This window comes from Manis javanica, chromosome 9 (genome assembly GCF_040802235.1).
Source record: "Manis javanica isolate MJ-LG chromosome 9, MJ_LKY, whole genome shotgun sequence".
NCBI classification, from domain to species: domain Eukaryota; kingdom Metazoa; phylum Chordata; class Mammalia; order Pholidota; family Manidae; genus Manis; species Manis javanica.
Genome location: NC_133164.1, coordinates 21583397 through 21655485, shown reverse-complemented (window position 1 = coordinate 21655485; position 72089 = coordinate 21583397). Strand labels below are relative to the sequence as shown.

The window sequence follows — 72089 nt, the reverse complement described above, 5'->3', positions numbered from 1 at the left end:
GAAGGAGGATGACCTCTGCAGACTGCATCACTGAAGCTGCCATATAGGCTGGCTTCTAGTTAGTTGGGCTAATGGGAGGTCACAGGAGGGATAAGAGGGAAAGAGAAAAGACAGCTGTTATCCACCCTCCTTGTAATGGACAGCACTTTTTGGTTGTGGCTATGTCCACTCACCTACATAGCACCTCTTGGGAAGTCTTTCCTCTGTGCCCTTAGCTCTCACTGGGCTTCAGTTGCATGATTTTCTCTTAAGGTTTTTTTCTGGTCAGTATCTCAGAGCCTCAACACCCTTGTTATTTCCCTTAACTCTGCCCTTATTTCTGTAAGCATTTTCTTTGTTAAAGACTTGAAAAATATGAGTGTAAGTCTGTTTCCTGATGGGACCTTGAATGATACTGCACCTACCATTTTCAATAACGTGTTTTGGAATTATATAGAAGGATGAGAAGCTGACGAAAATACAGAGTGTGCGTGTTCTACCCTTTGTAACCTTAACCCTGACCGTGGGAGAGGTTTCTCATACTTTGAGCTCTTCAAAAGAATCTATATAAATCCAAAGCTTCTCCTTATAATTCTTGTATTCTTTGAACTTGTTAAAGTTTAAATCCTTGCAGCAGTGCTAGGTAGGGGGGCTCTAAACAGACCTCTGCTGTTTTAATAAAAGGAACAGAAAAAGGGGAGAAAAATAATGAAGCCCTGAGAAGTGACTCAATCGTGAGATTCTGGGAGGGGTGCAGGGAAAAAAATATCAGTAATAAAAATAGTAGTTACTAAAATCTTAGATTTTATTTGAAAATATAATATTTTAGATGTCATTTTTAGCTGCTATTTATTTGCAGTATGTAGGAAATTTGATGTATAGGTATGTTTTCATTTGTTTTTAAGAATTTATATCTCAAGTATCATAACAGAAGTAACACTGTGCTTTAAACTTGCACAATGACAGCTCTAAAATATGAGTGCTCTAATCTCTGTAGGTTCTGAAATCACAAGAGCTGCAGGAGAATTGTGTCATTATATAAAGTGATAGAAATCCTGGCCTTATTATTTTTAAAACTTTGATCTATCTAGCCAAATAGGTTAATAAAATAAGGGACTCACAGTGGATTTCTCGGCCAGTGAAAAGTCTAAAAACAGAATACATTTGGACAGTTCTGAACCATTTTAAGATTAAAGGGCCATCGGCAGCTTAAAGGCAAGTTTTATCTGCATAAAGACCCAACAGGGTGGTGATGGATGCCTGGTTTGTCATGTTACTGACATCTCTTGAAAGAAAAGGATTGTGATTACAATATCTTGGTTGGATACCATTGGGAAAGTGAACTTTCTGGTACTTTTCCTCACAAGAAAAAAGCTAATGGTCTCTCATTGAAATTAACCGATTTAAAGAGCCACCCATAGAAACTGTCTGCAAATGGAGATCAGCCTCATTTTTGTGGTGTCCAATGCATTAGACATCATTAAAACAAAATGCTAGAAAAGTTCTATCTAAAGTTCGACTGAAAAAAAACAGACTTAATCATTCAATGTGCTATATTGCCATAAAATGTTAATTTCAACTTCTGCTCTTCCTATATTGTTCTGTATAATGTCATTACTTTGGGGAAACTTTTTTCTATGTATCTGTAATTTCAGAAGCATCAGGAAGGAGTACCATTTGATATTAGATTAGTTATAGAACACTGGTCAACGGATAGCATTGTGATCTAAGGTAAAAGACATTGTCAGTCAATATTATGTTCTATACTTGAATTGTGTTTTAATTTTTGTTTGTAAATCCTTGCCTGATTTATGGTTTTTTTTAACATACAAAGATTTAGAATAGTAAGTTGATTGCCATTCTTAATTCCTTTTTATGTTTTAAATTGCAACATATATTGGGGTTCTAAGCTCCCAGTACCTTCTTCACTATATTTAGTTTCCTGAAATATAGGTAATAAGACATTCTCTTACCAGCTACAATCTGTGTTCTTAGAAAGTTCTTCCTGAATCCATTTTCTTTATAATGATGGATAGAATAGGACAATCCAGAAGAGCATCTAACGCTTCTCCCTCTCCCAGTCATGAACTTGAATGCAAAGCTGTTATGTAATCCTTTTTATCTGTAGGCCCTACCTTCAAGATTTGAGGGGAGTTATGAATCCTGAGAAGATACACAGGTGTTACCCAGGCCTCACATTCATGCTTTACCCATGAAAGGTCTGAAGAATTGCTATGTCAACATGAGGAGCCAGCAGGGAAGCAGAGAAGAAACCCTGGACCAGTGTGTAGTCTCCCCTCCCCCCACAAATACTATGTGACTATTAGTGAAGTGCATGTCAACACTGTCCTTGTACAATATGTAAGATTGTTATGTATAATGGTTTTTACAAAATAAAACCTGGGGGAGGGATTGAGGTGGGTGGATGGGGAGGATAAGGAGGATAAAGGGGCACAGAAATTCTCCATTATCATCCATGTTGGTCATAGGGACGGTAGTACAGCATGGAGAATATAGCCAGTGATTCTATAGCATATTCCTATGTTGACAGATAGTTACAACACTTCTTGGGGTGAGGATTTAATTATATGGGTAATTGTTGAATCACTACATTGTACATTTAAAACCAATATAAAATTGTATATGAACTATATTTCAACTTAAAGAAATGGGACCTGAGGGAAGCTTAAGGAAAGACTGAAGGACAACTTTTGAACTGTCCTAGGACTGATTTATTTATTCAGAGTAAATAATTTTGACATCATTTTGGAAATGCCTGGATTGGTTGAATTTACATTAAATAACCAAGCAGATTATTATTGCCAAGAGAGAAGACTGAGGAAAAAAATTCAGACTCAGGAACTAGTTGAATGGTTTTAACCCAGTTTCTTAAAAAAAAGAAAACAAAAACAAAAAACTGAGGTTTATGGTTTCTTGTAGGTATTATGTATCATACATATGAATTAATTTTTCCCACTCTACATCTGTATTGGTTTTCTGGGCCAGAAAGTTAGGTAGCCTCCCACATCTTTACTTTTTTCCAACAGTTGAAATTTGTGCTAACAGGCATTTCCTAGAGGAATTAAGAGAAAGTGAGCTAATAAATGAAATCATTCATACCTTATTAGACATTGTCAGATATTTTTCTACATGCTGTTGAAAAGAATCTTCAAGGGATTCATATACTGATAAAAAATTTGATAAATTTTAAGATCTTATTTTATCTAATTCATTGATTCATTATTGATAGGTACATATTCATTTCATTCAATGAGATATTATTGTTTTCACTTCTTATATGAGAACTAAAAACAACTTCCAATATTCTCTTACTAGATATCTTAGGTCTATCTGTGAGAAAAAAAAAACAGCTTTATTTTTTACAACATATGTTTTATTTTAATGCTAGGGTTGTGACTCTATCTTTAGTGTCTGACATAATGGTGCAGGAAACAATTGTCTGAAAATTGTTAGGACTACAGGAAAACAATGTAAAGTGGGGAACAGTTGGCTTGAATCAAATACGCAAGCAATACACTGAATGACTGAGGATACTGATCCTTCTGGATTTAGGAAAATACTATTTTTTACCTGATTTACCACAGCTTCTCTTCATTGCCTACACAATCCTGGCGTTAAGATGCTGGTCCCTGCTTACCTTTCTCAGCCTCTGTGCTCACAGAGGCCCTCCTCCTGATCCCCCTGCAATCCCCAGTCATCTTCTTCAGTCTGATGGCATCTCATTTTAGATTGCAAAAGGTTTTAAGAGCATTCTCCAATTTGAGGTACAGAATGGTGACATAGACTGGGCAAGCTACTGATAGGTCTGGTTTGAAATTATTGGGTTTTACTTGGACACGTTTTGAAACCTCACTGTAAGTCATTTACCTATTTTTCTAGAAGTTATGCTAAACTGTAATAATAGGCTGTTTCATCTGAATACATTTTTAAACTTGAAACATCCAGTGAAATTCACAAAGTAGCACATTTCAACCCATAGAAAATTTCCTCGGCTTATTGGTGCAAAGTATATGTTATTTCCAGAAAACCTCTAGAGTCTGATATTTGATGAATAGTTTGTATTCACCAGTCTGTATTGCATGACCCGAATGCCAACAGTCTAGCAAAGAGCCAGGTCATTTCATTTCCCAATTGAATAATCAAGAAAATGGGAAATGAGTTCCTGTGATAGAATTTAGTGAGAACAGTAACAAGGAGATTTCCATAAACCAGTAGCTACTAGGTGTGGTTACAGAGCTGTTTGTGTCACTTTTATTTTTCCCAGACACGTTATTATTGCTTGTAAGTAAATGTTTTTTGTGCTATTACTTCTTCCTTTTCCTTTTCAAGTATAAGGCTGAATAAAAAATATAAAGTCATTTTTATATAGTTATCCTAAAAAATGTTACATTGCCATTTATATTTCTATTTGCTTTATTCAGGTGTCTTAATAACAGTGATATTTTCTAAAATGCACATATTTCTAACAAAACTTTTGGGTATTTTCCAGCCATACTCTCAATATTGAGTAACACCTAATATGAAATTTTAAGTGAGAATCGCTTTAGTATGATTCTATACTTGAGAATTACTATAGTTTGAAATAAATGGCAATAGTAATAATTTTAGTGATAAAACAATGAATCATTTTCTTTGGTTTAGATCTGAATATACAACTACCTATAAATAAATCTAGACATTTTGAATGATAAAATGTATATATAATACTGAATTGAAAACATTCTCCATCAGAAGATATGCATTATATTCTCCAACATAATGAGGATTATAAAAAGTGTCCAAAAATCATGTATATGATTTTATCCTTTAATGCAATTATCTGAAGCTTTGTATTCTCTGATCATACATTTCCAGTCTTGGAAGTGACTCCATATTCTTTATTCATGATTTTATAAAACACTTTGAGTTGGTAAAAATTTAAATAATCATTTTGCATGCCAAGAGTTTAACCTAATAATTACTTAAGATACATTGAATATATATATAAACCATGTTCTTAAAATAAAGATTATCCAAAATGAAATATTTGGAGAAAATTAAAAGTAAATGCTAAGCTATATGACAAATTATATATAAACTGAAACAATTTTTAATTGTTGTTCTTATAAAGCTGATACTAGAATATGAGATGCATTGCTCTTAATAAATTTATCCCATGATAATTGTGTCTTTATTTTCCCTCTTATTCTAGTTGTAAATCGAGATAAATCTGAAGCATGATGGTGATAGTGAGAAAGGAGAGATGGAGTTACACGAAGGTAAGCTGGGGCAGAAAATATAAGAAATAAGATTTGAAATCACGGAAGTGGGCACATTTGCCAAAGTAGAGTGTGAAGTTCATAGAGAAGCAGCCAAGGAGATGCCCTTCACAGCACTGAAGCATGTTTTGGACATGGGGAACAGAGGAAGAGGCAAAAAGCCAAACACAGCAGTCATAGCAGCAGGAAACATTTACGTTTTTTGGTCATAGAGGTCAAAAGAGACAGTTTGAACATACTGAGAAAATGGAAAGCAATTAATTTGTTTTTTTCTTTTTTGAATTAACCTCTCCTGTTCTCTAGCCCAAATCTAGATAGAGTTTTATGTATTTTCCAAAAAAAAATAAGAAAACTACTAGTTGTTACAGAGAGCACACAGTCTAAACTAAGGACACAAACTATGGGTGGTGCCTCTTAAAGCAACCTTCATCTAAGAGCCCACATGCCAAACCATCTGATGTCACCTAAAAAGAATGTGGAAAAATCTAACATTAAATTTTCTAAGATATCTAGTGTTATGTGCTACCTCAGAGAATACAAGGTTTGACCTGGAAATACAGTACTGCTGTTCTCTTGGTGTCCTGTCCTAGAAGGACATCACTTCTAGCCTATCCAGCATATCAAGTAGCTATATTCACTTCTCACCTGAACTGTTCTATTTTTTTTTTAATATTCTACTTTCATTTTCTGTGTTTCATATGGAAAAACTTGTTATGTCCTTGTCTGTCTTAATTTTATTTATCATATTTATTTATGAACCAAGGATGCAATTCACCAAAATGTCTTTAATTAAATATATAGATTATATATTTTTTAAAATTTTTATTACATTTATATATATTGGTGGCATAATAGCAAAGATGTTATTATCCATTTTCACTATATGATGGAAAATTCATTTTTTAATAATTATTTATTATGTGACTTTATAATAGCTAAGAACTAAAAATAGCACTGTTATTAAGAGATGTGTTCTCTATGACTCAACTTCATCTAAAAAAATTGTAGGTCATATATACATTATTAAATACTGCAATGACAGTCTATAAATTAGTTTTCTTTTTGTTTTATCATGTTTCATAAAACATATTCCAGACTTGATGTAAATATCATTATCACATTAACATGGTTAGTTAAGAAAGTAATCCACCATATTGAATTAATCTGGATAATATAGGTGGCCAAAGTAATAAATTGTAAATCTGTTCAAGATCCAGTAATATTCAAATAGCTTGATTAATAATTTCCTTAAGTTAGTCTATCTCCACACATACAGTGCCAAAAATATTTCAAAGTCCAATCAATCATTTGAAAATTTTATTAAGAATGATAGAAAAAAATTAATAAATCAGTCCTTCACACACATACACAAAAACTCTAAACCTCAAATATATCATTAAAAAATAGCAAGAAGAAAGAATCTAAAACAGGTATTACAACTTTTTCCTGACAGAAACATGCCAGCATCAAACACCGTGCTTGACAGTAATATTTGTTGATGGTGCTGCTGCTGCTGTACTGCCATTGTTATCAAAAGAGGATTTGTTTATATTCTCCCCTCTCTATCCTCAACTTTTCCTCAAAAGACAATTAAACAATCTGTTACCTATGGTACCTGCTGATTTCCTAGCCTTTCTGACTGCAATGAACAGTTGGCCTGCAAACCTCAGATACTATCTACAGACTCTTCCTGTTAAATTTATTTCCTACATATATATTTTATGATGTATATACAAATCTCTCCATTTTGTTACTGTAGTACACACTAATTGGAAGCCCCTCTCCCTGGAATTTACTGGACTTTGAACATAAGAACTGATTCAACATAGCCACAGATTTTCATTTCCACTCTTTTCCTTTTCCCTCCATTCCCATATCTCTTTTTTTTCTGTCCTGCCTTCCTTCTTTTTTCCTTCCATTCCTTCTTCCCTTCTTCCCTGCCTTTCTTATTTACCTCCTCTTTGATACAAGTATCTTTTAAAACATGATAGAATTTTGTTTTGCTTTTATCCTGAAAACATCTCCCTTCTCTCCTCTGTTTTACATTAAAAGATATAGAGGGAACAGGAAGGAGTGATTTTATGATTCAGTCTACTTTCTTTATCTGAAAATCAGGGCTCCAGGGAATTTAAATGGCATTGATTTTCTGCCTCTCCCCCATTAAAATTCTGATAAATACCCTAATCTGAAGCAGATACAATTTTTATAGAGTTTTCTTTGATTTATTTCAAAAAACTCTTTTTTATGTTCTACTCAAAACTATTTTTAGAAGGCAATGAATATCAAAGCAAGAGAGAAAACACGTGTGTGCTAAGAAATTCTTATTTTATAAAACACTTTCACTGCTTTTTAATCTTATAGTAAGCAATGGATTTATGTCCTGAAATATTTTATGTCTAAGAAAAACATTGAAATCCACATCATTCTTTGAATGCCTGAAAATATTTATATTAGTAGCAATAAATTTATATTTGCACCATATAAGAATGAGTATCAAAGCAATCAGTTTTAAAATTTCCTCTTTGTAGCAAGCTACTGTAAACAGAAGTATTTATTTTAGTTACTTTTTACTTTTCATGCTACATGGAAAAGTATTTAAAATATGTATCACAGAATTGAGAAGTTTCCTTTGTGTTTTTGAAGGAAAAGTATATTATTTGCTGTCTAAAAAGTAGAACTCTTCAAACACCTTATATTTTTCATTTTCGCTGCTGACAGACTCAGATTTATGAAACTTCATTAAAAATTTGTAGAAAAGAATAAATATTCTGTCTTAAACTATAAATCAAAGTAATTTGGCACATTCTTGTTCCTATAGCTAGAGTGCTACTTTCTTTAAGTAATCTTCAGAGTTATGAAATCAACTTTCTCCCCTACCTCATAAATAAGACCAACTCCCTACCATTTTTGCTTTCAATAAAAAGCCCTATTAAAAATTCAACTTACTTTGTAGGTTTCTATGACCTGAATTCAACCTGTATGTACCTCTCATCTCATCCTCTCTAACAACTTAAATGCTCATCTTGATAAATCATTTCAATTTCCTGAAACACTATTTTTACCTTACATGCTTTTGAAATTTGGAAATGTTTTTTTCATCTATCTGGGATAGTTATTTCCTTATGTATGGAATACATGTTTGTAAGGAATATTAGAATTTACTATTCAAATTTACCCTTGGACTTCATGTCCTCTCTTCCTGCAATCTATTTGGATGGACATTGTTTCACTCTGTGCCTCTTTTATGCTATTACCATAGATTCTATCACATGGATTTATAACCATGGATTTAAACAGTCCTTTATAAATAACATAATATATAGTTTTCTTTGCAGTATTGGATAATGTGAATACATTTTCTCTAAATTCCCGATTTCTATAATAAGGTCTCTCAAACACTAGATATTTATTATATGTATGTAGAAATGTACCTACTGTGGGAATGCAGAAAATTCTGCTAGGAAACGAGAGGTAGATAGGTAGGAATCATGCTTTAGGTAACTAATTCTTTGATTCTTGAACTTACAGTCATGGTAAGATGCTCACACATTTTGTACCAAGAAGGAACATTTCTTCCATATACCCACACATAGTATAATAACTCTCATGTTTGTGGAATTGCTTACTCATAATGCCATACATCTGTTTTTTCTTTTAATAATATCTCTATTTTTCTTGGGATGTCTTCACTATGCCATTGTCCTATCCCTTTTACTAACAATTTCAGTGTGGGCAGATTTCTTTATACTTTCCTGTCAATTATCTTTGCAGGAAAATAACTGTGATCTCCCTTGAATTGGTTTCTTATCAGATTAGCTTTATAGTAAGAATTATAGGTTTCTCATAATTTAAATAATCCCTCAAATGTCTAACCAAAGCCAGGTGTAAAGATCCTAATAACCTCTGCTGATTAGCTAAATACAGAGAGACAGAATAGAACAGGGATATTGTTTGCTGTTCCTCAAGAAGGGTGGCTGTTTGTCTTTTCAATTTCCTATCTTGTATGTAACTTCAAAATTCAAGAGAATAAGAATAATTTGCGGTGTCGCTTCAGTTTCTATGCACCTGTAAGTGAAGCTGTTTATGTAACAGAGTTCTGTGAGAAACTTGCATTGTGGCAATCCTGAGACAACTGTTTCCAAGCTTGTAGGTCTCAAGGTGAATGTTTCCAAATAAGGACTAACTGATAGCATTTATGTATTTAAGAAGGTTTTAAAAAGTCTCTTCACAATCCAATGTCTATTGTTTCCTGACTGTTAGTTACTTAAAAGGAAATAGACAAAATCATGTTCAATTTACACATAAAAACAATTTAAAAACATGAAAACAGAATTTTACATCTTTTTTGTTTTTTTTTGTTCTGTTTTAAATATGTCCTACCAATGTAGAATGGTTCACTATGATTTCTAATTCTCTTGCTTTAAAAGGACAATTCCATGAGCTCTAACTCTGTGGTAATATTACCATGCGTAAATCTACTTCAGTATTTCCAAGGTCACACATATCCTTTGGTATTTCAGAGGTAACTGGATAATGAAACATCCCTTTCTTCCCCTCAAATATAATGAAATCCTTCAATTAAATCATTCATTTGTCATGAGCCTTGAGTAAATCCAGTGAAGAAGAAAATCATTTTTGAAGTCTACACTGATGGAGCAGTAATTGCACTAGTATAAAAGAGCATGCTATTATTTCTTAGAATCTTTTCTATCATACAAGGCAATAATGCTAGTACCTGGCTCTTTCCAATACCCTATAACAAGAGCACTATTTATATTCATACTATGTCAAAGAAGAATTTTAAGCTGCCTTGTCTAGCTGATGAGGTAATGTATTCAGGCTAATTCTTTTATTTTAATTCAATATGTTCTATCAAACAATACAGTACATAGATTAACTTGGCCTCTTAATAGATGTCTACACAAGTTTGTTTAATAAAATATACTTTATGGATTGTATTTGAGTTATGTACATTTTTTCAATTTTAACACTAAATGTATGGCAATGTTAATCACTAATTTTACAACATTCATTATCAAAGGAAAGTATTTCTGTGACATAGTGATATAAATACCAACACTTGAATGATAGATACCTAAGATGTTTTCCACATTGTGTTTTGACTTTTATAAAAAAGAAGCCAGAAAGGGATACTTTAGTATAATTTTTATGTGAAATCGTAAAGATTAAATACGTTTTCATAGTCTACTTTAATGATTAGGTCAAAATGTCACACACATCAAGAACTACCTTTTCACATAGCAGCAAAAGTGACCCCCTTAGAAAACATTGATCTTGTTGCTCCTCTGGTAAGAATTTATCAAAGACTAGCCTTCATATTTTGAATAGTATGTATGTATATTACTTGTTATGGTCTGTGAAGTTCTACATGATCTGCATTCTGCCCATTCAAAAAGATTAACTCCTGACCCAACTTAAGTCAGGCTGTCCTGAATCCTCTTCTCTACTAGCCCTCCACCCCACCCCACCCCATCCCTTCCTGTCTTCCTCCCTTCTAGTCCAGTCTAAGTAAGAATCCTAAATGAGTTTAGTGAGAATCCTTTACTATCTGATCGAGGTCCTCATCTCCCAACCTTTTTTGTATATGTCCTTGACCTTCTTTTAGCAAAAAGTTCTCCTACCCTTGATGTCTCCTCTTAGTAATTTTCCATCCACAGACCGCCCCCGCCCCCACCCCACTCTGTTCCTTGGCTACAAATCCTCATTAGTTTTTATTACATATGGAATTAAATCCTGTCTCTCTCTCCCCTATTGCAATATGCCTATTACAATAGTTATGAATGAAGTCTTTTCTTAGAAGACTTTCCTGACAGTCTTTCACAAGCTTGCTCCCCAACCTCCTCACCCCCATCCTCACATATTGTCTAATAAATAGGTCAAAATGTCACACAATAAAGAACTACATTTTCACGTAGCAGCAAAAGTTGATCCTGCTGTAAAACATTGATCTTGTTGCTCCTCTGATAAGAATGTTTCAGGGACTACCATTCATATTTTGAATAGCATGTATATTACTTGCTATGGTCTGTAAAGTTATGAATGACCTGCATTATGTAACTGAAAAAGACTATTTCGTTTTCTGTCTCAGATTTTTGCTTGCTTCATTTATAGTGTTAGTAGCGGCATTTTCTAAACGGGTCTTTTCCCCTATATTCGCCATACTGGAATGTGATACCCATAATATTTTCTCTAATAAGTAGCATATTTCATATTATATAGCAAGTGCTTAATAACTATTGCCAAGAACTGTGATAAGATCTAAGATATTTTTCTGCTTAAAAACCTATCAAGTTAACTTCCCATAGTTTCATGGATACTGGCAGAAGACAGAAACTCCTGAGGTAGAGACAAAGGGTTTAATCGCAGCCCAGCTAGCATCATGAACTCCATGTTCACACCAGTGCATCTTGTCTCCAAGTCCATTAGAGGAAATGAAAAATGGGCCCATATTTCATATACAATAAACTGCACTGAAGGAGAGGAACACTAAACTTCGAGAACTCAAATCTTCTAAGATGGATTTTTCCTATGCACTTGGCTAGAATTTTTTGAAGACACACACACATTCACACACAAACACACACAAACACATGCACACACACACACACACACACACACACACACACACATATATATATATATATATATCATATGTATATGGAATTGAATCCAATCTCTCTTCCCTACTGCAGTATCCCTATTGCTATTATTTTCCTTTGGGTTAATTTGCATTTTCTCAAATTATTTGCTTTTGAACAGATGTGTACCTATGCAGAGTAATAGTTTACCCACCCAAAAGAAAGGCATACTTCAATAAGTGAAGAGGCTATATAAGAGACATATTTGATAAAATGGGTTAATTTTATGACATCATTGCATCTTACCATGCAGGTTACTAGTTATTTGCCAAAACATAAAGAGAAACAAAAGACTTGAGGGATTAGGATTTACTGATCTTGGAACTTGGATAGCAATAAGAAAAAAGTAGTCTTCAATTTAAGAAATGAATAATTTAAAACAAGTAAACAATTCTTTGCATTTATCACAGTTACTTTTCCTCTAACAAGTGGAAACCAGCCCGTTCTTATTGTTACCAGTACCTGCACTGTATGTATTTGTCTATAAGGTATTCTGAATTAATTATCTAGCATTAATTAAAACTCAAGAAATAAATTAGACTTTCCACCCAGATAACAAACTTTGAAAAAAAAAATGAATGGGGAAATTTACCTCCAAATAGTTGGTATATTTACAGTTTCCTGAAGTATGTGTTTTAGACTTTTGGAATTTTCATTTATCACAAAACCAAGCAGTAGAAATTAAAAAGCTCACATTCATTCTTATTTTCAAAAATATAGAATATACCATAAACATATAAGAATGTTTACATTCAAGTTTAATAGAATCTGGATGAAATGTTTAATAACTAAAAAACAAGTAAGCTTCTGAGAAATAATTAAGTAATTATATAATTTAGAAAAAAAGTGTTGAACTTGTAAACAACTTCCTCAATTCCCTACTTCACTAAGAATTTGTAAACAAAGTCACAGAGATAAGAGAATAGATACATGAAGTCATTCTGCAATACATATACATAGATTTGAGGGATTTTTTTTAACAAATATGAACCACCTGGCATTTAAATTTCAAATGCTAGCAAAATATAACTTCCCAGTTTTAATAAAATGGCCTATAAAGAAGCTCAGAAATCCTGAGGACATCAAATACCTCCTAAAACACAGTATTTTTATGAGCTGAGTGTAAATGAATCAAAACCATATGGCAATCATTTCCTTTAAATGAAATGCACATGGTGAAAGCACAAAAGAAGAAAGTCCTGGGCAGAACTCATGTAAATGCAGCCTCTGGATTTCTGAAGTTGATTTGGTCCTTTCCTGGTACTAAGAAAATGCAGGCCAAAATGAAGGCCGGCTCCTGTTCTTCCTGAGTTTAACATTCTGCTTGCTTATAACCAGCCGAACAATGGATGTACTTCTTCAGTATTTCTATTTCATCAAAGCACTTTTTTTTTTTTATAGATTATGACTCTATGGAACAAGTGTTTCCAGCCATTTTCTTTCTCAATAGTGTATCTCTAATCAGAACATGAAAAGAAATGCATGGTGTGAGCATGATTTGCAGTGATAAAGACAGAGTAGGAAATGCCCTCTGTACTACAGGATGCGAAGTTTGGAAGAAAATGCTGTCATAAAATTCTTCCTGTGGTAAAAATGTTTCCGCTTTGTGAGATGGATGTCTCTACACATACCTACTCATTTATTTCTTCCTAAAACGAATATTTTGTGAGTACTATTATAAAATCAAAATATAAGTTCTTGAGACGCTGCCTGTGAAGGTCCCTTCCAGTTTAGTCTCTGATATGTTTCGTGTGTTAATGTAATACGAGTCATGGAACAAAAAATATTAGTTGTTAATAGTTTACAACTTTTCACCAACATCTTCTTTTCTCTAAAGATTTTAAATCAACTGTTCTAAGCCTGCCCTGAAAGTTACTGCTTTGCCAAACATAGCGTCTAGGCTTTGAACTATGCAGTTGAGAAGGAAGGCAGCAGGACTATGTAATTTCAGAGGGCTAATGCAAAATAAAAATGTACACTTTGCTTAACAAATTATTAAGATTTTAAGATGGTGACAGCAGAGTATTAAGTCAAGCATTAAGTCTGCAATCATGCGACAGGTTGTATGCCTGTAAAGTGAGCCCAGAGAGAAGTCAGAGAGTACAACAGACTGACTTTAAGGAGAATTTAAGCGATCTGCTTGGAACTTATTATCATTTTTTCCTTTAATGTAAAGGTATTAGGTAAGAAATATAAAGAGGACTTTACATCACTAGGTAGTGTGGAATTTTTAAGAAGATACAAAATGTTGTATTTCTTACTTTTTAATGTTGTATATGATTGCTGAACTGTTTATGGTTCCTTAACCATCACATCTTCTAGAATTGAAAGTAATGACTTCATGCTTTGCTATAAATAGCAAAAGTTTCTTCAAAATGAAATATTTGCTGAACTTGATGCCAAATGGTTACATCTCTTCATTTTATAGTTAGTCGCAAAAAATGTTGAGTTAAAATAAAACAAATACATAATAAGGGATATTTTCCTCCTCTCAGTTCATGACAGAACACATGGACCTTAAACTGTGATATGCTTTACAGTACAAGTCCTTCTCAAGCTCTCTTACTTTAGACATCTTTCAGTATGCTTATCCACATTTACATTGAGTCCATCTTATCCTCTAAAGGTAAACCCACCAAGTTACTGGAAGGTACTACTTTGGAGGATGAAGTTACTGAATAATGTGACCTGAAAAAATGTCAAAGTGCATAGAAAATGCCCATTTGCTTAACATGAGGAAGTGAAGAATAATTAGGCTTTAATTTTCAATATCTTATTCCTTTTTTGATAGCTGACATACAAAATATCATAAATATTTCAATTTAAAATTTTGTTACAAATTTTTTACAAATACTTCCAACTAGTTATTTAAAATAACATGAGTTGTTTACTTCATTCATGTCTCTATAGGTGGATAGCACCAAAAACAAAACATCTGTAAAAAAAAATTAAAGTCAGAAGTGATTAGAGTAGTTTACTCACCAAAGAAAGCAAGAATCAAGTACAAATTTTAGAGCACAGGACCAGGAAGAGCAAGGAAAGGGGGCAGGGAGAGAGAGGAGAAGCTGGAGAAGGTACATGGTGAATAATAGTAAACTGCCAAAATATGACTTGTTTGGTCACAAATGTGTATGTGTGTGTGTGTGTATATACACAATATATAATACTACATATTAAACATACTTAAATTTATTGTCACACAGCAGTAAAAATGATGCCTGATTATTAGTTTATTTGCAGTTTGTTTTTTCACTATTTGATCCCTGAAATCTCTGTAATAAGTATCTGTTGAAATTTTGACTGCAAAATGAAGGATATATACACAAATTGTTTAGGCTTGATATTACAAATATTAAGAATAAATACCAGAACAAGTGGATAAAGACATAGCTGGATATTAATCATAAATTAATACCATAATGTCTTAACAATGGCTATCTTTCTAACTAACCCCTTAGTCTGAGCAGCTACACACACCCCAAATCAGTAACTTTATTGTTACACAACCTTCAGAATCGTACCTGCATGCTCATCAACAACCTCATCTAAGAGTGGCTCTTTTAGGCCACCAATGGGATATAAAAATGAACTTAGGCATTTGAAGTCATAAGGAAATCTGTTTAATATCCACATAAAGACCAAATAAAAGTCGTTGCCCTAACGGCTTCCAACCAGACTTTCCATACTGGTGTTTATTCCTTTCATGTCTATTGGTAAGGTCATATGGGTATATTAAGCCAGATTCCTTTATTCACGGCAAGAACAAACTTAGTATAGCTCTCTACTTTGCAATGGGTTGAAACTAACAGAAAAATCAATGTTATTTAATGTCTAGGTGTGTCTGAATTCTCATTATTTATTCATTTATATGCATTTGAGGAAGTTTCGTATGGCAGAAGTTTTAAGACATAGGACTAGAGTTCAACTGTAGGTAGGGATTTGGGGGCCTTGCAGCTTTGTGGGTGAGGAGGAAATTTAAGACAAGTCTGTTATGACTTCTCAATTTCAACATACATAATTTTGACTACTTTGGGCAGAGATTTACTCTAATGGATAATTTTGAGTCTTGGAAATATAGCGATCAGTGTCTCATTTATAATTCTTCCGGCAAAAATACATAGTGTGACTTATGGGTGTAATTTGTGAATTAGAAATAAAAAAACTAATTCAATCATTAGCAGACTGCCTATTTGAGCTAGATACCATGGCAGTCATATTTACCACATTGATATTTATAAAAGAAACATTTTTATTTAGGGTTTGACATATGCTTCCTTATTTAATATATACAGTTAAGAGTGAAAGTTTCTTGTTACACCCTGTGGCTCAGGGAGATTAATTTATTTGTCCAATTGTACAGTTAGTTGTGATAGATACACTATTTAAACAGTCTTTCTTACAACATGTAATTATTGTCTGATACATCATTTGTTAACACGTAAATAAGAATTTCCTATAAAAAGTCACTCATAAGTATAATTTGAATTGTTCAAACATTTGTGGGAAATTAATAATTACTAGGGTGAAATTTTCTAAATGAAATAAGGAATATAGAGCAATAGTTACCTACTATACTTCCGATTAATTGTAGATGATCATCATATACAATTAAAAATTACAATATTCAAAGCAGTACGAGAAAATAAAAGCATTGAAACTGTTCAGAACATACCATATTTTGTGGATATGCTCTATCATAGTGTCCCATTTTCAATTTTTAGTAATTTTTCCAAAAAGATAGGTTTAGAATTCATAGAAAAATATATAGTAAAGTTCACTTTTTTTTAACTAAGTCACTTGTTATAATGTTTTCCAAAATTCAGATTCAATTTATATTTGTTGCTAGCTACCTTATCAAGAGTTGTGTGTTTTTAGATTATTTATTCCTACCCACAGTCCATAGATACCACATATCAAATTTTAACAGTATAGATGATAACACTGAAACTAAGAACTCAGACTCTGGTATTCTGATGGCAAGACCCATGTTTACTTAAGGTTAACATCTTATAAAACAAGAAAGACAATTTGTAGACTAAATTTTACCCTTCCTGCTCTTTGAATTACACTAAAGTTGAATTTCCTTCTCAGATATTTCATTTTTTAATAATATTCATTTCAAAACATTAAAAATACAGTCCATAAAATAACAGTAGTTTCACCCACAGAACAACCAAGCTGCCTGTGTTCTAAATAAAATGAACAGCTAACAATTGTGAAAAGCAAAAGTTAGAAACATTAAAAAAAAAACCCTACTCTAAAAGCTCTTTAAGTAAACTTAGAGAAGAAATTCATTGGATTTTTTTCTTTTCTAAGTTCATGCTTTGCAAAAGTTCTTTTATGTTCATATACCAGTCAATGCATTTACCACACTTCAAAAATATATTAATGGCTAATTTCTTATAAGTCAAAAATTGGAGACAGCAAAAACTTCTTGCAAGATAATCACATTTTACAATCAGAATCTTGATGTCACCTTCAAAATATGTAACACCTTTTTATCATTCTATTTATTTGCTTTCAGCACATTAATCAGATACATTTTCAAGTATTTTTAGTTAACATATTCATAGTTATTTACATTTTCCAGCTGGATTTACTAGAATACTCTCTGTGTATCAGCACTCATATTTTAATACTTACTATATTGAAAATTCTGTGCTAGAGAATTGGGCCTATAAATCCATGATTTTACATAGAACAAAATGAAATGATAGTGCTAGTGACAGTATATATGGTGAAAATAAAAAGAAAGCATAAAAAAAATATTCCATGATAATTTTATAATAAGTTCATATTCCATGATAAAACAATATATTTCATGAATAAGTCAAAGTGAGCAAGAATTTAGACATGAAACAACTGTGTGCAGTTGTTAGTAGAGGTTCCATAGGGGTCCTGGAGCCTCATACTAGTATTCCTTGGAAAGGAAATAAGTCAGTAAGTGGAAAATATGAAAGTTAGTTTTCTGAAGAGAAAACTATGTGACTAAAGGTGAACAACGGTGTGAACATGGAATTTCTGGACAGATTTAGGAAGATGTTGAACAGCAATAATAGAGAACTAATTTGGCATATATGCAGAGCTCTTGTCAGACCAATTACTACGAGGATTATTTTATAAGGAATATAAAGCCTTTAAATATTTTAAGGAGAATTATTTAGTTGTGTTATTCAAAACTGGTTTTTTAAAAAGTAATACAAGAAGAAGGTGTAAAAAAGAGAGTAATGTGGAAAAAATGACATGGCAGCTCTCTCCTCTAGGAAAAAATCTAATGGAATTAATAGCTTTAAGCTGTTAAGTAGAGCTGTCATGAAGAATGATAGAAAGAGGAGATACAGGAAGAGTAAAGAAAAATTGACAGTGATTAACAGAATGTTATAACATATTGGACTGAATGATTTGAAAAGTAGTGAAAGAGATTACCTGAACTAGAATACTCAGAATGGTAAAAGAGCTTATCCTCTTGACCCCATCTTTAACTGCTTGAGAGCACCTTGAATTTAAAGTGATAACACTATGAGGTGCAAGTGAAATGCTCCAACAAGCATTTGGAGGGAGAGAGGAGAGATGAGCATGGGGGATGCTGAGGGTGAATAAATTCTCCAGAAGCAAAAGTGGTGCAGTGTGGAATAAGCTTACCATAAATAAATGGGAACAGAAATCTATGCTATTACCCCAGAGCAGTGAAGCATGGCTAGCCAAGTAAAAGGAGAATGAGAAAGATGTAGTAGAGATTATGAGGCAACCTCTGGTGTCAGTTTGGACTCTACCATCTCTTAGAATACGTCCTTTACAAACTACTCAGCTTCTCTGTATTGGTTTAATCTTCTGTAAAATGGGATAATATTAATAACTGTCTCATGGAGTTAAGATTAAGCAGACATGCTTTAATACATAAATAGCATTAAGAACAGTGCCAGGCTCATAGAAAGGACTAAAGAAATCTCCTTTACAGGTATAAAAATGGTAAGAATTTCAAAAGGAATTGATGGAATTCAATAAAGATAGGAGCTAGAAAAAATATATTACTTCAAAATAATGTAACTCATCAGTTTTTTCATTGCCCTTAAACTTTAACCATACTTTTCAAATCCTTTTTGATAAAGAAGCACATGGAAAGGACATAATTGGTAATGGCAAATAACAATAGGTGGAAAGGGTTTGATAGTAATTTCAATATTTAAGATACTAAGGAACAACATTCATAGATCCTTTTCTGTGTGTTTCCATAGTCATTTTCTTATCTCTCTTGTATTTAGCACAGAGTACTGTAATTGTCCATTTAGTTTGGTGTTTCTCTGAATATTGTACCACCAAATTTCCTGCTTTCAGGTTAGTAGATCTGCTGATCAGGCTAGATATATATTGACCTGATAAATATACTTGATATTTTGCATGTCAGGAATGATCCATTCTTCCTTCCTCTTGTGGCAATTGACTCGTATTACAAAATTCAGCATACATCTGTCTCACAAAAAAATCAAACTAATAAACATTTCTTGCATAAACACCATGGATAAGACATTGAACAATCGCTATATAAAAGAAAATTTTGCATTCAGTCACTTCCAGAAAGTTATATTCCTGTGGGAAAAATAAAATAAACTACATACATATTAAATAACCATAAACATTTAAGAGATCAACAATAATGAGATATCAAAAACATACACACAATGTATAAAGAAATGAATAAGGAATGGAAAAGAAGAAGGAAGCATGTTATATTTTGAAGTGTGTTCAAGATAATTTTGACAGAGAATATAGATCTTAGTTTGGTCTCAGAGGTAGGATTGGATCTGATTAGAGAGTGAGAAAAAAGGGAAAAGGTTCAGGTGATAAACTGACACAAAATGGATCATGAGTCATGTGTTTTTCAGAAGAATATTTTGCCCAAAATTGTCATGTCATTTAAAAAATCTCTACATACACTGAAATTAGCACTACAACACTACTCATCAATGGGAGGATATTTCATAATGCTTTCATTAATCTACAGTTATTATTATATTAAAATCAAGTACCTGCTTGGAAATAGAGGAAAGATTGGCATCTGTTTGTCTACAAAGTGCCAAAAAATTAAAATGAAACAGATTTCAATATATTGATTATTTAAACCGAATCATAGCCAAATCTCCACCACATGATCCTGAGAAAACTTAGGATCAAAACATTTGTCACCTCCTTATTCTGGAGTTTTTCCTAGTGGCACTAATAATGGAGTATCCTGGATACACAGACAACTAAGATGAGTTGCTGATGATGACATTTTTAAATTTGCTATAAACTAGCCCTGGAAAAATGTTTCTCTTGTAATCTAAAGCCTAATGGAACATAAACTCATTTAGGACTGTCAAAGCCTCATTATTTGACTTCTCAGAGAGAAAGCTGGTGATTACCACCAAACATATTTGTGTCTTTAAATTGCCATTTATCTCCAAAGTTTCAACTGTGTACAGAAATAAAAGAAAGCAATTAAAATATCAGTGGAGGTTGGCAGAGCAGAGTAGATAGCTCTTGTCAGCAATAAACTATCAAACATAGTAATAAGAAAATGTGCCATGGTCCAGTAATCATGTGAGGGGAAGGAATGAGAAATAACTTTCCTCATGAACTAAAACTGCAGATAAATTTTAATACTCTTTTCAATGAGTCTGGTATGACATACGTAAACTCACGTGTATGACTGTGTGTCTGTGTGTGTGTCTGTGTGTGTGTGTGTGTGTGTGCTTGCATGCATACATATGCATGCATAACTTAAGTATGGAAGTTCCTTAAATACTTTTAGGCAGCTTGTTTGAGGTATTCACTGTCTTTAATAGTAAATTTGCACAAATCACAGAAAAAACCTACTAAACTCCTTCACTTTTTTGGCAAAACTCACAAAGAAGCTGAGTTTGTGGTATAGTAAATGTCAGTAATTGGAAGTCTATTTTCAATATTAGAGTATCTTTTGATTTTTGACTCACAGTTACTTGGTATTTATTTATTAATTCATTACCAGAGCTAAGATTTCTGAGTACCTTGGGGAACTGAAACCATGCTTATAATTTCACTTATTCCTTGTAGATCTCTTTCTAGCATAAATATCTCATTTACAGGCCAGTGTTCCTTAGTGATTTATGGAAAGTGATACTACGGAGGTGATGGCATTATGGCAAAGTTTCACTGAAAACTTTATGACACTTAAATTAGTTGATTTCTCTGGGAAAGCAACACTGTGGCCACATTCCCTCATGCCACAAAGATTAGCATTGGTTAGTGGAAAATGTAAACTGTGTCTTGTGTGGTTCTAGGTTTGTCAATGGGTGCCAAGTGTTTGAGTGTGTGTGATGATAACGAGATAAAACTAAAATGTATTATAAAAATTTTAATATAATGCCAATCTGTTATCACAGCGAAAATGTATATCTTGGACTTATTCACTTTTTTGGCTTTTGGAACACTTGCCATGATTTCTATCCAGAATTTTCAATATATGTTAAAAACTATTGTGTTTTAAACGCTAAGGAATAGATTGGTATATCAGAATGAGGGGAATCATTAAAATTGGTCTCTCCATGCCTCTCCCTCTACCCTCCTGAATATTTGTTGTAATTGAGTAGTATTTTCAATTATTAGTGAAACAGAATTGGGTCCTGCTGAATTACAGGAAAAATTAATCTGTTTACTGAAACAACATACCATGATGAATTTAGAGTAGAGAATCTTTACTTCAATTGAATGAATAAAACAGATATGTAAGTTCAGATCCGATTTGTACCACAGTAGCCATGGATTTAAGAACTCCTTCATGATCACATCACAGTAATATTCATTGTTTTACACTAGAAACTATTTAAAACATTTTGCAAGAATGCATGTGAGACCAATGATAGATAAAATAAAAACTGAATGGGTAAGAATAACAAGACTGAAGAAAAACAAGAAAAAGGAAGGTAAAATAAAACCAGAGTAGGTCTAAAAATCAAAGTGCATGTTTTAACAAAAGTGAGGCACATTTTTGGCTCTAATTATCATTTACATGTTAAATTATTACAGTGACATACCACACATGAATTTCTGATTTGAATAGCTGAGAACAGATTCTTTCATTCATTTATTTATTCATAATTCATTAATTTAAGATATGCTGAGAACTAAACATATTTCTCTTATCTGTCTAAAAAAGAAACAATATATGATGTAATATAAAATAATACAATATAGGAATAATACAATGCCCAGGAAATTATATTAGTTTCAAATTAGTAACTGGTACAATATAACTATTTCTTATAACTTCTATAGGTTCTAGAACATGTAATGCAAATATAATTTAATAAAAATAAATTACATGCACATCATTCCAGGGATCTTCTCAGGCTTTAAATTACCTGCAATAATATATACTTGGATTTTGGACCTCAGGAGCGAGTAACATTGAATGGTAATAATGGACGAACTTATTAGGGTGTCTAAATGAGGACACAGAATTATGTCAAAACAAAATTTAGACTCTCCAGTCATCACCATTTGTTAAAGGAAATGGGCAAGTCTTTATTTATTTACTGTTATGTTTTCTTCATTGGCTTATTTGCTTTTAAATGCTATGAGTCTCCCTATTATATTCTTGATTTCAATTTTTAATTTGTGTTTTATTTATAAAACTGGTATTTTTCTTTTCATATATATTTTTATTTTCTATAAGTTGTATTCCCCCCACTTTTTTTCTTTTTACTTTTTCATGACATTGTGTTAGAGTGTTCTGTGTTTTTCTCTATGGACTGTCAAAAAATAAATCTGTTAAAGATTTGTTTTAGTTTGAAAAAATTGTATTTAAGAAAAAAGACACTATGTATTCCTTGTTATTCTCATTTTACCTTGAGTTAGTGGACACCCTTCATAGGTTGGATCTATTCTATGGATAGTTGCTTAGAAAACACTGGATTTGGGGATGTTTTACTACATATCATTCAGTTAATCCTCCGTAAATGTATTTATGTTAGCTGAGCTTTGACAATTATTGACCAGATATGAGTTCAAGATTTAATGATACCTGACAAGTAACTAGAAGTGACCTAATTATGTTGCTAGGTTAGTAAACACATATTTAAAAAAAATACAAACATCACCAGAAGCATTGCCTACCAAAAGCATGTGACTAAACAAGATGCCACTGACCAGCACACAAAGGTGGGTAATATCCAAACAGAACTGATACTGTCCATGTACAGTGATTTTGGGTGCACTCCAGGACATAGCCAAAAATATGATCAAAGCCCCAGAGTGATACAATATAATATATGTCTGTGATAAATATATATACCTGGCAATATTTTGAAAGCAAATATAACCAAGCTCCTCCCATTCAGAAGAAACAGTCTCTAATAATAATAACTCAGTAAAGCACCAAAAAAAAAAAACATTCAGCCTTAACCAGTGTAACTTCCTGGTGTGTATTCAAAGATAAGCACATTGCAAAATACACGATTATGAAACTGAATAATTAACTCTGATTTAAAAGCTGGAGAAAGCTTAAAATGGGGCTTAACTGAAGTATTTACAATGAGGATATTTCTTTTTGATCTGAAATAGGTCTGATACTGGAATGCTGGATAAGTGCCCCTCTTGCAAACATCTCCACTGCAACATCTTTATAGAGTTCTGGTGTTTATTTTAAGTTTTTCCTCCAGGCTTAAATTAAGTCTGCAAAACACATGTTATCCGGTCATATTGTGCTATTTGACCCAGACATCTTTTTCCTCAGCAATTTAATTAGTCATGAAGAAAACTGCAAGTGCTCAAATTGAGTCTTTGTAAAATGCAACCAAACCTTAATTGAAACAGAAAACTGCTATCAATGCCTTTCAACATAAGTCCAAAAAAAAAAAGGGCAATAAATTGACATTACAGTTTTGCAACTCTAGTCATCCTGACCAAAAGCTCAGCTACTCAGTGAATCATATTTTATATTCTGACATCTATCTAGCTATCTGTCTCCTTACAAAACAAGATCTCTATGCAGAATATGTATCAATGCAGAACTATTTAATTCTTCAACCTTTAGTCAGTTATGGTGGGGTTTTCTGGCATTAGTGCCAGATGATTGACAGATGTTTTTGAGACCTAAGCATCCTACATCTACCAAAACTGCTCTTTAAACCTGGTACTGCATCTGGGTGATCCGTTTCTGCTATCTGAATCTCATTCTTGAATATCTTGTTCCAAGTTGGGTTACTTCAAGTAACCTTTAAATACTCTTTTAACTTAGATTACTCACCTTCTTTCTCCATTTTGGATCTCCTTTGAAAGACATGTAAATTGGGTAGGTAATATCTTTTCCCATTTATATGATTTTTATATTTATGTGCTAACTGCCTTCTCATATCCCCTCATATTTTCTTTAATTATTTCTTTAAGCATTCATGGCTTTAGTATTTTCTGATAAAAGATACATTTAATATCTTAGCAAATAGATTATATTTTCACTCTCTCATAGAGTAGACCTGAAAAAAACAGGAAAGTACTAAATGCAAAAAGCTAGCAGCGTTTTGCTCTTCTGCACATTTTTTATAAGATGTTATACTTCCTTTTAATTCAGTAGGTATATCACACAAATATGCACACACAGGTCTATTTACTTCTCACCATTGGTGCCATGGGAACGTTTATGACATATAATCACATGTATTTTATTTTATGCCATATTTATAAATATAGAAAATTCTATTCTTTGGTGTAACAAATTGGTTTATTGTTAAGTATCTCAAAGACTTTCTTCTTTTCTTCTGCCACACACTCTTCCAATTACATCCCAGAACTCCAGTAGGGTTAAAGAATCTTTTCTAGGTTAAGCTATACAATTTTTTTTTGCTGGCAGAGTAGGTTATAAAGGACATTGGAAGGGTAATCACAAAGGCCCTTAATGCAGATATTTATTGATATTCTTAGGAATTCCCAGAGAATCTAACTATTTTGAAATAGCAGTTCTTTAATCTCTACTTTTCATGCCAAAACTACAAATTCTGTGAAATATTTAGCTAGGGTACCTGTTCAAAATCTTTTACATTTCTATAGGAGCACAAAATGTTATAGAAAATGATTCACAATTAATGATGATTTTAGGCAGCAATAAAAGCAAATAGTAAGGTCTGACTACAAAGAATATTTTTCTCCACAGTAAAGAATGGATTAATGAAAATATGCTTTAATTGCTGACTAATGTCATTTCTCCCTAAAGAAACATTTTTTCTTATAAATTTGTATCTACAGTTTCTCTTTTCTTATATATCTGTACACAAATATCACTAGCCATTTTCTCAATAGAATATTGAAAAAAAGTCAATATTATTTGAAACCTTTTCCTCTCACATAGATAGGAATGTAAACATATTGACTTCAAAACTTCAGCTAAAAATTTAACTGGATGAAACTCATGCCCAAGTACTAGTCTCGATGCTCTTTTAACAAAGGTAAAATATGAATTCTATTTAACAAAAGCAGTTTTATGGCTCAATTTACCCATATGAAGAAGAGGTTGACCTGGTACTGTGATTTTTGGGGTCCTGAAAATGGTCACGTTTTTCATGAAGCACATGATCTCTACCAATTTTCTGTCTATTGATAAATGATGTCAGTTTAATGGGAGACAAAAACCACACAGATTTCAGTTCATATTGGGATAATGAAAAACATAGCTTTTTCCTTGAAACAAGTTTACTTTGAGGAAAAAATATATCACAGCATAGTACAGTTAAATGATTCCATAGAAATGCAACAGATATGGACAAAGTAGATCTCTGAGGAAAGCAAAAAAAAAATGGGTTTCTATTGACTGGCATCATATTTGCATAGACATATACATTTTCTCTCAAGGTTGACAACTCTGAGAATGACCAAGACATTTAGAAAAGTTACATTATTTGTAGAGTTCCAAATAATGTCAAATGGTTTTGCTACTAAAGTTTTTTCTCTTTCAATTTTTAGTGCACACAGTCAACTTGTAATGACTAAGAATTTGTGTTATAGAGTAGCATTTCATATTTTGCCCATATTCATTCCATTAGCTTTTATTACCAGTCTTGTAAAGGAAAGCATTTTGCAAGATTTAATTTTTATTTCCTCAAATTATGTTTTTTCTATCCTTATATTTAACAATGCATCTTCTAATATTATTAAAATTCCCCAAGAATATTAACTATAGAATTCACAGGTCATGATTTTTGCCCTTAAAAATAAGGCAAACATCAAAGTATTTTCAGAAACTGATTTCTTCAAATTTGTAAGCCTGCAGTATTATTGAAAACTTCCTTTGGTCTTATGCATTTTTTGGTAGAGATTTCCACATTTAAAATAAATCTGGATTTCATTTACCAGAAATAGTATGTTTTATCTTATTCACATAGAAGCAGAAATGTTATCAAAAGAATCATAAAAATATTACATATGCATAACTTTATCCTATATGTGATATATTATGCATAATTAGACTTTTGGCTACAAAGACATTATTAGGAAGTAAGGAGATGATAATTCTATAACAAGAATACATTAGCCAAATGCTAATGAGTTTCATCCTGGAGGATATAAAAAAAATCCCTAAATAACATACTGGCATGAAAATTGAGAGATATACATACATTGTACAGAGTAAATTATTTTCCCTAAAATATTAATGACTCAAGTTTTAAGATATTTTTGGAAAGTGCATTATAACTTATTTTGTACTTTATGTAAATTACCAATAGAGTTGTAATTTTCAACTTTTATTGTGATTACTGGAAAATTCTGAAAGAACCTCTAGATATCCAGTGAATAGTTATTTCTGGTACTTTTCTCCATATTATCTCTAAAATACACATACAGAAAGGCAAAGTAAAAAACAAAAACAGTCTGGTGATATGGAATATATACACTAATGAAAAGATTGTTCTAAATTTCTAAGAGGAAATTTCTCTAACTCTATCCCCTAAGAACATTAATTGAGAAATAAAATCAATGAGTAAGGTAATCCTTGACAACTACAAAAGAATAATCACACAAAATTATTTTGAGAAGCTAAAATTAATAGAATGAAAAAAATGGTACTCATGAAATAAAGTAAAATAAAATTAAGAAGTGAAGTAGACAAAGTAATATTTAAGAATAAATCAAAGATATTCAAATATTAAAATATTAAAAATTAAGAACTTAGCTTTTTTGCTATAAACTTAAGTCTGCTCTTATATTTTAAAAAACTTAAAAATAAAGCACTGAAGAAAATATATTTATGTCAAAAGGTTTTGAATCAATCTAAAGCTTCTTTTAAACCATACAATAAAATAAATTTCAGATGGAAAAAAGTAATAATACATAAACTACTACACACAAATAAGTATTTGCATTTCATCTCATTATAATACTTTTTTACAATTTTCTAAATACTGCAATAACAAAAGCAAATTTCAATAGAATTGACAACTAAAGTTAAAATGCCTATAAAGAAAACATAAAAAATTAAAAATTTAAAAATTAAGAAATCAGAAAAGGTTGGTAACAAATTTTATAAAATGAAAAAATAATAAGGGAAAATTTTCAAGTTTATTAAATGAAATAAAATTCTAAAAATTAATTGGTAAGATAAGCAACAAGCAATACATGATTGAGGCATTGAAAATGACCAAGGTACAAATACAAATAAACATGCTAATAAGCATAACAAAAAGGCCATTGAGCAAACAAAACAATTTTCTATCTGTCTTCTAACAGGCATTGTAAAATTATGAGTCTTATCCTTTCCTAAAAGCAATTTGAAAACATAGGTTATGATAATATAAGGATTCCTTAAGGTGTTTGTATATTGTGAGTTTATAAGAAGGAAATAATCACTGATACAACAGCCACTTTTATAAATTACTTAATCACTTAAATTTACAACATAAGACAAAATATCTAATAATAGGAAATATTCAATTGTAATGCCTACTATAAAATCTCATTTAAAATTTTTCAACAATATCAAACTGTAGGGAAAATAGAAGTTCCTATGGCCAGGATCCTCACCTGCCCCTAAACTACTTGATGATGTAATTGGTCTACTGCTAGGCTAATGCTTCCACACCCATTGGTAATGAGATATTATTATCTGGGCCACTATGTAAAAAGCTCTACCATGAGCTCTTTGTAGAGACAAATTACAATCTGGGTTGAGGCAGACTGCTGGATGCAGGCATGATTCTCACGCTCGACCTACCTCTATGAGATTTAAGCCAAGCCCAACCCCTTTTATCCCAAGAATATTCTGTTGTCATTTCACCATTTCATCAAATCCATAGTGAACTTACCTGAAGCTGAAACTCTCAGGCAAGACAATTGTCATAGCAGGAATCATTGTAGATTGAAGAATGGAACAGGCTGCCCTCATGGGAAGGGTGCTTCAGTGGGCTGCACCTATGGATGCGGAGACATTCAAGTGTCCTCCAATAAGCATGTGGTGTGAGGTGGTTTGCCTTCTAGAGAACTGGGTCCAAAATGGGGAGAGGTAGAGGTGAAGCCTCAGGCTGTAGAGTTGGCCCTTGGTATAATAAGGAGGTCTTTTGAGAAACAGAGGGCCCACAAGGTGGTGGGAACTGTGGGTTGGCTGTTTCTCACCCTATTAAAAAAGGCTGCAGATGAGAGGAACATGCTGCTGTGAGACACATGAGAAATGGAAGCATGAGAATGTGAGCTGTGAAGTGCTGTGGATTTTTTGAAGAATGAAATGGCACTGATACAAGAGGAGGCAGGACAAGAAATGTGAGCTGTGAGGTACTGTGGAGAAAGTAAAAGATTTGTTGAAAAATGAAAGCATTGATGTGAGGCACTGTGGAAGAAGTAAAAGACATGAAGGAGGAGGATGTACCCCTGTGAGAAGCACAAGAAGAGGACATAAGCTACAAGGTGCTGTGGAGGAGGTAAAAGATTCTTTGCATAATGAGACAGTGGCACTACAGGGTTCTGTGGAAGAGATAAAGACCATGAAGGAGAAGGAGGCTCTCGTGTGAGAATCACAAGAAGAGGCAGCATGAGAATGCCAACTGCAAGATATGAGGGCATGTAGATTGTGAGGCAAGAATCTTGGAGGAGTGGAGTGTCAGGAAAAAAAATAAACTTTTTATGGCCAGGATCCTCACCTAACCCTAAACTACTTGGAGTTGTAATTGGCATACTGCTAGAGTAATGCTTGCACATTATAATGATAATTACTTATTATATAATAATAAGCTATTATTAACTGAGTCACCATATAAAGAGCTCCAGCCAGTGCTCTGTGTGGTGGCAGAGAAAGAGGTGGACCATGGACTTTCAGACTGCTTGATACAGACATGATTCTAGTGCTCCACCTACCACTGTGGGAATAAACTGGGGTATAAACCCTTTTATGCCAAGAACATTCCATTCGTCATTTCTGTCTCACCAAATCCATAGTGAACTTGCCTGGAGCTGAAACCCTCAGACAAGGCATAAATCATTAAAAAATATAAGATTATGTGGGGAAAAAAAACTAAACTAAAGCCATTCAGCTTGATCAGATACAGGACAAAAAAGATAATATATCTAGATGGGTAAGTTCTAGTTGGTGATGCTAGAGCCTAATGTAAACACCATGGGACTTCTAGATGGAAACAGACTTAGCTGGGCTAAGGTTATACACACTTCTTAACATTTTGTGAATTTTTTTTCAGGTCAAATAGAGATTTAATGAGTAGAAATTGCCAGCTTTTCTTTCAATTTCTTAAGATTTCTAGATGCCCAGATACTTAAACTTAAAAAGTGGCTCAGTTTCTACATGACCCCATATTGATGGTAGAACTCAGAAGGTCTTGTTAGAAGAATCAAGCAGTTTCTTACCCTGGCTACTTAGAATCCCTGGAAGCTTTTGAAAACTACTATGTTCTGGCAATCTGAAACAAATTAATACAGAACATTTGGGAGTGGAGGCAGGGAAAAGTTAGTTTCAGAAGCTCCCTAGGTGATTCTAATTTCAGTTAGGGTTAAAAAATCTAACACTAGGTTATAACTTTCTACTTTAATCTGTGACCTTTTGGTCAGACTCAGAACTGATAATATTAGAACGAAGGTTCTAACAACTGATATTTCAATCAAACCTTAGGCATCTTTTATTACCAAAGCATCCTAAAAGCCCCCAAGGGAAGGAATAAAGATGTTATGAGCAAAGATAGCTGCAGGGAAGAGAGATCTTCTCTCCAGCGTGCGCAAACTGCACACAGCTGGCTACCAGGTGCAAAGCAGCAAAGAAGCAGTAGGAAGTTTGAGGCAGAATAGGAAGCTCACAGGTGGATCTTGATCAGGTTTTCCTGTTATCCTATACTCAGAGATCCTTCACTATCCCATTACTGTCTAGCAACCTACCAGAGCCAAGAGAAAATTTCATCTGAAACCACATGCATTTCCTTTTAATGTCTCTGAGTTCTTGGCTCACCAGCACTAGCCAAGGCTGAAAAGTAGCCTGAATTATTACCTTTAAAAATAAACCCAAGTGTCAGTAAAAAGGAACATGGTTTTACTAAGGTAACCGATATGTACATAGTTGTTGGGGTCCAGGGGTTACCTTTGAGGTTTTGGGGCAACGCAAAGAGCAAAAAAGGCAGCGGGAGTCGTCATGGAGGGTGCTGAAAGAGACCACGTTATTCTGCACAAAGGTGTACTTCTTATACTGCTATACTGCTAATTCATGGTTACATAAGTGTTTTAAGATGTGCATGTGTGTGGCCTTTATGGTCAAGCATCTGGCCTTCAAGTCCCACATCTAGCTCCTTTCCCATGGGTACAACAGGTTTCTCAAGGCCAAACATATCTGGGGTGAAGCAGCAGGCAGCTGTCCTCATAGAACAGTAGGGGAAGGGGTGGGCGGTCTTCCTTACATCCACCCCTTTCTATAGGACAACAGCCTCCTCCTTCTTTTTATTGTAGGGGCTTTCCTACAATAGTTTAGTGATTTTGTAATCCTGTGAAGAGGAAAAATATCTAAAATCTTCATATAAGAGGGAATACAAGGTCCTATAGGACTTTGAATGATTGAACAAGAACCTTGTACCTTTGCTCAAAATTTTTCCACACCACCTAAAGTGCTAATCTAAGCCTCAGACCCTTTTGGCAAACCATTATATCTGAAATGTTTTGTTTTCATCCACCTTTTCCCCATCCTAGAAAAAAAATTAACAATATACATCTTAAAATATACTTAATATAAGGTAAGGGGTCTCATTTTGCACTCCTGAAATATATACCATAGAGTTAGGTGGCTTCTGTGTTTCTTAGTCCAAAATATTGATGAAGAGAGCTTCTCAAGGTGCAAGCATTGAGAGGAAAACAGTCATTATTGGAAAACTGCTCTGGCAAAACAGAGTAATACCTCCCCCAGATCTGACTGGGATACAGAAAATAAAGAACCAGTGTTAAAGTTAATGAAGGGGAAGTAGTAGTGATTACAACTTCATTTGGTATTAGTGGCTAGAAGAAAGCCCTTAGGTAAATAACTTTATCCAATTAATGCCCATGTTTTTACAAGCCTACTTCTAAAAATTGAGTCAATATAGACTGTTGAGGGGAAAAAATGAGTTTTTGCATTAGAAATTTCACCCAGCTCCTTTCACCTCTCCGCAGATGTGTTGCGGCCTTGAGATCTGATTAACTACTTGATAGAATTACTTGATAGAAATTTTGTGAATTTTGATGAGCAATAAATGAAATTCTTACAATGTTTGGTATATAGTAGACACTCCATAAACATTACCTACTCTTAGTGTTCATGTTGTACTACCCTTACTTAAGTCTACATTTTTCATCTTTGTTGCTAACACCCTGTCTAAACCGGTAAACACTAGTCAAACTATTTTAAAAGCTTACTAAAACTGGTCCTCATTCTCTCCAAACACACAGCCCTTTTCACCCTCTGCTTTAAAGGTAGAAAGTTTATTTTAATTGCAATTCTGATTTTCTCACACCTCTGTTTAAAATCTATGTATCCTACTATCCCTGTATTAAAATCCCAAATACAGCCAATAGGATACTAAGTCACTGAGATCTCCAGTCTGTCTATTGCAAACATCAAGCTCTCATACTTCTGTCAATACACTATTTAGCCTTCATTTGTTTCTTTAATGTCATTCTCTTTCTTCCATTGGTCTTCTGACTAGCAATTCCCCCACCTACAACTTGTAAAGCTGTGCTTTATTCCACTTTTGCACACCTATCTCTTTTCCTTCACATTTGATCTTCACTTAATTGAATAATCTTCCCTGAATACATCAACCCCACTAATAAATAGTATATGTACATAAATTATCTGTCATTTTATGACTCTTTCTCTATCCTTTTCAATACTTATACATGTATTTAACTTGTTCCATACATATCTTCCTTCACAAGCTTCACCTTGGTCAGTGGAATGAGTAGCACACAAGGAAATGCTTGATTATTGAATACATGGCTGGGCATGTCCTCTTGAATTTGTATCTTTTGCAAGGAGAATACTTTGCTTTAATTAGCTTAATATATGAGTGATATATGGAACAAATGTGAACCCAATCTTTGACAAACCCAAACTACACCAGCTGACAAGGAGACAGAAGATTGAAAAAATGAGTATTTATTGTAGTATGTCAAGGAGTTCTAGGTGACTTCTCTGTGATAATTCTGATGCATAGAAGTTGATACCAAACATTCCAACAGATTGTTACCTGAAAAAATGATACATTTGTGGTTATTAGTTCAGTTCAGATAGATACATATTTTTAAACAGTATTGTATTGCTCTTTATATTTGAATAAGGCTCAATAAAATAATAAATTATATTTGAATGGAATACTGATTTGATGAACATTGATATACTGGTAGCCATGAAATATTCATCAATTCTCTATGTAAGATATTGTATTATGAATGCATTGCATCTTTATTGTATTAAGCTATATTTGAGCAAATAGCTATTGTCCATAAACTACTCTTTGAAAGATTAATAAGAAAGTTTGAAATCCTATTATTTAGTCCTTGATAGTCCAGGTAGAGTTTCATCATCAGAAATAAAAGATCTGCAAACACATGAATAGACACAGATTTACTAATTTACCCTAACACACTTCATAAAACTACTCTGTTTAAATATACAATTTTTTGAAAAATAGTAGAAGACATTTTCCATACTAAGTATAAGTATTTTATGAAGAGGTAAAGAAATATGTCATGGTTTAGCAACAAGAAAAAAATGAACTTAAATTGCAAATGAAAGCATTATTGTATACTCTACAAATTTACAGACTGAAAGATTGGGAAGCTTCTCATGTTTTTAGTTTTTTCTGATATTCACCAGTTCCTGTTTCAAGTAAAGGAGTTATAAACCTCAAGGAATTTACCTAAATTTTTATTGATTTCACAATATTTCTCTGAAATTCCTTAATATTCATTTCATGAAGCAAAAAGAATTAATAGCAATAAACAGCATGGTCCCCTTGGAAAGAAAGACAACACTGTGGGAACTTAGATCTCTATAAAACTTCATCGTTGGTTAGTTAGATCAAATTGAAATGAAGCCTTTGATTGCACATTAACCAAGACTTGAAAGAGCAATATGTGCTACATAAATATAGTTTAAAAAGATAGAAGCAAAGTAAGAAATTAGGTAGAAATTTATATGTACAAAAATAAATAGTAATTTGAATAATGTAAAATATTAGTATATTTTTAATGTGATTAAAATTCAAGTTCCTAAATTGTTCATAAATTATTTGAAATTTTTTATACATTAAAAAATGCTTACGCATCAGAGAAGATGGAGCAATGAGACCTGGTTAAAATGTAGTTTCAAGGGATTCAAGGTGGTGGCATGAGAGGTGACACAGAGAACTTCTGCCAAAACCCTAAAACAGCAACAGGAAAAAAGGCTGCACCAGATTGCATACAGACCTCACAAACAAGAGTAGACCTTACAAAGCAGGGTAACATACAAAAGCCTTGATCTGGTGGGACCCAAGCCGTACCCCCACCCCAGGTCACAGGCAGGTGGAGAGAGGATGGGGTGGAAGCCTAAACTGCTGAACTTCCAGCCCTGGAGGTCCACTTTGGAGCACAAACATGCATTGTGTGGTGCTCTAGAGATTGGTGGAGTTGGGGAGTTGGGATGGGTGGAGTGCTTGAGAGACTGAGATAAAGGAAAGGCAGGCAGTCTGAGAGGCTTTCTAGCAGTGAGAGGGCTGCTGAAGGGACAGGATTTGCACAGAGCTTGCTATGTGTGAGAAGGGATAGGTGGACAAGGTTGTCTGGATGCACTCTGGCCAGCAGGTTGGAAACTTTGAAGAGCTTCAGGTTCTCCTTCCCCCTGGCAGGCGACTCAGCTCAAAGGCCCCCACTGTTATGCACAGCCTGCTGAGCCTTCCTCCTGGCCTGCTGGCATGGATTTGCAAACTCTCAGTCACTGAGCTGGTGACAGGTAAGGCAGAGGGAGACCCCGCCTACAACAGCTAAAGACGCAAAGCACAAAGGCTTACACCTGTGTACTTGGCCCACCGGCTCTGATACTGGAGGCAGGTACTGCAGACAGGCAGACAGGAATCAGGAAACAGCTCTTTCCTCCCCCCCAGGCAGCAGCGCCATTCCCCTACGACCCCCAACCTCACTCTAGGGGCTGAGCAGCTCCAGAGACTAGAGATTCTGGGCACTAGAGGGCACCACATAGAAATATGAAATATCAAAAGAACCTGGTCCAGATCAAAATCTCACAAGGCCCCCAAAAGGGCCCAAATGAAACTGAACTCACTAATCTTCCTGAAAGAGAGATCAAAATTAAAATCATAAACATGCTCATGGAGGTACAGAAAAATATTCAAGAACTCAGGAATGAGTTTAAGATAGAGATTCAATTAATAAAAAATTCCATATCTGAAATGAAACATACAATGGAGGGATTTAAAAGCAGATTAGATGTAGGAGAAGAGACTGTAAATGGAATAGAAATTAGAGAAGAGGAATACAAAGAAGCTGATGCTCAGAGAGAAAAAAGAGTCTCTAATGAAAGAATATTGAGAGAACTGTGTGACCAATCCAAATGGAACAATATTTGAATTATAAGGATACCAGAAGAAGAAGAGAGAAAGAAAGGGATAGAAAGTGTCATTGAGGAAGTAATTGCTGAAAACTTTCCCAATCTGGGGAAGAAGATAGTCTCTCACACCATGGAGATGCACAGATCTCCCAACACAAGGGACCCAAAGAAGACAACATCAAGACATATAATAATTAAAATGGCAAAGATCAAGGATAAAGACAGACTTTTAAAAGCAGCCAGAGAGAGAAAAAAGATCACATAAAAAAGGAAGACCCATCAGGCTATCATCAGATTTCTCAACAGAAATATTATAGACCAGAAGGGAGTGGCATGATATATTTAATGCAAGGAAACATAAGAGCCTCAAACCAAGAATACTCTACCCAGCATGGTTATCATTTAAATTTGAAGGAGGGATTACATGATTTTCAGATAAGCAAAAGCTGAGAGAATTTAACTCCCACAAACCACCTCTACAGTACATTTTGGAAGGAATGCTATAGATGGAAGTATTCCTAAGGCTAAGTAGATGTCACCCAAGTGATAGACAAAGAGTACAGAATATGATTCATAACATACAAAGAATGGAGGAAGAAAAAGGAAGGGAAAAAAAAGAATCTTTAGGTTGTGTTTATAATAGCATACCAAGTGCATTAAATTAGACTGTTACATAGTAAGGGAATTACCCTTGAACCTTTGGTAACCATGAATCTGAAGCCAGCAATGGCAATACATACATACCTATCAATAATCACCCTAAATGTAAATGGTCTGAATGCACAAAAGACATAGAGTCACTGAATGAACAAAAAACAAACCCAGCTATATGCTGCCTACAAGAGACTCACTTGAAACCCAAAGATGTATACAGACTGAAACTAAAGGAATGGCAAAAGATATTTCATGCAACTAATAAGGAGAAAAAAGCAGGAGTTTCAGTATTTGTATGAGACAAAACAGACCTCAAAACAAAGAAAGTAACAGGAGACAAAAAAAGGATATTACATAATGATAAAGGGGTCAGTCCAAGAAGAGGATATAACTATTATAAATATCTATATACCCAACACAGGTTCACCTAAATATGTGAAACAAATACTAACAGAATTAAAGGGGGAAATAGAATGCAATGCATTCATTTTAGGAGACTTCAACACACCATTAACTCCAAAGGACAGATAAACCAGACAGAAAATAAGTAGAGACAGAGGCACTGAAAAACATATTAGAACTGATGGACATAATGGACATCTACAGAACTCTCTATCCAAAAGCAGCAGGACACACATTATTTTCAAGTGCACATGGAACATTTTCAAGAGGAGATCATATACTAGGCTACAAAAAGATCCACAATAAATTCAAAAAGATTTAAATCATACCAACCAGCTTCTCAGATCACAAAGGTATGAAACTAGAAATAAATTACACAAAGAAAATGAGAAAACCCACAAACACATGGAGGCTTAAAAACATGCTCCTAAATAATCAATGGATCAATGACCAAATAAAAACAGAGATCAAGAAATATACGGAGGCAAATGTCAACAATAGTTTAACACAGCAAAATCTGTGGGACGCAGTGAAGGCCATGCAAAGAGGGAAGTATATTGCAATACAGGCCTACCTCAGGAAAGAAGAACAATGCCAAATGAACAGTCTAAATTCACAAGTAATGAAACTAGAAAGGAAGAACAAATGAGGCCCAAAATCAGTAGAAGAAGGGACATAATAAAGATTAAAGCAGAAATAAATAAAATTGAGAATAATAAAACAGTAAGAAGAATCAATGAAAGCAAGAGCTGGTTCTTTGAGAAAATAAACAAAATAGATAAACCCCTAGCCAGACTTATAAAGAAAAAAGAGAGTCTACACACATAAACAAAATAAGAAAGGAGAAAGGAAAAATCACTATGGACACCACAGAAATATAGAGAATTGTTAGAGAATACCATGAAAAATTATATGCTAACAAACTGGATAAACTAGAAGAAATGGACAACTTTCCTGAAAAATACAACCTTCCAAGGCTGACCCAGAAACAAACAGAACAGACCAATTACCAGCAATGAAATTGAACTGATAATCAAAAAACTACCTAAGAACAGAAAACCTGGACCAGACAGTTTCACAGCTGAATTTTATCAAACATTTAATGAAGACCTAATACCTACCCTCCTTAAAGATTTCCAAAAAGTAGAAGAAGAAGGAATACTCCCAAATTCATTATATGAGGCCAATATCACTCTAATACCAATACCAGGCAAGGACACACCAAAAAAAGAAAATTACAGACCAATATCCCTGATGAACATAGATGCAAAAATACTCAACCAAATATTAGCAAAACGAAAACAAAAGTACATCAAAAAGATCATCCATCATGATCAAGTGGGATTCATTCTAGGGATGCAAGGATGGTACAAAATTCAAAAATCCATCAACATCATCCACCACAGGAACAAAAGAAGGACAAAAACCACATGATCATCTCCATAGATGCTGAAAAAGTATTCAACAAAATTCAACATCCATTCATGATAAAAACATTCAACAAAATGGGTATAGAGGACAAGTACCACAGCCAATATTACACTTAACAGCAAGAAGTATACTTAACAAGACAAGGATGCCACTCTCCCCACTTTTATTCAACATAGATCTTGAGGTCCTAGCCACCTCGATCAGACAAAACAAATAAATTAAAGGCATCCAGATTATCAGCGAAGAAGTCAAACTGTTCTTCTTTGCAGATGACATCATATTGTACATAAAAAACCCTACAGAATCCATTCCAGAACTACTAGATCTAATATCTAAATTCAGCGAAGTTGCGGGATACAAAATTAATACACATAAATCAGTTGAATTCCTATACATTAATGATGAACTAGAAATCGGGAAAACAATTCCATTCACAATTTCACCAAAAAGAATAAAATACCTAGGAATAAACCTAACCAGGGAAGTGAAAGACCTATACTTTAAAAACTACAAGACACTCATGACAGAAACTAAAGAAGATACTAATAAATGGAAATACATTCCATGCTCATGGATAAGAACAATTAATACTGTCAAAATGGCCATTCTGAGATTAAAGATGGCAGCGTGAGAGGAGAGACAGAGGATTCCTCCTAAAAATGGATGCAATTAGAAACTTTAATTGGTGCAACAAATCCTGAGAGAGCAACCGAAAAGAGGATGCGTCAAACTGCACACACATGGAGAAAAGAGCAGACCTCAGTGAACGGGGTAATGTACCAGAGCTGTGGTTCCGTGGGACCTGAGACCCTCCCCTACCCCAGCTCCCCAGCAGGAGGAAGAGAAACGGAGCAGGGAGGGACTGGAAGGCTTGGGACTGCTGAATATCTAGCTCTGGAAATCCACTGGGAGCACAAACCTACGTTTCACAGTGCTTTCAAGAGACTCGCATGATTACTGGGTTGGAAACAATACAGGCAGAGTTCCTGGAGAAACTGGGATTCTGGCTGCTTGTAGAAAGCAGGGATCCATATCTAGCTGCTCTGGGACAAAAACTTATACCTGTGTGCCAGGCCCACTGACTCAGGCAGTGGAGACAGGCACAGGAGCCAGGAGGTGGGAAACACCTCTTTCCTACCCCCAGTACTGCTCCCCTGCAACCCCTGACATTGCTTCAGGGGCTCAGCATCTCCAGAATAGAGCTTCTGGACACTAGAGGGTACCATATACAAACATGAAATGCCAAAGGAACCTTGTCCAGAGTAAAATTCTTAATACAAATCCTGAGAAAGATTTAAATGATATGGACCTCATGACTCCTCCTGAAAGGGAGTTCAAAATAAAAATAATCAACATCCTAATGGAGATACAGAAAGACATCCAAGAACTCAGGAATGAATTCAGATCAGAGATCCAATCATTAAAGAACACGATGGAGGGTATTAAAAGCAGGTTGGATATGGGGGAGGAGACAATAAATGAAATAGAAACTAGAGACGAGGAATACAAAGAAGGTGAGGCACAGAGAAAAGAGGATCTCTAAAAATGAAAGAATATTTCATTTCAAAAATGAGAGAACTGTGTGACCAATCCAAGCAGAACAATATTTGCATTAAAGGGATACCAGAAGAAGAAGAGAGAGAGAAAGGGCTAGAAAGTGTCTTTGATGAGGTAGTTGCTGAAAACATCCCCAATCTGGGGAAGGAGATAGTCTCTCAGGCCATGGAGATCCACAGATCCCCCTACACAAGGGACCCAAAGAAGAAAACACCAAGACACATAGTAATTAAAATGGGAAAGATCAAGGATAAGGATAAAATGTTAAAAGCAGCCAGAGGCAGAAATAAGGTCACATACAAAGGAAAGCCCATCAGACTCACAACAGACTTCTCAGCAGAAACCTTACAGGCCAGAAGGGAGTGGCATGATGTATTTAATGCCATGAAGCAGAAGGGCCTGGAACCAAGATTACTTTATCTGGTGAGATTATCATTTAAATTTGAAGGAGGGATTAAACAATTTCCAGATAAGCAAAAGCTGAGAGAGTTTACCTCCCACAAACCATCTCTGTAGTCTATTTTGGAGGGACTGCTATAGATGGAAGTGTTCCTAGGGTGAGATAGCTGTCACCAGAGGTAGTAAAATCATGGTAGGGAGGGTGGAGCAGCTGATTGCAAGGCCAATGCAAAATTAAATTGACTATCCCCAAAGACAATCAAGGGATAGAGAAAAAGTAGAGAATCTGATATCTAATATATAAAGAATGAAGGAGGAAGAAAAAGGAGAAGAAATAGAAAAGAACCTTTAGATTTTGTTTGTGACAGCACACTGAGTTAAGTTAGACTCTTAGATAGTAAGGAAAATAACCTGGAACCTTTGGTAACCATGAAACTAAAGCCTGAAATGGCAATAAGTACATACCTATTGATAATCAACCTAAATGTAAATGGACTGAATGCACCTATCAAAAGACATAGTGCCACTGAATGGATAAAAAAACAAGACCCATCTATATGCTGCTTACAAGAGACTCACCTAGAACTGAAAGACATGCACAGACTAAAAGTCAAGGGATGGAAAAAGATATTTCATGCAAACAACAGGGGGAAAAAAGCAGGAGTTGCAGTGCTAGTATCAGACAAAATAGACTTCAAAACAAAGAAGGTAACGAGATAAAGAAGGACATTACATAATGATAAAGGGCTCAGTCCAACAAGAGGATATAACCATTATAAATATATATGCACCCAACACAGGAGCACCAGCATATGTGAAACAAATACTAACAGAACTAAAGGAGGAAATAGACTGCAATGCAATCATTTTAGGAGACTTCAAAACACCATTCACTCCAAAGGACAATCCACCAGACAGAAAATAAGTAAGAACAAAGAGGCACTGAACAACACACTAGAACAGGCGGACGTAATAGACATCTATAGAACTCTACACCCAAAAGCAACAGGATACACATTCCTCTCAAGTGCACATGGAACATTCTCCAGAATAGACCACATACAAGGCCAAAAAAAGAGCCTCAATAAATTCCAAAAGATTGAAATCATACCAACCAACTTTTCAGATGAGAAAGGTATAAAACTAGAAATAAATTGTACAAAGAAAGCAAAAGGGCTCAGAAACACATGGAGGCTAAACAACACGCTTCTAAATAGTCAATGGATCAATGACCAAATTAAAATGGAGATCCAGCAATGCATGGAAATAAATTACAACAACAACACAAAGCCCCAACTTCTGTGGGACACAGCGAAAGCAGTCTTAAGAGGAAAGTATATAGCAATCCAGGCATATTTAAAGAAGGAAGAACAAACCCAAATGAATAGTCTAACATCACAGTTATCAAAATTGGAAAAAGAAGAACAAATAAGGCCTAAAGTCAGCAGAAGGAGGGACATAATAAAGATCACAGAAGAAATAAACAAAACTGAGAAGAATAAAACAATAGAAAAAATCAATGAAACCAAGAGCTGGTTCTTTGAGGAAATAAACAAAATAGATAAGCCTCTAGCCAAACTTATTAAGAGAAAAAGAGAATCAACACACATCAACAGAATCAGAAATGAGAAATGAAAAATCATGACGGATCCCCCAGGAAATACAAAGAATTATTAGAGAATACTTTGAAAACCTACATGCTAAGAAGCTGGAAAAACTAGACGAAATGGACAACTTCCTAGAAAAATACAACCTTCCAAAACTGACCAAGGAAGAAACACAAAATCTAAACAAACCAATTCCCAGCAAAGAAATTGAAGCTGTAATCAAAAACCTACCCAAGAAAAAAACCCGTGGGCCAGATGGATTTAACTTGGAATTTTATCAGACATACAGAGAAGATATAACACCCATTCTCCTTAAAGTTTTCCAAAAAATAGAAGAGGAGGGAATACTCCCAAACTCATTCTATGAAGCTAACATCACCCTAATACCAAAACCAGGCAAAGATCCCGCCAAAAAAGAAAATTACGGACCAATATCCATGATGAACGTAGATGCAAAAACACTCAATAAAATATTAGCAAACTGAATTCAAAAATATATCAAAAGGATCATACACCACGACCAAGTGGGATTCATCCCAGGGATGCAAGGATGGTACAACATTAGAAATTCCATCAACATCATCCATCACATCAACATAAAGAAAGACAAAAACCACATGATCATTTCCAGAGAGGCTGATAAAGCATTTGACAAATTCAACATCCATTCATGATAAAAACTCTCAGCAAAATGGGTATAGAGTACAAGTACCTCAACATAATAAGGACCATATATGATAAACCCACAGCCAACATCATACTGAACAGCGAGAAGTTGAAAGCTTTTCCTCTGAGATCAGGAACAAGACAGGGATGCCCACTCTCCCCACTGTTATTTAACATAGTACTGGAGGTCCTAGCCATGGCAATCAGACAAAACAAAGAAATACAAGGAATCCAGATTGGTAAACAAGAAGTTAAACTGTCACTATTTGCTGATGACATGATATTGTACATAAAAAACCCTATAGACTCCACTCCAAAACTACTAGAACTGATATTGGAATATAGCAAAGTTACAGGATACAAAATTAACACACAGAAATCTGTGGCTTTCCTATACACTAACAATGAGCCAATAGAAAGAGAAATCAGGAAAACAATTCCATTCACAATAGCATCAAAAAGAATAAAATACCTAGGAATAAACCTAACCAAAGAAGTGAAAGACCTATACCCTCAAAACTATAAGACATTCTTAGGAGAGGTTAAAGGTGACACTAACAAATGGAAACTCATCCCATGCTCTTGGCTAGGAAGAATTAATATCCTCAAAATGGCCATCCTGCCCAAAGCAATATACAGATTTGATGCAATCCCTATCAAATTACCAACAACATTCTTCGACGAACTGGAACAAATAGTTCAAAAATTCATATGGAAACACCAAAGACCCTGAATAGCCAAAGCAATCCTGAGAAAGAAGAATAAAGTGGCGGAGATCTAACTCCCAACTTCAAGCTCTACTTCAAAGCCATAGTAATCAAGACAATTTGGTACTGGCACAAGAACAGAGTCACAGACCAGTGGAACAGATTAGAGACTCCAGACATTAACCCAAACATATATGGTCAATTAATATTTGATAAAGGAGCCATGGACATACAAGGGGAAATGACACTCTGTTCAACAGCTGGTGTTGGCAAAACTGGACAGCTACATGTAGGAGAATGAAACTGGATCACTGTCTAACCCATACACAAAAGTAAATTCAAAATGGATCAAGACTTGAATGTAATTCAATAAACCATAAAACTCTTAGAAAAAAACATCGGCAAAAATCTCTTAGTCATAAACATGAGTGACCTCTTCTTAAACATATCTCCCCGGGCAAGGGAATCAAACGCAAAAATGAACAAATGGGATTATATCAAGCTGAAAAGCTTCTGTACAGCAAAGGACACCATCCATAGAACAAAAGGTACCCTACAGTATGGGAGAATATTTTCATAAATGACAGATCCGATAAAGGCTTGACATCCAAAATGTATAAAGAGCTCACGCTCCTCAACAAACAAAAAGCAAATAATCCAATTAAAATATTGGCAGAGGAACTGAACAGACAGTTCTCCAAAGAAGAAATTCAGATGGCCAACAGACACATGAAAAGATGCTCCACATTGCTAGTTATCAGAGAAATGCAAATTAAAACCACAATGAGATATCACCTCATACCAGTAAGAATGGCCACCATCCAAGACAAACAAAAACAAATGTTGGCGAGGTTGCGGAGAAAGGGGAACCCTCCTACACTGCTGGTGGGAATGTAAATTAGTTCAATCATTGTGGAAAGCAATATGGAGTTTCCTCAAAATGCTCAAAATAGACTTACCATTTGACCCAGGAATTCCACTTCTAGGAATTTACCTTAAGGATGCAGCACTCCAGTTGGAAAAAGACATATGCACCCCCATGTTTTTCACAGCACTATTTACAATAGCCAAGAAATGGAAGCAACCTAAGTGTCCATCAGTAGATGAATGGATAAAGAAGATGTGGTACATATACACAATGGAATATTATTCAGCCATAAGAAGGAAACAAATCCTACCATTTATAACAACATGGATGGAGCTAGAGGGTATTATGCTCAGTGAAATAAGCCAGGCGGAGAAAAACAAATACAAAATGATTTCACTCATCTGTGGAGTATAAGAACAAAAGCAAAACTGAAGGAAGAAAACAGCAGCAGAATCACAGAACCCAAGAATGGACTAACAGTTACCAAAGGGAAAGAGACTGGGGAGAATGGGGGTTAGGGAGGGATAAGGGATGGGAAGAAGAAAGGAGGTATTATGATTAGCATGTATAATGTGGGAGGTGGGGGAAAGGGGAGGGCTTTGCAACACAGAGAAGACAAGTAGTGATTCTACAACATCTTACTGTGCTGATGGACAGTGACTGTAATGGGGCTTGTTGGGGGGAGGGGGGACTTGGGGTAGGGGACAGCTTAGTAAACATAATGTTCTTCAAAAAAATAAAAATTAATTAATTAATTTTAAAAAATGGCCATTCTGCCTAAAGCAATCTACAGATTCAATGAAATCCCTATCAAAATACCAACAGCATTCTTCAATGAACTAGAGCAAATAGTTCTCAAATTTATATTGAACCACAAAAGACCCGGATTAGCCAAAGCAATCCTGAGAAGGAAGAATAAAGCTGGGGAATTATGCTCCCTGACTTCAAGCTCCACTACAAAGCCACAATAATCAAGACAATTTGGTACTGGCACAAGAACAGACACATAGACCAATGGAACAGACTAGAGAGCCCAGATAGAAACTCAAGCATACATGGTCAATTGATACATGTAAAGGAGCCATGGATATACAGTGGTGAAATGACAGTCTCTTCAACAGCTGGTGTTGGCAAAACTGGACAGCTACATGCAAGAGAATGAAACTATATTATTGTCTAACCCCATTCACGAAAGTAAACTCTAAATGGATCAAAGACCTGAAAGACATGAAACCATACAAGTCTTAGAAAAACATAGGCAAAAATCTCTCGGACATAAACATGAGCAGCTTCTTCATGAACGTATCTCCCAAGGGAAGGGAAACAAAAGCAAAAATGAACAAGTCGGTCTATATCAAACTTAAAAGCTTCTGTACAGCAAAGGGCATCATCACTAGAACAAAAAGTCATCCTACAGTATGGGAGAATATATTCATAAATGACATATATGATAAGGGGTTGAAATGCAAATTATATAAAGAGCTCATGCACCTCAACAAACAAAAAGCAAATAAGCCAATTAAATAATGGGCCAAGGAGCTGAACAGACAATACTCCAAAGAACAAATTTGGATGGCCAACAGGCACAAGATGCTCCACATCACTAATCTTCAAAGAAATGCAAATTAAATCCACAGTGAGATATCACCTCACACCTGTTAGGATGGCCAACATAGAAAAGAATAGGAACAACAAATGCTGGCAAGGATGCAGAGAAAGGGAAACCCTCTGACACTGCTAGTGGGAATGTAAACTACTTCAACCATTGTGGAAAGCAGTATGGAGGCTCCTCAAAAAACTAAAAATAGAAATACCATTTGACCCAGGAATTCTACTTCTAGGAATTTACCCTAAGTATGCAGTATCCCAGTTTCAAAAAGACATATGCACCCCTATGTGTATTGCAGCACTGTTTACAATAGCCAATAAATGGAAGCAACCTAAGTGTCCATCAGTAGATGTATGGATAAATAAGAAGTGGTACATATACACAATGGAATATTATTCAGCCATAAGAAGAAAACAAATACTACCATTTGCAACAACATGGGTGTAGCTAGAGGGTATTGTGCTTAGTGAAATAAGCCAGGAGGAGAAAGACAAGTATCAAATGATTTCACTCATCTTTAGAGTATAAGAACAAAGAAAAAACTGAAGGAACAAAACAGCAGCAGACTCACAGAACCCAAGAATGGACTAACAGTTACCAAAGGGCCAGGGACTGGGAAGGATGGGTGGAAGAGAAGGATAAGGGGGGAAATGGGGCATTATGATTGTACATTAATTGTACATTAATGATACCAAAATTTTTTTAAAAAGTAAATATCATCACTAGAAAAATAAATTTGAGCTTCATCAGAAAAAAAATGTAGTTTCACTGTAGAAAACCCCATGTAAATCACTCTTCTAAAGAACATGCACACCAATAGGCAAAAAAAAATCAGAGAAATGTTACTTTTGCATCTGAGAGAAGTCCGTGTCCTATAAGGGCTATAGGATGATAAGAAAAATGCATTTCAGTGGGTGCCTATTTCTCAAGGTGAGAAAAATAATTTCATAATTCAGCAGTACTAACAGTGTTGCTGTCAACTTCTTCATTTGTAGCCACTTTGGATATATTACAATTGAAATGTGTGTCATTAAATCATTGCACAGATTATTATCATGTCTTTGACTTATCAAATCTTCCCTAAAATGGCAATTGTCAAAAATATACTGCCAAGTAATCACATATGAAAAAAAACACGCAATTCCAAGATGAAAATGGCAAAACTTGTATTTTTACCTATCCCTAGTATGAGCTTTTTGTCAGCCATATTCCAAGTAAAGTCAGCTATTTACATATAACTTTCAAGAAAAAACATAAGATAAAGATCTAAAATAAATACCACTAACTATAAGCCTCGCTGCATTGTATATCTTACCTTGTTATACTGAACATAGACAAAATTAAGCTCTTATGATCATGTGTAACAGCATCATCCAAAACATCAAGAAAAACTTACATATTTTTTCAACAGTTAAAAAAATTCTTAAAATCTACAATTGTTGGATAAAATTTCACTGAACATATGACCAATGTTTCTAAGAAATTGTTTATTTTTCTCACTTATGGAAGAAAACACAAAATGGCACAAATCAATAGTGATACCACTGTTCTTTAAACTATGGTAAAAATAGGAGATACAATACACAGGAAGTATTCAATTACACTTCTCTGGCTGCAAATATTACTGTTATGCATATGAAGTATGCTAAAGAATGAAAATATCTTGAAAGTTTGTATTATCTTAGCAAATCATGCTGAAAGTACAAGAAAAAAAGTAATGCTACTCTCTTTGACAACCTTAGAGTTGGTTGTCATAGAATTTACATTAATATTTGTTTATCTTTTTTTAAATTGGTGTTGTTACTAGATTACTTCATTAAATGTAAATGTTAAAAATATACTGCAGGTTTTCATACCAGAATTTTCTCTTACTTGCTCTCAGTTTCAATATCTGAATATATCAGAAATCCAGCGTCATCTAGAGGGATTGAGAACCCTCTTGTCTTTGAATCTTTTTTACTGCCATTCCTAGAAATTCAATTTTACAGTCGATTTTAATGGAACTTTAGGTTGTTTACATTGTTTTCATTGTTATTTTATTAGGATTTTAACTTATATACATCAGAGTTTGATTATACAGTTTTAAGAATTTGGGCAAATGTGCAGTCATGTAACCACCAAAATGATCAAGAGAGAGAATCATTTTATCACCCTGTCCCTTTGTTCTCAGCTCCTTGATAGCCCTTGTAGATGCTAATCTCTTTTCTGTCCCTCTGCTCCTTTCCATAGTTGTGACCAGAATCCAATAGGTTGGCACATCTGTCAAGCCGCTGACAAAGGCCCCATCCCTTACCACATTCGGTTACATGAACATCTAGCTCACAGGGTCTTGATGAGTCCCATACATTCAAGGCCTGTATGGCCTTGACTGCCTACTTAGCAGCAGTAAAAGCAGCTTTTTTACTCATCCTAGTCTCACCTGATGTCCTTTCATACCAACTAGTATAAGGGCTTCAGGATTTGTGCCAAGTGTGGGATAAAGACTCTCCAGTAGCCCAAATGACCCCAAAACTCTTGTAAGACTGCCACAGTGGTAGAGGTAGGGAAAGCCTGGACTTTGTCTATGACTGCTTCAGGAATTACTTTAGTTTTACATGACCAGACAACTCCCAAGAATTTTACAGACAAGCCAGGTCCCTGAACCTCGGTGCTGTTCACAGCTGCTATCCTTTCTCCTGTAGATGCTGCTGCAGCCTAGGAACTGCCCCTTCTAAATCTGCAAGAGAATCATATGTGAGCATGATATCACAAGTGTAGTGATACAGCCACACCGTTTGCAGTTCCTTCCATGTGGCCAAGTCCTGGGCTACAAGTCAGTAACAAATGGTGGGACTGTGGAGGTAACCCTGTGGAAGGGCTGTGAATATTCACTGCCACCCTTCCTACATGAAGGCAAACTGCTCCTGACTTTCCTGTTCTATGTCAGTAGAGAAGAAAGCATCAGCAAGGTCCACAACATAGTGATACATCCCTAGTTCATGAGTGAGTGTGTCCATAATGGCTGCTATAGAGGGGGCAGCAGCATGCAAAGGGGGTGTGACTTTATTCAATTCCCTGTAGTCCACGGTCATATGCCAGGAGCCATCTTGGTTTTTTCACTGGCCGCTCTGGGGAATGAAAAGGACTATAAGTGGGCTTTATGATGCACACCTGTTGAGTTTCTCCAATTTCTTTGTGTTCTCCAGGCAATTTATGCTGCTTAGTATTTGTCACCTGCTGAAGTACAGGCAGAGCTACAGGTGGGTGCTTAGCATGTCCCCTCAGAACTGCCTTTACCACACATACCCTCAGTCTGAACTCAGCTGCAGTGGTCTGTAACCACAGGTCCTGCAGGATATCAACCCCCCAAAAATATTCAGGGATGGGACAAATGTACACAGTATACTTGTTTGGAGGTAAACATCCTATTTCCAATGGGATTTGACTTTCTTCACTCTAATTGCCTTACCCCCATAGCCATCTATCCTAGCAGGCATCTCAGGAAAATGCTCAGGGTTGCTGTATATCAGAGAACATTTAGCTCCTTTGTCCACCAGTGACAGAACATGTTTTGCATTCATGGGGAATCAATGAATTGCTAATTCTACATGTGACGTCTAGATCCCACCACATCCCCCAAGGTGGGGACTTTGACCCACCCCCACCCCTCACTCAGTCGAACCATGGGATTTCTGTCTATCTCCCCACTAATTCTAGGGGCAGCCCTCCCAAGTATCCCACCCATGCAGACAGATTTTGTATTCAGATGTCTTGCTGACTACTACCAGGTGTTACTCCAGGGGGAAAATGTGTTCCTAGCCTGGAGCAAATAAACTACTGAAGCGAAAATCAGTCAAAGGGAAAAGTAAAGTGGGAGAAACCTGTTTATTGCTTACAAGAAGCCATCTATTCCCATTCGGCTGTGTCATTTCCCATGCTGACTGGGAAGAAACCCCCCCCCCCAAAAAAAACCTTCACTCCCCACTCTAACCCCTCTTGTGATGACCTATTGATATGAAAATGGACTACTTCTCTTCACTCCTTGGAAACACCTTTTGATATGGAGATGCAGTAAGGCCAGGTGAGAGATTCTGGAAATATTTCAGTTTTACCCACCATAGTTTTCATTTTTTAAATACAGATGCTTTTATTTATTGTGAAAGGCTCAAGGTAATTGAGGGATGAGGAAAATATTTTTTTCTCTATCTCTCAGTATTTATAGATCACATTACATCTCATTTCTGCATGTAATTTTAAATCATGAGACACATGTGAAGTTTGGTTTAAGAAATGAAATATAATTACCCAAGGATACTTTTTTCCTGTAAATTAAAAAAAAAGTATTCATTTATTCTTGCCCTCTCCTGTCATATTTTCTTTTGTAACAATTGTGATAAACTTTTTTTCCTCACGGTCAGGTCATCACTTCAGAGGCAGCCAAATTTTTTAAATCTGTAGTTTGAGCAAATTTATTAAGAAATTATCAGTAAAATTAATATTTGCAGAAAAGAAAATTCAAGTAGTAACATTTAGTTAGAGTATATATTGAGTTATCTTCATGTAAGATAATAACTAATGCTGTTCTGGGGACTTGCATACTGCAACTTATTTTATTTTTCTCATCATCTCTTGAGATAGAGTCAGTAGTTATTTCCATATGATTGATTATGTCCAATCTCGAGGAGTTAGGGAGTGAGGAAAGACAGAATGACCCTGTGTCTCCAATCCAGAAATTTCCTCATACACAATTTGAATGTGATATGAAAAGCTAACAATTTTCACCTTTTAAATTTAAGGTAAATCCTATTTAGCAAAACTAAGTTTATAAATATCATTTTAAACTAATGATCCTTTTTCCAACATGAAAACTTTCCTCTCCTTTACACAAAAAAGTAAAAAAGAAATCGAGTCTTTATCTCAATATTTTTCATGTCTTTACTGAGTTGTGACTTTAACCAGAGATGAATAAACAACACTTTTTTCTCTTCTTTCTCCTTTCTTAGATCCTAAATTTTCAATGTAGAGATAAGGGTCACATAACTCTATAAATAAAATAGAATTTTAAAGTTTTATAATTTTATATTGCAAATGCTTTCTATTAAAAGTAAATTTTATTCAGAAACTTTAAAACTAAGAATTAGAGTTATAATACTGCATAGGACTATAATATCAAGATAATTGGATTTTGATCTAAAACTCACTAAATGCTTCCAGGTAAATTAAAACTCCTCATAAAATTGAATTTTAATGGGTTTTAGTTTAAACATGACTGTATTTTATTCCTATTGCAACAGTGCGGTTAACAGAGAGCAAAATGGGTAATAAGCATAGCATTTAATTAATGCATATATTTGAATTTGCACAATGCTAAAATAAGTAAAGCTTTTTAAAAGATCATAGATTATCTTTGTAAGCCAGGTAAGGTGTTAGCCAAACTTGTATTTGGGAGAAAGTTAAATATATTTTTATACCAAAATTGTTATAATTTAAATAATGTCTTATAAATAAGTTCTTGAAAAAATAAGATAATATTCCAAATTATATATACTTTGCAATTGTTCTATTTAAACAATCATTCCAGATCTCTATACATGCATTCATTTAATTTCTAATATTTTTCTTATATATTTTAATATAAACCTTTTCATATGTCATTTTAATATGAGTTTAAGAAATTTGGGAAAATATAATAGCAAGATAATTCATACTAACTGAGATGAAGACTCTTAAAGAAATAAAATGTGTACTTTTCCAATGCAGAATAAAAATTGCACAGTTAACACTAATGAGTGGACGTATATTAATACTTAACATACCTCCATATGTGGATAGGATTATAATTGGTAACCAGATATCTGATTTTAGACCATGGACAAAAGAGTCTTAGAAACAAAATTACATTAATCAATAAAAAAACAATATAATACTTGTTGCTAGAAAAAAATAAATGATCTATTTTTTTCTCCTCAATTATTACACGTTATAATAAGACATAATTGTAACAGAAACTGTTTTTTACTATAATGTAGTACATATTTTTCATAATCAGGTAACCTAGCTTTCTGAGATACAATTTCAGCAAAAGTTAGTTATTAAATTCAAGAAGTGAGAAAAATTTCATTTAAAAACAACTTTGAATCATTATGATAAAAAGCACGTAAACTAGTTATAAAACTTTGAACAACATAATATCACTGTCACTATATTAATAACTATATAATAGCACCATAACTATGTAATTACTGGTTCCATCCATTAATAAAAATAAGTACTTAAAATTTATCTCAAAACTTTATCTCAAAACTTTTTTATTTTTGTTTATTTTATTACACAATAATATATTTAATAAATAAAGTATATTTGCAATAAATATACACTATTTGCATAATTTATTATGAGCCTTAATTAAAGCATCTAAAAATAAATTTAGATTTGTGTTCATTATCAAACTCTTTATATTCTTCTGTAACTATAAACTATATTTTTTGTCTCTGCCTCTCAAAGAACAGGAGTTGTTGCCTGGTTTGTTCAGTGATACATCCTAAAAATCTAGAAGAGTACATGGCATATAATTGTCACTCAAAGTTTTTATTGGAAAATAAGTAAAATTGTATTAAGTTTTAGGAGAATCATGATGGTTTATGTTGTTCTGATTCCTTAATCTATAGTATTTCATAAACCAAAATGTATTTATACATTTTACCACTTGGGAGCATTTCAATTACCTCCAACTTTCGGTACTACATTTCATACTGTTATGAATTTATTTTACTTATGTCCTTGAAAACCAGATGAAATATTTAAGAAGGGGTGTGTGTGTGTGTGTGTGTGTGTGTGGTTTATTGTAGTTATCTCTTCAAATCAAAATGTGTGTATGTTCCCATGAAAGTATACTATGCAACTCAAACTACACACTGCTAGGACATTTTGAGGTATAAGCAAATGAGCTTCAGAAACAGCTTCCAGTTTTATAGGTAATTATTTTATAGACAACTTTGCTAGATGATTCTTTCAATTGTCGAATTTCTGGAGATGAATTTGTTAATCTCTCAGCCTCAGTATTTCTGTGATCTGAACCATTTAATCAACATTTCTAGGATTACTCATTTCCAAATCATTAATACTCCCAAATCAATTCCGGCTTCAGCTGGAGTGAGAAAGAAGCTATTGCATACCATCATCCATTGCTTTATAAATAGGCTATGAAGTTTTAAGGATGATACTAAATGTTATACAAAAAAAAAAATGAAAAATTAGGACAAATGTATTAAAGAAGCATTCAAAATCAAATAATAAAAAATAATTCAAATAATTAATCAGCTTACAGATTTACCAATTAAAAGTAAAAGTTGATTATCTATTTATAATTATTTGGTGAAGAAAACAGACCATATGGTGGTTGTGGTTAGGATTAATTTGTTTTCTTCAGATTTAAAACGATTTCATTAAGCATTAGTCATTTTTTAATTTTTTCCGAGACAGTCAACTTCCAGAACACAAAGCACAAAATACAGCAAAATTTTACTTGTAAAACATTTTAAGAGCAGATGTTACTACCTTCTTAATCATAAAAATATGGGCCTTCCTTAATGTTTAATATGTGTTCATATTAGTTACTAGGTTGTGTTTTATATTTTATAATTCCAGTAGCAGAATAGTTTTGGTATATAATATGCAAACAATATAGATGTCACAGTTGAGTCCAATCATAAGTTGGGATATATAGTAGAAGTCTGGAAATATATGTATATTTAGGATTATTGGATCTCTTCATATAATATTTAACATAAAATATTATCTCAGTAATACCATATAATTTAGTTCAGCCTTTTTAGGTATCTCTGAATACAAAATAATGTTGAGAAAGTAGGCACTGACTGCTGTGATTATAAAGTCAGAAGTTGTTTCTTTGCTAGCATGCTATTTGATAGAAGAGATAAATACTCTCTCCCTTCTCATCTCAAGCAAAGTTTAGAGATTATTTCTATTTTACAAGATTAATAATTATGTTAGAGAGGATTTGCTCTTTACCATTTTTCTTCTCAAACTAAAATTATGCATGAGTCCAGAAATCCATTCACAAAACTGAGGATCAAAGTAATTTGAAAATAAAAATAATCTTTGTAGATAATATAGATATGTAATATATATACATTAGACAGCCAATTTTTGTGAACCAACATTCGAAAATAAACATTAAAATTCCTCTTTTAAATTATATTGCCAAGTATAACACAGAGAAGACAAGTAGTGATTCTATAGCATCTTACTACACTGATGGGCAGTGACTGTAATGGGGTATGTGGGGGGGGACTTGATAATAGGGGGAGTCAAGTAACCATAATGTTCATGTACATTAATGATAGCAAAATAAAAAAAAATTCTATTGCCAATTAGCATTTTCAGACCTTTAAGCATTTGTTTCAGTTTCAGGCATATTGATAATATAAAAGTATAAGACAACCATTTACATTCCGGATATTTGAAGGAAAAGCAAATTTTAGGCTGGAGGTACACATTATCAGATGCCCATTCAGAACCACCAGTACTTTACTTCGGATAGAATAGTAGATTTTGCAAGTAATATTTCTTCTGATTCTACTTCCCAAATATCAGTTAATTAAATGGTTTTGTATAATACCCATTTGTGTCCATAAACTGAATAACATTAAATAGAGCAAACTTAATGAAAATAAAATCACATTTAAAAAAATATTCAGGTGATAACTAAGGATCTTTAGGGAACAAAGTTATTGGTCTTAATTTTGAGGTTAAATGGAACTTTAGTGTGATGGCTTTAGCATAGGCATTTCTAGGATGTTTCACAAAGAACTAACTTGGGTGCTGCTTACATTATCTGAGGTCTTGGTTTTAGCTAAAACAGATATTTAACTCAGAAACTATGTAACTGAAAGGGAGAAGGAAAATTTTGGTCAGTTATTGAGTGAGAGTCAGCAGATCCACATACCAAACCAACACGCAGAAATTTATAAGAAAGTAATAAAAACATTTAGCATATGTCAAAAAAGTTGGGATAAGCACAATGGATATTTTTAAAAACGTATTTTTAATTACAAAAGAAATGCAATTTTCTTCTACTCCTCGTTTGAGCTAGAGCCTTGCCATTTTTTTATTGGCTACTTTTAATATGTGATGATGAGTGTTAGAAAGCAATAGAGAGAGCTACAAGGATAAAGAGAATAAGGTGTGCCAAAAGCAAACATAAGGATGCCCTAATTTCAGCTTTTTTTTGACAGTTATTCTGTAACTCTTCACTGAGTTGGATTCATCATATTCCAGTTTTCAAAATATAAGTTGGTTTATTACAGATTTCAGTACCCTTGAAAACTTAGGAATAATATCTACTTCTGCATCTTCATCTGTCTACATCAATATGTATTCCCAAAAGTATATGAAATAGATACAGACATATAACTTTCACATATAAAAAATGCAACTTTTTCAGATACAAGCAGTTTATTAGCAGGTAAGGGTATAGGATATACACCAAAACTTTTAAAAAAATCATTTATACTTTTAAATATGAAAAAAATCATAGTGTATTATTTTACTGAAACAGCTTTCTAGTTTAATCAATTTAATACCTTTTAAAATACTTTTTATAATGATATATACATTTACACACATATATATAATAGCATATCAGAATTTTAAAAAAATACCACTTTTACAATTATTAGAAAAAGAGAGATTTTAGTTTAAGCTATTTTTTTCTTTGAAAATATCTCACTATAGATGTACAATTAAAATAGTCCATTTTTAATTACTTGGAATATTTTCTCTATGTGATTTTTTACCAACTTGGAACACCAGTTCATTCATTTCATGTTATTTTAAATTTTTAGGATGTGTTTCTTTTCTTTTTTATTTAAACTTATATTTTAAATATACAAAATATTTTTTGCATGGTTCCAAAGTCCAGTTATACAGATGACAAAATCAGATGTATCTCATTTGCATCCCTGTCTCTTCTACCCTGATTCCTATCACTCACAGATGATCTAATCCTAATACATGCATCTACTGATGACTTGTCCCCAAACCTCATATTTCACACTACTTCATCTTTTTGACAAGTGTACATGAGAAAATCTTTTCACTTGTAAATGTAGTTGTCATATCTTTATATTCTGTTATTTTTGTTACTATGTTCTATGTTTATTTTTTTTATTATATGATTGCCAATAAAGTGTAATGTCCATGAAGACAGGCATAATGATATGCATTATATGTGATTTAGTGCTACATTGACTTGCAACAGGAACGTGCCTTCATTGTTGGTGGAAAGGCAAATGGTTACAACCACTTTGGTATCTTTACACAAAACTAAAAATAGCCTTACCATATGATCCAGCAATTGTGGTCCTTGATAATCAACCCAAATAAGTTGGAAACTAATGTCCAAACAAAAACCTGCACGTGTGTGTTTGCCGAATCCTCATTCATGGAAGTAACCAAGGTATCCTTCAATAGATAAATAAATAGACTGTGGTATATCCAGTCAATGGAGTATTCAGGACTATTAAACTATGGAAAGATATGAAAGAAATGCATAAAAGCATATAACTAAGTGAGAGCAACCAATCTGAAAAGGGTACATAGTGTATTATTCCAAATATGTGACCTTATGGAAAAGGCAAAACTGTGGAAACAATAGAATCAATTGTTGCCAGGGGTGACTGGGAACACTGGGTGAGGCACTATGAATTGACAGAGAATAGAGGATTTTTAGGGCAGTGAGAATGCTCTGTATGATACTGTGATGAGGGATGCATGCCATTATGCATTTGTCCAAGCCCACAGAATGTATAGCTCCACGAGTGAGCCCTAAGGAAACTCTGGACTTTGAATAATTATGATGCATCAATGTAGTTTCATCCTTAGGAAAAAAAAATGTACTACTCTCATGAGTAATGTTGGTAATATGAGAGACTGTTCATGAGTTAGGGCAGGGTATGTAAGGAGAAACTCTGTGCTTCATTAATTTTCACTGTGGACCCAAAATTGCTCTAAAATTTTAAGTTTATTAATCAGAAAAAAATAATTTCAGAAAATAATGCTATTTAAAATTGTTTTTAATATTGGGCAAATGCAAATCATTATTTATATGAATATGAAAGGCATAAAAATCATAATACAACAAGTGCCCTATACCCAACAGTATAAAAAAATTGAGTATTTTCGTTATTTTGAATATCTGTCTATTTTTTACCTACTTTCTTACTCTATCCTATTCCTTCTTCCCACAGATTTTTATCAAACTTTCCTTTGATTTTGCCAAATAGATTTTTATCCATAAAATATACATTGTTTAATTCTGTATGTTTTTAAATACTGCATAAAAGGAATCATGGTGCACATACCTTTCTCTCTTTTTGCTTCTGGTGGAAACGTTACCAGGTCTGTACATCTTACATATGCGTATATTAAATATGGAAGTGAAACATACCCCTATTTCATATGCCTATATTATATGGACATTTCTCAGTGCTAACTTTCCACACATATTAGTTTGAATGGGAGCAAATGTCCCTTTCACCTTGGAATTGAGAGTGAGGAAATGACATTATCTCTGCACTGAAATCCAAGGTAGAAGGCTGCACCTGAGGATGAATATCCTGAGTTCTCTTCTACTCCCTGAAGTTGGACAGTGGAAAAAAATCAACATCATCCTGATATATATGCATAGTGGAAAGTTCAAAAGTAATATATTCCTTACTTTTTTACTTAACATTCAGATTTAACCAAAAATGTCAAGTTACCTGACTATACTCTCCTTGGTAGCCTCTGTATGTAAGGCTTAGCTGCCTGTGTTCTCAGTGAAATATACTTGCTTGGCATACCAATCCATGCTTACTGGACATTGCAGAGTGGACCCTCAAAGGGCCAGCATTTTTAAAGAATTGGTGTAATAATTAAATTGTTTCCCCCTAAATTTCATTTGACAAGAATTTTTTTGAATTCTCCCTTCAAAATGAAAAAAAGATAGTAACTCGTCTAATATTTTGTGTTAATGAGTTTAGATTGAAAGGGACAAAAATTGATCTCAAATTAACATACACAAAAAGGGTGTTTCATCAGTGGATTAATGGTTCAGTCCTTTGATCCAAATGTATTAGTTATTGCAAACACCTCTGTGTCTTCATACCTGTGACCGAAGGGCAGGACAGTGAGTTGATATCCCCCATTGTACCTACGTCACTGGAATCAGGGAACTGTTTTTAAAAGAAGGGGAAACTCTTCTGGACTGCTGCACTGTACTGGCTTAGATCAGGATCAAGGACCTTAAACTTACTTTCATTGTCTAACAACCTAACTCAAAAATGGAAAGTATTTTACCCATTTGGGTAAAGAATAGGAGGCCATTGTTGCTGATGTTCTCATTTTGCATAGTTTTGTTTTGCCAGTTTTTAAGAACACACTTAGTTTGAATCATTACCCAGTTCCAAGTACTCTGGGCTCTGCTCTGAATGTGAGTATGAAGACAGGTGGACTTTCTTTCAACTGTTCTCTCTCTCAGTCTTCCTATTACTGATCATATTCGGCTTCTCTGTGATGAAGTTTTTATTGGTAGAAGCCCATTCCTAGATGCCATGGAGAGACAAGGGGGTTAATCTAAACAATTTAATGTTAAGGACACTCAATTTTAAAAAGTCATTTTCAAATCTTTTAAACCAATATGACTGACAACTTTTAGCTCATAGGTCCTAGTGTAATAAACACACTAAGAGGTGGGAGCAACTGTCCAAAATTGGGGGGAAAAACATTACCTTTCCTCTCTTTCCATGCTTGTGGAATATTGTCTTAGAGATAAATAGAAATATACCCATGCCAGTGAAGCCATGTGAAATAAGAAACAGTCTCACAGACAAGTATTTAATGCTGTCTGCTTGTTCTTAGCTTGGGGAAATGAGATCTCTTGACATAGTTTCTAAAGGCCTTTTGAAATGGTTTTGTGGTCACTGAACTGTTTAAATGAAGTTCTCTTCACTGACTCAATGTCAGATCTTCCCACAGACTATTAATGACTATGTAATATGCATGACTTTTGTCTAACATCCTTCCACAATTTAACTAATAATTGAAAACATTCCTCAGATTCTTAGTATCACTCTTAGATTTGTTTTGCAGACTTCATTATATTCTTCAGTAGAATTATTGTAATATTATCTATATTCTTTAGGAAAATATTAGAAATAGATATTTCTGGAAGAACACAGAGCATGAACAAAATCATATTGATCTCTCTGCACACACACACACACACACACACACACACACACACACACACACTGAGGTTTCAAACTGACAGATATGTTCCATTCATTAAGGAAACTTTCAACAACAGTATTTTCTATATAAAGAATATAGACTTAAATATAAAGCACTCATTTCTTCTAGTAATTAGCAGCTTTAGATTTATTTTTCTGCTTTGCTTTAATGCATTTTTGTTTTTCCATTCTTAAAGTAATAAGCTTGTCAAGTTCATTTCTTTATTATTCTAGACTCTATAAAGGTACTCTGAAAGATTTGCCATTGATACTTTCCATGTGAAGCATAAATTGGGTGGAGACAATGCTCATGTCTTCATATTTATATAACCAAATTATTGTTCCTTTATTTTAAAAAATGCATTCACACTCACGCTTTTAAATTCCTGGTACTATAAGCTGTTTGCTTGAAAGGATAGGCTCACTTTATTCATTGTTGAGAAACTTGCAAATACCTAAGTTAGATACGTCCCACCTTAACGTCAGTTGTCCATTCAAGTAAATATAGTTATTTCATGAAAGTTCTGCTGTTCAGCCCCACAGTTCAAACAATCATACAAGTTTTTGTCCTGTGGCCAAAGATTCTTTTGCAGAGTGGTCATTTTTACACAAAGAGTATTAAAATAATGTTTAGGCAGGGATAAGGAATTAGTCAAATAAATGATGATAGTTAATAAATTTTCTGCTTAATAAATTTTCACCAAGACCAGTCTTAAGTGAAACTAGCATTTTCCCAATGGGATTGCATAGGAGTGAAAAATACATTGGTTAATATAACTGTTCTGTTTCACTGCCTTAATACCTGCTATGCTGCCAGCAGTTTTATCATCCACTGTCTATGCATTGTCAGAAGAAATGTCATCAGTGGAAACAAAAATATTTTTTATTGTTACAAGAAAAAAAGCTTTACCTCACATTCCCCTCAAGTATTGACAATCAGGAATTTGCAGAACACATATTAAGAATAACTATATATATATATGGAACATGGCTTTGTTTCTTGTTCTACAGACTTACAATATTTGAATATTGAGTAGCTTTTGTCCCTGAAGTGTCTTCATTTCTTAGACCATCTCGGCGTAATAAAACAGAAGTGTATTTCCTGCTTAATCCAAGTTTCCTGTGCTATGAGTGAAACTCCAGGGTAGTTATTCTCTACTTGGCGCCTATTTTCGCTGCTTTGTTCATATGGTATCTCCTATTGACACATACTCCCAAGATCCTGGGGCAATGAAAGAGTACAGTAAACAATGGCAATTAAAGGTCTTGGCTGAGAACTGACACATCATTCCTACTAATTATCCATTGGCTAGAATTAATCTTATGACCTAACTTTAAAGTCATTGGAAATGTAAGGCTCCCAATGCCAGGCAGCAGCAAAAAGCAGATAAGAATACTAACGAGACCCCAAGACACCTCTTCAGGCATTGATTTGTTAGATGTTTTCTGGAGTTCCAGTTATTACAGGAATTTTTCTGGATATTTTTGATAAGAGACTGAAAGCGGCAGTACATGGCCTGACTCCATGAAAATGGAGATTAATAGATACTATAATTAAATGTGATAAATGCTATAATAGGGTAAGTACATGCAGTGTCTCACATGCTAGTGAGATAAGGCATAAGAAAAGCACACAGGTCTCTCGGCTTTGACTAACTGGAGAGGTGGTGAACCTTCCCAGTGGTAATCTCTGTGGAGCCATGGTGATCAAATTGGATTTTAGTGAAATAATGGATTTGAGACATTTATAAAGAAGGTAAATATAGAGAGTAATTTTAAATAAATCTGGGGGATAATTGGAAGAACCGCTTCAAAGAAAATGAAGGACCATAAGACCAATGTGTCTGGTAAAGTCATGAGAGAATAAGGATAACAAAAACTAATTAAAGTGGGAACACAATAAAAAAAAAGCCTGCTTTTTGATTTGATGGACATCATAATTTTGGGTGAAATGCCAACTTCAGATACCAACCAAATTATTTCTTTGGAATTAACGTAATTGTTTTTTCCTTTGCAATATCTGCTATGGATGTTGAACATGAACTAAAATGCCAAATCCCTGCTTTACTTTGATCATGGATAGGGCACTGTTTGGCAAAGAGGCTTGAAGTTTAAACTCTCAACAGAGCCTTTCTGCTGAAAGAGGAGATGTATGTTCCTTTATCAGGCAATCAACAGAAGGGGTTTTGTGTAAGGCCACATAAGCATAAAAATGGCAGATGTGCTTACTTTCAGCAGCTTAAAGTGTGCAGTGGGAACAAAGCATTCATCATTGGGCATACAACGAAGACGTCTAGATGTCAAGGGAAGAGATGGTTGGATGATTAGGATGTCATTTTGTTAAACAATAAACTCATTTCATTCCCTTGCAGTATAATTGCCCTTTTTTTCTTAAATTTCATGACATTATCTCTTCACTTTCAACAAAACAAAGAACAAAGCCTTTGATTGTAAGCACTATTTTTAATCACTGTCCAAACAGGAAAAAATAATTGGTCAAATAAAATGGTATCAGTAATAAAGTTTGTTTTGCTATTCAAGTGAATTTTAAGAAGGAACAGAAAGATCTCTATAAGAAATATGTGTAAACATTTTCAATACAAAGTTATCTGGTGTTATAAAAGTTTATGTCTGTGACTTTGGAGAATATGCAGAGATTTAAAATAAATACAGAATAAGAGTGCAATACATTATAATGTCATAATATCTGAATTCTATGAGAATGAGACACTTATTTTCATGTGTATAGGAAGGTTTATATATGTGTGTTCATAGGTTTTTATTTTTATAGAATAACAATTTCTCTATTTCTGTGATTTCTTGGTAAATCACCTGTTAAATATGATGGAAGACTAAAGTCCAAATTATTTCAGAAAAATAATAACTGAAAACCTATGATCATGTCAGTAATTTTTTAATTTGTCTTTTATTTCAACTCACACTCTACTCATTTTGATTCCAGTTTTTCAGTCTTAAAAACTATTACATATTTACCCAGCAATTTGTTTTCTTTTGACAGCAAATAATGTAATTTTTCAACTCCTGATGAATAAAAATACATCAATGGTCAATGTTTGTGTAGCTTTTTAGTGAAAATATGGACAATTTGACTAATTGAGCCATTGTTACAGAATGCATCCTTCTGTTATGTAATCATTGCCATTGCCATTGTTTTAAGTAGCTCCAATGAAGTGCAAAGATTGAGAATCATAGAATAAGACAGACCTGTTCGTAACGTGAACCCTGCACTTAACTAACTCTCTAACCTTGGGTGAGTTACCTAACTCTGATACCTAAAGTGGCATAAGATCTATCTGACTGAAAAAGATTACTTGATGTATTGCTAAGAAAATATTTCAAAATGCAGAAACTTATATTAAGCATTGAATAAATCATAGTAATTATTTTTCCTATTAGTATCATCTTTGAACCTAAAAAATAAGTTAATACGATGAGATTATCCAGGGTAATACAATGAGAATGTAAAGATACATAAAGAGAATGTTTTAGAAATTAAGAATCAAAACATGTTTGAATGTGATCATTTACCATGTTCTTACCTCAAACATTACCAACATGATAGGAATATGATAATATAATAGTAATAATAATAATGTAAAGTGCATACTCATAGGGGAAAGAGGATAAAAAATGAAAAAGAAAAAACAGCAGACAGACACAGTAAGTGTTTTGCTAAAGAAGATAAAAATGAAGGCCAAGTGTTTGCAGAGAATAATAATAACCAGAAGCAGGACAATTTTGCAAAGTCCCCAAAAAACTTGAAAAACTAAAATACCAGAAATTGTAAGATTGAGATTAATCTGAATAATAGAATGAAATTATGTACATGGAGAAGTTAGCCTTCTGTATTTCCTTCCTAATCAGTGCAGCTAATCCACTCGTCCCAAATACACAGAAGACTGATACTTAAATTCAGGAGCATGTAAACCTGAGAGAGTCTAGATCCATGTTCAAGTGACAAAAATGGTGTCATTGATGTGCTAAACTGAAATCTGCTCCACAGCAGCAAGAAATTGCAGTTTCCTAAACTCTAGTCCCAGAAGTTTGGCAGGAAAGTGTATACAGTCAAATAAATTATCTTTTTCCAAAAAAATCCATTTCCCAGAGAAGTAAATAATCTGGATGCTTGGAGATCTTAAAATGGGGAGTGAGTCTAGATCACAGACATCAAACAGATAGCTAAGAATAGGCTATTGAATTCTTTTTAAAATATAAACAAAAACCAGCTACTGCTCAGCGCCTGCACATCCCCACAATGGCTGAAACAGCAATGGGTAAAGCATCGCGCCTCGTTCTCCCTCTGCTCGACCTCCCTCTCACTTCTTTTAGAGCTTTGAAGGCAGGAGCCAGGAAGGATGAAGGTGACTCTGGGGGTTTAGGCAGGGTAAAGAGGGAAGTCCTTGGAAATATAAAGATAATAATTTATTTTAAAAGATAATAACAGATAAGAATTTCTTTTAAAATATAATAACAGTATGAAGCCTCATTTTAGGTCATTAGGTGGTTCAGAACACTCAGCAGAGGGCTCTGTGTCATTGGGGGATGGACCATCAAACAGATCTAGTTGAAGGAACTTCCCAACTGAGCGGCATAACCCTACAGTAACAGGGCATCAGGAGCAAAGCTGCCTTCCAAAAGAGACTCCCACTTTGCAGATGGAACAGAATGGGGAGTTGGTAGGGTCACGAGAACTCTTTTCAGAGGTCGAAGACGATGAGAAGGTGACAGGATCGCAAGACCCTATCCTTCAACAGCTGAAGTAAAGGCTCCAACACTAAACATCAAGTCCAACACTTGACGTACTAGACTTAAATTTTTCTCCTTTACCTGGGAGTTCATCAAGAGTGCCGAGTGAACTTGTATTGGAGAGTAGGATGTCTGATGTTTTTAAAGGTGTCTGTAAAGAAAAGGATAATGAAGAGTTCAGAGTTAGTTGCCCAGTACCTACAGAAGAACAGACACACTGCCCCTCTGTCCAGCAACTCAGTATGAGTACCAGTCCTCCATGTACAGCTGAGCTTCCTGCATTAAGCACAACTCAGCAAGAAAAGGATCTATTAGAGGATTCCACTGTTCAGAAGGATGTTCTCACCCAGAGAATTATACCAGTTTCTTCCCCAAGTGCTGCAAAGCCATCAAGGACAAATACTTCTTCACTGAGTAATAGTGCAGCTGTAGCCATGGCCCTGCAGGAACCCCAAAAGCTAAGTTACACTGAAGTGTGCCAGAAGCCCCCTAAGGAGCCATCTTCAGTTCTTGGGCAGCCACTATGAGAACTTCGCTCCAATGTAGTGTCTCCCACCAAAAATGAAGAAAATGGAACTCCTGAGAAGACTCTTGAAAAACCACAGAAGCCAGAAGCAAGGACTAGTAAGGATTATTCAGGTATCTGGGGCAGTACCATTTCCAGGGGAGCAGATGGAAAAATCAGGGAACAGAAACGCCAGTTTGGCCATAGGGCTGTACCTCAAGGAGTGACTCGATGTAATAATGGCCAAAAGCAATATGTGCTACCCAGATCACCAAAGTAAACAAACAGAAACTATTCAAAAACTTCTCTCTCTTCCCATTAAACTTGAACTGTGGCTATATTGAGCTGTTTTCGAGGGGAGGGTGTAGCCAGAAAGGAAACAGGAGAAAGTATGTCCTTAAATCATTATGGATTTTGGAGCTGTGAGCAGAACCCCAAAATTCATCTCTAAAGTGATTTTAAAATGCTGGGGAATTCCAATCAGTATATATACATCTATAAAAATATAATTTTTCTATTTTTGTTTTTGATTTTAATTTGCAGAGATCTACTGCCTGGAATCAATTTTAAAGGTTCAAATTCAGCTTGGGAAAAAAACATATTACACATCCTTCAGTATAGCAGATGAGGGAGTGAGAGAAAATATTTTTTGAAGAAGCATATCTGTAAAATTAGAAATTACTTTTTAAAATGTATTTAAAGTTTGGCTCGGAGAATGCCACCTCTGCCTCTGTGGCCTTGTGTTGCAGAGCAGATTCAGTGGCTGGGATGCCTGTTACGGTGTGAATGGGTGCAAGAGTGATTGAAGCCAAATCTCTTGTCATGTTAGTAAATGATTTGAAAATGGAACATAATACTTGAGTAGATTTTTTTTCCAGTTTAAAATTTAGTCTTTTTGATGTTACTAATATTTCATTCAACAAGATGTTAAACTACAATTGTACTTAAGAGGTGTGACTACTAATCAATTTGATACTCAAGGAAAGAATGGGGGTTATTCAAAAAATTGAAAATTTGGCTTAGTTCTTAGTAGGTGGGTCAGATGGACTTCAGAGGTTTAAACTGCCCTGTGACTTTGCCCCACTAAAACAGGAAACAGTTTTTCTGTTGTTACTTCATTTTTTACTCTCTCTTCTTTGACTACCCACTCCACCCCCAAGAGCAAAATAACCAACCGCCTACAGAATTGTATATTTCTGCCTGCTTTGAAGAGTCTATTCCAATCATAGAACTGTTCTAAATTTCTGAATTGAACACTGAAGCATTTTACTCTTCTGTTCACTTATTTAAAACCTTAGAAACCAAAATATTAAGGCAGACTGACCCTACAGTAATTTATTTGTCTTAGTATTAAAGATGAAACATTGTAACTGACTCTAAAGTATTAAATAGTATAGATTTTTTAAAATGTTTTTTTAAGGCATAATTTGGGGGCAACTTTTATTCTGTTTACAATGTATTTATCATCCTTATCCTTACCATTTTCAAAAAAAAAATACAGTTTAGAATTGACAGAAACAGAACCAGCAATTCCCAAGATGTTTGAGTTAAGGTGAGAAAGATAGTTGAGGAAAATCAATACATAATTTCTCAGTGAATAAAGTTGTAGCTCTCATATTAGACAAGTTTACATGCTGTTGCTTAGAAAATGTCTAAAATATTAAAAAACATGTTGTATTAATCTGCTTTAATTCCTACCATTTCCAGAGTTCTATGTAAGATAGGGCTGTGTTTTCTTTTTTTAGGGATAGTTTGTAATAGTAATAACTGTCCCTTATGTTTGTGAATTACATATGTAAAATTAAAACTGTAAATTGTGAGCACTGGAAAGCACCATTGTGACATAGAGTAAACATCTTAATAATATATTAAAATGACTGTAAATGGAGGTTAAAATTATATTAATGTGAAACTCATCTTCCAACTCTAAGTTAAACTGGAGATTTGTATTAGTAGGTAACTGCTCAGAGTTTTGAAAATACTGCGCATTTCTGTACAAGCCAGAATTATCATTTCTTTGTAACTTACTATTCAGCTTGGCAATTGCTTTTGATTTGGTGGATTGATAGCATGGTATAGTATATTTAAGCAGTTGAAACTGTTCATTTTCTACACACTATTTTTTAAAATCATCTGCTGGATGAAACATACAATAAAACTACCTGTGCTGAAATTTGGGGGAAGTTTAGGTCCTTTTTAAAAAAAGTACTAATAATCATTGGCTATATCTATGATAAATACATATATAGACAAAAACCAAAGATTGTTAAACATTCAGGAAATACTACTGAAGTGAAGAGAGATACTAAAAATAAACAAAGAATAAAAATGTTTAAAGGTAACAGATAATGTAGAGTACAACTAAACTTAAAATAAATCCTCCACAAGATAATAAAAATTATGAATTTAACTTATTTAGGAGATGTTGGATCACAGTGTGGTAGGCAAATCAACCAAAACCTCAGTGGCTTAAGAAAATGAAGACACATGTATTTTCTTGTTATTATTATTATTGTCTTTAGTATTGCATTGGTGGTGGCAGTGTTAATAGTAGTGTTGCTTAAAAGTTCCCTCTGGGTACAGGTGACTCTAGGGAAGTTGACAGAAGTCATAGCATCTATAGTGCACCACCTCTATACACATGATTTTTCATCAGCTGAGTGCAGAATGATGTTACTGAAAAGTTTTACATTAGTAAAACTTACATCCTTCATTATCCCTTCATTTCCCGTGGAAAGGCATCTTCTTACATCCTCAGGAGCAAAAGGAAAACACTTCAGGGCTTGACAAACTATTTGGACAAAATTAGTCACATCTTCAAAGGGAATAAGAAAGTAGAAACCTTCCATTGACTTGGAAAGTAAGCATTTTAAGGTTGTACAGTAGAATCTTAAATGTAAATATGATGTTAGCCACTAAGATATCACAAAACAAGATATAGTCCCTGTATGTTTTAATTTTGATAGAAGAAAGCAATTTCACTTGTGAGAAGAGGATATAAAAATGTGGAGATCACCCAGATTGTAGAAAAATACTTAAAAGATTATAATAATAAAAGATACATAGTGGAAGTCCAGAGAGAGAAATCTCAGGGCAAAATACCTCTAAAAACCAAAATCAGTCAAAGGGAGAAATAAAGTTTAAAACCCGTTTATTTCTCGCAAACTGCAGTCCCAGGCCGTCTTTCTTCTCTGCTCCAGCAGCAACCACCCCGGCTCTCCCCCTCACCTCTCAGGTACAGATAAGCCCTCTGTTACCCAGGTAATCACCCATTGATATGGAGATGAACTTCTCCACCCCTGAGGAAAGATGCAAATGCACTAAAGCCATACTTCTTTCCACCTCTGAACACCTATTGATATGCAGATATACTAAAGCCAGGTGAGATATTCTGGCAATGTTTCAATTTTACCCACAATCCACCCTTCCAGAAATCTCACCTTACAATTTACTCGATCTCCCTCTTCTGACCAATCTAGTACATGCAATAGCAACAGCAATAAAATCTTGATAATCCTCAAGCCAGTGGATTCAGCCTATGCAGATCAAGTAAATGTACTTTACAGCACAATCTCTCACTAAGCACAAAATATGTTTCTACACTTATTTACTCAGTCCTAACAATCATGCTAGATTGCTCACAAAACTTTTACCAAACATTAGACAAAGTCAAGCCTCTCTTTAAACATTATTTTCTTGACAACAGCAACACAATCATAATTTTCAAGCCACAGGATTCAGCTAGGTTACTTTACAGTACAATCTCTCACTAAGCACAAAAATACATTTCTATGCTTGTTTACTCATTCCTAACAATAATGCTAGATTGCTCACAAAACTTTTACCAAACATTAGACAAAGTCAAGCCTCTCTTTAAGCATTTTTTTCTTGACAACAGCAATACAATCATAATTCTCAAGCCAGAGGATTCAGCTAGGTTCAAAGTCCCTTGCAGATTAAGTCCAAAGCTCATCCATTCCAGCCACTATGTGGCAGCTGCAGCCAGGGGGCATCCAGGACACAAAGACCAAAGAAGCAAATAACCATGATTGTCAGGAGCCAATTTGCTGTTATTACAGGAATACACAGAAGGCCAGCTTCCAGGCCTTTTCCCCAAGGTGCCAGAAGAGCCAGCCATCACCAATCCACATGTTGAAATGTCCAGGGCCATGTCCATTTTACTCCTAATTGCTGCACCCATCCTTGCAACACATGTCCAATAAAGTGGGTACCTCAATCGCTCTCAGTAATTGGCAACCGGCCGTAGGCTGCAAAGACATGCTCTAGGCCCCTCTTGGTGGTTTGCTGATCTGCACAATGTGCAGGGCACTCCTTCCGGGCTCAGCTGACTTCTTCAAAGGTGAAAGACAAGGCACACTGATGGGCCCACATTGTCTTTTGAGGTGTCTGTGGCACGCCACTCCATGGCCTTTGGGTCCAGTCTCGCACCCACCCCATGATGGGATAGGAGGTTATTACCTTGATTGGAGCTGTTCCGTCAATGGGCTGTGTAGCCAGCAAGGCATGGTACACAGCAGCCAGTTGCTTCTCTATCAAGGTTAACCAGACCTCTGCTCGTTTCCATGGTTGTGGCCAGGCTCCGGCAGGCAGCAAGAGCAGCAGCAGTGGCAGAAGCAGTAGCCTTAGACTTGGGCCACGGGCCGGGGTCAGCATGGCTAGCAGCGGTGGTGGCGCCTCCATAACCACATTAGTGTAGACACATGTCCCTTGGCATGAGCGCCGCTACTCCCCATCATTTCTTGGGGCAGCCGTCCCAACAGTTGTATCCATTATGACAGGTTTTGGGTTCACAGGAATCCTGCCAATACTACGCCAACTGTAAGTCCAGGGAGAGGGAATTCCAGGGCAAAATACCTCTAAAAACCAAAATCAGTCAAAGGGAGAAATCAAGTTTAAAACCCGTTTATTTCTCGCAAACTGCAGTCCCAGGCCGTCTTTCTTCTCTGCTCCAACAGCCACCACACCGGCCCTCCCCGTCACCTCTCAGGTGCAGATAAGCCCTCTGTTGCTGAGGTAATCACCCACTGATATGGAGATGAACTTCTCCACCCCTAGGAAAGATGCAAATGCACTAAAGCCATACTTCTTTCCACCTCTGAATGCCTATTGATATGCAGATATTCTAAAGCCAGGTGAGATATTCTGGAAATGTTTCAATTTTACCCACAATAGGAAAGTAGAAATTTCAGAAGGATCAGCAAAAAGAAAAAACAGAATTATCAAAGAAATAATACATGGAAATATCATCTTTGACAAGAACAGCCTCATTCTCCAGAATTATCAAAGAAATAATACATGGAAATATAATCTTTGACTAGAACAGCCTCATTCTCATTAGTGAATGATGCCTGGAAAAACATACTCCAAGGCACTTCATTGTAAACTGTTAGAACAGTTACTTTCAATGAGGAAAGAAAACCATTTTCAAAATAAATGAAATGAAGACAAAACGTCATTAGAATTCTCAAGTGCAACATTGGATTATAGAAGATAATTGAGTAATTTCTTTAAATTTTTGAAAAAAAATTATTTTGAAATTATTAAATTATTATTGTCCATTGAAAGTATAATAAAGACATTTATAGAATGATGACAAAGAAGTAAAAATTGGCCACCTATCTCTTTTTCTAGGAAGCTACTGGAACTTGAAATTCAACAAAGTAGGGAATTAATTTTTGTAAAGAGGGAGTTATATGAGCAAGGAAGAAAAGAAAATTCTGCAGGAAGTCTCACTGTGAGATTCTACATACAGGGTAAACAAATCCAGATTGGAGCCGGAGACAAGTATGCTGAAGAAGACAAGACTCCAGGATTAAAAACAATAACAACAGAAAAATCAGCAAAAACTTTGGGAAAAAAGAAAAGGGAAACAGATATTGAACATTTAGAACTATATTTGATGACTCAGGAAAAAAACAAAAATTGAAAATGTATGAATAGACTGTATATAATAATATAACCATCAAATATTTATTTTACCAAAGTTGTTATAAAGATTTTTAAATAGCAAAGTATTAAATTTCCACAGATAGGGTAAAAAATTAGTCAAATCATGTCCATAAACAAATTATTTAGAAATGTAGAAGCAAAATAGCAGAAATGGCTGAAAGAGTTGAATGTAAATGAATTTAAATTGTAGAAATATAGGACATTGGTATATTTCATTGTAATTTTTAAAGATTTAAGATAGATGGCTTGATACAACTTTGATAGAAATAAGATTAAGGCAAAAAATATGTAGACTTAAAACCATTGTCTGACAATTGTCTTTCATCACTCCTAAAAACATGAGCTGCTTTCTTCTTATATAGTGCATCTTAAATACAGTGGAGATGACATACATACTTAAAAGATATTTTGGGGGTGTTATTCTGCAAAAGATAAGGTCATTGATTATGCTAAATATTGGGTAGCTAGTTAGGGTAGAGAAAGAGCAGTCAGAGAGACTAGTAATTGAGTTTTATTAAAAAGTGGACTACCCTTGACATACTGCACTTTCATGCAGTTTTTTAAAAAGTGAATGGAAAAAATTGGTAGGAAGACAAATAGTGGTCAACTGAAACATATCCAGTTTAGTAACTAAATCCCTAAGGTATTATATCCTAATGGAAAGGAAAGGAGCGACACATAGCAGCAATTCACCGGAGAGTTCCGCTTTATTAGGGAAAGGTGCTGGGTTATATAGGAAGGGGCATGAATTGATTGAGGTGTCACTTCTACGGGGCTGGTGGCTGTTGGCTAGGTGCTGGGATTGGGAGGGGGGTGAGAGGTGATTGGGCTTCAGGTGGCGCCGGCGGGAACTGAGGACCCCGAAGAGAAGCCGGAAGTTTGCCATCTTACTGGTGGGGACCCTTCATTCCCCCCTTTCTCCTCTATGGGTTTGTGGACGTTGCTTTCTCTCTGGCTGCTTCCTGCTGAACAGGGGCGGAGAAGGGAGTGAGGGCTTGAGGACTGGGAGGAAAGGGTTGATAGGACTCCCCGCAGTAAGGACGAGTAGATGTGGACTTCTTCAGGTTTGGAAATCAATGAAGGTTCCCTGTAACTATAGGTTGAGGACCTGTTGATTCCAATGGTGCCAAGAGGATATGGGTGTCAGGAGCCAGGCGTCTGCGGCCATTGTTTCCAGGAACAGTTTCCAGTGGAGAGAGGGGTCCATCTCAGTGTGTGGTGAGGAGGTCCCGTGAGGGTGAGGGATCTTCTGTGGCCAGAAGCTGGTAGTTCCTGAGTAAAAGCTGGTTGAAAGCTTGATTAGAGATTTTTCTGACTTGGGATTTGATAAACTTTATTATACAGGGTAAGAAGAGACAGGCGAGAAGAATGATTATTATGGGGCCTGCAATGGGCCAGAGCTAGGTGAGGGGGTTTGTTAGTATTGAAGAGAATGGGTTGGAATTGGAAGCAGAGTGGAGGCTGGAGGCAAGGTCGGTGAGTTCGGTAATGTTAGTTTCTATAATGCCGGATTTGTTGATGTAATAGCAGCACTATTCCCAAAGGAAGACGCAGGTGCCTCCCTTCTCGGCTGTAAGCAGATCTAGGGCCCACCGGTTTTGAAGGGTGACCTTAGCTAGCGAAGTGACCTGTCTTTGGAGAGAGGCTAGGGAATCGGCAGTGGATGTCAGGGCTCCCTCAAGTTTGGCGTTGAGATCTCTAACTGCCTATAGAGAGTGACCCAAGGCTTCTCCCATAAACCCTGCCCCAATGGCTGAGGTGATCAAAGAGATACTGACCATGATGGGAAGGAAAGCAGCCCTTTTTGTGTGTGAGGGCAAGGGAGGTTGGAGCTCAAGGAATTCTGCCATGCTGTCAAGTGTAAGCTGTGGGATTAGGGTGACGAGAATGCAGGGTGTATTGGAGTTGAGAGGCACTGAGTTGAAAAGACTGCTATTACACTAAAAGTAGCGTCCCGGTTGCGTAAAAGTCTTAGAGCCGGAGGTAGGGGTGTAGATAGAGAGGCAGTGAAGTGCGCTGGAGGGGGGTGGAGTTGGGCCTACACAGTGGTGGATGGTGAGATTATCTGGTATTCTGGTTCTCATAGGAGTATGTCTGCCAGGGGGCAGAGGGATTGTTTTTCTGCATGGAAGGAGTAGTTGGAAATATTAAGGGGCATGGCGGCCGCAGTGGGCGCTGTAGTGATGCGCACAAGAAACAATTCACTGTGTTAGGGATGTGGTTGAGAAAGATGGTGGTGTCCTGAATGAGCTGTAATGAAGAGTAGGAGAAATGGGAAGAGGGGCGGGGATAAGAAGATGAAGAGGGGCCGTCAAGAGTTTGGATAATGACTTTTTCGGAATGTTTGATATCTGATGCAACTTGAGAGATCTGGGAATGAGAGGGAACATACTTTTGAGAGATATGAAGGGTATCGTGGGGGTCGAGGACTCCCCCATGGTAAACTGAGGCTGTGACTCTGGCAGCTCATCGAGAGTCCCAGGGATCTGGGATTGATAAGGAGAATGAGCCATTAGGATATTTTATGAAATGGCTGGAGGAGTAATACTGTGGGTACCGGGAGTTACTCATGTAGTGAATGGCACAAGACCAGTAAGTAGGGACATCTCCTGTAGGTGTCTGGCTATCGCCTGCAATAGGCTTGTTTTTGGTCATAGAGGAAGCAGAGGTAGGGAGAATAAGGGTAGCTGCTAGTGA

At 34.8% G+C, this 72089-nt stretch overlaps 1 pseudogene; it reads left to right on the top strand.

Annotated features, from left to right (window-relative positions):
* Positions 1–62646: 62646 nt before the first annotated feature.
* On the top strand, positions 62647–63702 carry LOC108398092 (la-related protein 4 pseudogene; annotated as a pseudogene).
* The last annotated feature ends 8387 nt before the right edge of the window (positions 63703–72089 follow it).